Consider the following 53701-nt stretch of genomic DNA (forward strand, 5'->3'; position numbering starts at 1 on the left):
AAATAAAGAAGGAAATAATAGAGAAATATGAGAGTTATTGTTGTTTCTGGTAGATACATTTTATATAAAAAGAAGGAATGTATTATGGTGTATGGTACAGCACACGTACTGTACTGAAATGTGGTGTGTGTTTATGTACTGTACAGTACTACTGTCTAACTAATGTTGTTTAGAATTGTTTATTACAGTATTATCTATTCTATAATTTAAGATTAAGGGAAAATGTACTTGTATTTACAACAAAAAAGTGGTTAGGTAAGGGGGGGTTTGGGAGGTCTGGCATGGATTAATTCTATTTACATAATTTCTTATGGGAAAAATAGGTTTAACTAACGAACATTTTGACTTAAGAACAGCCCTTCGGAACCGATTAAAAATGTAAGTCAAGGGTCTACTGTACTGATTAATCATTTAGCTCAAAACGCTAATGAATTAGTGAGTAAAGTTACGAGTCTGTTGGTTCCTCTGGACATTCACTGAGTGTTTCAGCTACAAGCTTTATTAACAGGTATTTACAATCAATAATGTGAAATAAATGTAATGCTTTTGACTTCCAACAGATTAGGAAAGAGCCTTTTCTGTTCCAGCCTGGTTAAGAAGCTATGTCCATAAAGACACGGTTTGACCAGATTGATGTGGAGGACCTTCAGAGCCCTGACCTGAACCCTATTTGACAGCTTTGGAATTAATTAGAATGTTGATTGCTAGCCAAAATACAGTATACCCATCGTACAGGGCAAGCTGTAGCCTAGTGGTTAAGGTACTGGACTAGTAATCAGAGGGTCACTGCTTCAAGCCCCACCACTGCCAGGCTGCTGCTGTTGGGCCCTTGAGCAAGGCCCTTAACTCTCAATTGCTCAGACTGTAAACTGTAATGTAAGTCGCTTTGGATAAAGGCGTCTACTAAATGCTAAAAATGTAAATGTTTTTTCTCTTCTCAACGTGGCACAAACCGATTTCCATACTAGTCCCTCCAATAGCCTGCTATGTAAGGTTTCTACCTGATGGTGGCAGTGCTGAGCTGTGGTGATCTGTAGATGTTTCGGTCTGGGTAAAAGCAGGCATGTATATACTGTATAAAGCCATACATTTATAGACACACCTATGGTATATAAGATATACACTATGTGGTCAAAAGTATTTGGACACCTGGCCATCCCATTTCATTAAAATGGGACTTGGTATTAAAGTGGAGTGACATCTATGTGATCTCTAAAGCTATAATAACAGCCACTCTTCTTAGAGGACTTTGAAGGATGTGTGTGGGAATTTATGCCCATTCAGTCGGTCAAGAAAGCGTCAGTTGATGTCCCGGTTCATTCCAAAGCTGTTGAGTAGGGCTGAGGTCAAAGCTCTGTGCAGGACACTTGAGTTTATATTTACATTTGTGGCAATTAGCAGACACTTTTATCCAGTTGTGACTGAATACAGTTTGAGCAATTGAGCATTAATAACCTTGCGCAGGGGCCCAACAATAGCAACTTGGGGGGTGGGGCTTGAACCAGCAACCCTCTGATTACTAGTCCAGTATGTTAACCGCTAAGCTACCACTTTGAACCGAGCTTAAATCGATGTCTTTATAGAGCACAGTCATGCTGAAACAGGAAAGAACCTTCCTAAACTCTTGCTACAAAGTCGGAAGCATAAATAACTACAGGCATAACATTATGACCACTGACAGGTGAAGTGAATATGTCTTCATCACGGCACCTGTTAGTGGGTGGGATATATTAGGCAGCGAGTGAACATTTTATCCTCAAAGTTGATGTTAGAAGCAGGAAAAATGGGCGAGCGTGAGGATCTGAGCAAGTTTGACGAGGGCTGAATTGTGATGGCTAGACGACCGGGTCGGAGCATCTCCAAAACTGCAGCTCTTGTGGGGTGTTCCCGGTCTGCAGTGGTCAGTATCTATCGAAAGTGCACCAATGAAGGAACAAGGGTAAACCAGCGACAGGGTCATGGGCGACCAAGGCTCATTGATGCACGTGAGGAGCGAAGGCTGGCCCGTGCTCAAACTGTAGCTCAAACTGCTGAAGGAGTTAATGCTGGTTCTGATAGAAAGGTGTCAGAATACACAGGGCATCACAGTTGCAGGGCTGTTTTGACAGCGAATGGGGGACCAACACAGTATTAGGAAGGTGGTCATAATGTTGACTTTTGTCTATATGGTCTAAAAGGACTTTGCCATTTGTATGTTATTTTTTCAGGTCTACCTTCCCAAGCCTGCGTGTTGCTCTGATCAGATCTACAGCCTCATGCACAGCTGCTGGAAGAGGAACGCCAAGGAACGACCGACGTTCCAACATATCCATGCTGATCTCCTGGAGCACCGAGCTGAGATAAATACTGAATGATGTGATGGACATGATGTTTAGACATGTGCTGCCTATGAGATATACGCTATATGGTCAAAAGTGTCTGGGCATCACTATTAATTAACTGTGTTCAGGAGTTTCAGCCACACCCATTGCTGTCAGACCTATATACAGTAATTTATCACACATAAGCTATATGTTGCGGACAGGTCGTGTCCTGTTCCAGCATGACTTTTACGCTCTGTAACCCAAATGAATATGAACTGCATGAACTGGATTGTAATGCTAATTTTAAGCCGGGCCTTTCTTCTAGTCAAACACAAATATTTGGCAAATGTACATTTAAATGCATAAACACAAATTCCCACAGACGAAATCCCACCGAGCAAGTACAGCATGTATTATTAACGCCTGTGGTTTTGGAATGGGTTCTCCAACAAAATTAAGGTCAGGTGTCCACATACTTTAGCCATATAGTGTATTTAAATATGTGGCAATGATGTCTCAGTGTAAATAGCTAATTATTACGTTTTTATATTAAAATGTATATCACGGTTGCTAATAATCCCCAACATTAGAACCACCCTAGTGATACTGACATGGTGGTGGTGTGTTAGTGTGTGTTGTGCTGGTATGAGTGTATCAGACACAGCAGTGCTACTGGAGTTTTTAAACACCTCACTGTCACTGCTGGACTGAGAATAGTCCACCAACCAAAAAAATATCCAGCCAACAGCGCCCCGTGCGCAGCGTCCTGTGACCACTGATGAAGGTCTAGAAGATGACCAACTCAAACAGCAGCAATAGATGAGCGATCGTCTCTGACTTTACATCTACAAGGTGGACCAACTAGGTAGGAGTGTCTAATAGAGTGAACAGTGAGTGAACACGGTATTTAAAAACTCCAGCAGCGCTGCTGTGTCTGATCCACTCATACCAGCACAACACACACTAACACACCACCACCATGTCAGTGTCACTGCAGTGCTGAGAATGATCCACCACCTAAATAATACCTGCTCTGTGGTGGTCCTGTGGGGGTCCTGACCATTGAAGAACAGGGTGAAAGCAGGCTAAAAAGCATGCAGAGAAACAGATGGACTACAGTCAGTAATTGTAGAACTACAAAGTGCTTCTATATGGTAAGTGGAGCTGATAAAATGGACAGTGAGTGTAGAAACAAGGAGGTGGTTTTAATGTTTTGCTATTAATTTTGTTTTTTAGGCAAACATGTTGTTCATCTTGTACATTTCTATGGGTTCGAAGTCAAACACATTATGGGCAAAAAATAAAGTGAATATTTGCACTGGAAGAATATTAAATAACGAAACCAAAAGTGGTTGAACATGAGTTTCGGTTTATTGTCACATATATTTATGTTTATATAATAAAGCAGCCATAAGCCTTCACATTCCTTTCTGAACTTTGTGATAAATAAATGCTAATAAATTTGAAATCCGTATTTATTTTTGTGTTGTCCCAGATCGGATGTCTTGAGTTTTATGCTATTTGTAGCCTTTACCTATTCTAATTAGTGCAAAGATGCTCAATCTTTGGCCCAACCCCATTTTAGAAGCTTAAAAAGAAGCTTTCCTTCACCCAGGGATAAGTGGATTACCTTTCTTTCTTGGAAAAACAAAGAATTTCCCACCATCCCACAATATTATTGTAAGAATAACTATATCGACTACAGTGTGCCATCTATATTTGGTAGCACCTTTGGTGTCGCCCTCAGGAATTACTCTCAGAAATTAGAACTTATTAGAATTTATTTGTCATATATACATATACAGACTGGGATATACGTCCCAGCTTGTTTGGAAGCTGGGGTCAGAGCGCAGGGTCAGCCATTGTATGCCACCCCTGGAGCAGAGAGGGTTGAGGGCCTTGCTTAAGGCCCTAAAAGTGGCTGCATGGCAGAGCTGGGATTCAATCTCTTAACTTTTCAGTTAATAGCCCAAAGCTCTACCCACTAGGCTACCACCGTCCATAAACGTATCTCTACCAGGAGTGGGGTTTGAACCCACGCAGACATATGTCCATTGGATCTTAAGTCCAACGCCTTAACCACTCGGCCATCCTGGTAAACGCACCATTGCATTCACCCCTGAACATTTTACCCAGTGTTTTACTCCAAATAGGTTTAGCTAATAAAAAATGAGTTGTTTTTTTATATTCCATAAACTAAAGTAGCTCTAATTACTCAAACATTCACATGATCCTATATTAAGAGATGAAACAAACACTGCTTTTAGGTAAGTAGGTAACCTAGGTACGCTGGCCTACTACTGCTGAGAACTTGAGGTCAAATCTCAGCTCTGCTATTGAGTTTTTGACCAAAAGGACCAAAATGAGGCATTCAAACTTAACAACACTGTACCTACTGTCAAGCATGGTGGTGGTACTATTATTTTTATTCCCAGTGGAACCAGTATGTTAAAGAAAATGGCCTAAATAAGGAGTTCCTGGAAGGTCGGCTGATACAAGATACTTCATGTGGCTGAAAGTATGTGGACACCTGACTAGAAGCTTGTTGGACATTCCTTTCCAAAACCATGAGCAATATTTCTCCAGTCATTTGAGAGAGATTTCAGAACTTGTCTGATGGAATTTGTGCCCCTTAAGGCAAAAGAACATCAGAGGTCGGACCCGTCCTGGACTAGAAGGTCTGGCTTACAAATAAAGTTCCAAATCACTCAAATTGTTTATAATAGGGTGTTTAAAGGTCAGAGCTCTGAGGAGACCACTGGAGTTCCTGTACAACAAAAATATCAAACCATGTCCTTACAGACCTCGCTTTGTGCTTTGGGTTGGAACAGGAAAGAGTTTTTACAAAACGGTGAGCAATGGGTGTGGCTAAAACAAGATTATTTGCAAAGTATTTGCAAAAGTGTACACATACTTATGGCCATATAGTGTTCAGCACATGTAAAGCTGACACAGTGACTGATCACTGCTTTATAAATGGATCATGAGGAAGTGCGGTGAAGGAGGAGAACTGAGTCCTGAAAGTTCAAACAGTTCAGGTTATTGTGTAAGTGCAGCTCTTCATGCAGCGTCAGCGATTAGGTTGGAAAATAACAACCTCAAATGCCGTTTGCCTCACCGTGAGGTAATGTGGACAACAAGCGGCTAGACAAGTCTGTACAGACGTTCCTTCAGTCATTATTTACTGCTGATTGTAAGTTCTCTAAAAATGCACTAAGCACCAAGGACGTAGCCATGAACTGAACGTTGGGGGGGACCAAATCTACAGGGCATTTAAAAATATTCCTGCCATATAAACAACTGATGGAAACACGGACAGATACTAACATTACACAAAGCTAATAAGAATGTGTTATATATAATGTGTAGAATCAGTCATAATATGATTGTCATTTCCATCCACCTGTTTCTCTGCATGCTTTGTTAGCCCACTTTCATGATGTTCTTCAATGGTCAGGACCACCACAGAGCAGGTATTATTTAGGTGGTGGATAATCCTCAGCATTGCAGTGACACTGACATGGTGGTGGTGTGTTAGTGTGTGTTGTGCTGGTATGAGTGGATCAGACACAGCAGCGCTGCTGGAGTTTTTAAATACTGTGTCCACTCACTGTCCACTCTATTAGACACTCCTACTTAGCTGGTCCACCTTGTACATTTACATTTACATTTTTAGCATTTAGCAGACGCTTTTATCCAAAGCGACTTACACACAATGAGCGGAATACAATGAGCAATTGAGGGTTAAGGGCCTTGCTCAGGGACCCAACAGTGGCAACTTGGTGGTGGCGGGGCTTGAACCGGCAATCTTCTGTTTACTAGTCCAGTACCTTAACCACTGAGCTATCACTGTCCCTGATGTACAGTGTACTTGTAGATGTAAAGTCAGAGACGATCGCTCATCTATTGCTGCTGTTTGAGTCGGTCATCTTCTAGACCTTCATCAGTGGTCACAGGATGCTGCCCATGGGGTGCTGTTGGATGGATATTTTTGGTTGGTGGACTATTCTCAGTCCAGCAGTGACAGTGAGGTGTTTAAAAACTCCATCAGCGCTGCTGTGTCTGATCCACTCATACCAGCACAACACACACTAACACACCACCACCATGTCAGTGTCACTGCAGTGCTGAGAATCATCCACCACCCAAATAATACCTGCTCTGTGGTGGTCCTGTGGGGGGTCCTGACCATTAAAGAACAGCATGAAAGGGGGCTAACAAAGCATGCAGAGAAACAGATGGACTACAGTCAGTAATTGTAGAACTGCAAAGTGTTTCTACATGGTAAGTGGAGCTGATAAAATGGACAGTGAGTGTAGAAACAAGGAGGTGGTTTTAATGTTATTGCTGATCATCATCATCAGACTCTCATTCAGTCTTTGTTGTTGTGTATGTTCTGTTTTTGTATTTGAACTGTTGAATCTTTATAGTGTGTACTTTCCTTGTTGTATAATGCTACTGGGGCTTTAATAAAGTACCTACTATGGGCTCAATAAAGTACCTACCTACCCACCTTCCTACCTATGGCCTTGCTTTGAGCGCAGTGGCAAGCTTTAAAAAAGCTGTGGCAAAGCAGTGAATCTACACAGTGTGCGGCTCTCTAGTTAGCAGCCAGATAAGCAGGCGGCGCTTCATTCCACAAGAAAACAACTGTACAGCCGTGCAAAGTGGTTTTGCTGCGTATCCTTACTGATCTCGCTCATCGTTCACACACTGATTTATCATACACACTCCGAGCTCATGGGACTGTACACACATGTTGCACTTTGAACTTTGAAACTCGCTTTAACTCTCTTGAACATTAAGACTGATAATGAACATTCACTGCACTGCACACTTTAGAACCCTGATGTTACTGGACAATAAACAAAACCAGATTTGCACCTGATCTCTGGTCACTATTTGGCCAAAAGTATTGGACATCTCTTCTAAATTTTGAATTCATGTGTTCCAGCAACAATAGCTGCTAACAGGTGTAATGAATCAGTTATATACAGGAGATTATATGCTTCCAACTTTTTAGGGAAGGCCCCTTTCCTGTTCCTGTGCACAAAGCAAGCTCTACAAAGACACTTGATGGAAAATTGACAAGGAAACTTGTCAGTTTATTTATTTATCACTTTATTTGTAAAATGTCTTGAATTTAAAAGATATTAATTCACCCGGCACTATTTTGCTTATCTACCGGCTCACTTCGTAAACACCTCCGCCCCTTATATACGAGACGAGCTAGGACGAAAACCAAAATAAGGCATTCAAACCCAACAACACTGTACCTACTGGCAAGCATGGTGGCGGTACTGTTATTTTTATTCCCAGTGGAGCCATTGTGTTGTAGAAAATGACATTAATAAGGGGTTCTGGGAAGGTTGGTTGATACAAGATATTCTATATGGCTGAAAGTATGTGGACATCTGACTAGAATCTGACTTCCAACATTTTAGGGAAGGCCCCTTTCCTGTTACTGTGCACAAAGCAAGCTCTACAAAAACACGTCAATCTACTGTACAAAGACACTTGACGACAAATTGACAACACGATATGTCAATTTATATATTTATCACTTTATTTGTAAAATTTATTGCATTTAAAAGATAATTAGTTTGCTTTTGTTGAGAAATGTGTGTGCAAAAATTCACCCGGCACTATTTTTGTTTATCTACCGGCTCACTTCGTAAACACCTCCGCCCCTTATATATGCGACGAGCGGTGACGTACTTGGACAAAAACAACGGCTGCGTTTTAAATAGCTTCTTAATCCCTTCATAAGCGCACTACATTTCCTTTGAAACGGCTGCCCATCTAGTGCACTCTGTTACACTGCTGAGTGTAAATGTGTTGCCTCCGTGGCGGCTGCCGGAGCTTTCAGAACGGAAAACATACAGGAATTGTCAATGTGTAGCGGTCGTTGGTGTGTTTGGTGTCCGACCGTCGCTCCTCAAATGAAATTCGACTCGTTAAAAAGGACGACGGGGACGTTTTACTCATAAAATGTCCGTGTATTTTGTGACTCGAGTCGTTACGCGGAGAGGAGCCTGAATCTCTCAGAAGCGAGCCTGAAGAACGGAAGGCTTCGGTGCTGATGCTTTCAGACTGAGCTTTTCTGAAGGGCTGTATCGATAAACCGTCAGGATGAAATTCACCGAGCACCTGTCGGCTCACATCACCCCGGAATGGAGGAAGCAGTACATTCAGTATGAGGTGAGAGCTAAAGGAACGAGAATATAGCACCATTAATCGGTTTAGTGTGCTGGAGGTAGTCGGGGTTGGCTAACGTTAGCTAGCTGCTTTCACGACTTGGCCAAGACTGTATTGTCATGCTTACGACTTACAGCTGGTTAGTCAGGACGGTAGCACCAAGATATCACCGTACGAGTTAAACAATACTGTATATAGTCACACTGGCCAGCAATGGAACGAACTGTACGACTTAGTCATTAGTGTATGACGGTGTACGACTTAGTCCAAGGCTGTACGACTTAGTCCAAGGCTGTACGAATTAGTCTTTAGTGTATGACGGTGTACGACTTAGTCCAAGACTACGAATTAGTCTTTAGTGTATGACGGTGTACGACTTAGTCTTTAGTGTATAGCGGTGTACGACTTAGTCCAAGGCTGTACGACTTAGTCCAAGGCTGTACGAATTAGTCTTTAGTGTATGACGGTGTACGACTTAGTCTTTAGTGTATAGCGGTGTACGACTTAGTCCAAGGCTGTACGACTTAGTCCAAGGCTGTACGAATTAGTCTTTAGTGTATGACGGTGTAAGACTTAGTCCAAGACTGTATGAATTAGTCTTTAGTGTATAACGGTGTACGACTTAGTCTAAGACTGTACGAATTAGTCTTTAGAGTATAACGGTGTACGACTTAGTCTAAGACTGTACGAATTAGTCTTTAGTGTATAACGGTGTACGACTTAGTCTAAGACTGTACGAATTAGTCTTTAGAGTATAACGGTGTACGACTTAGTCTAAGACTGTACGAATTAGTCTTTAGTGTATAGCGGTGTACGACTTAGTCTAAGACTGTACGAATTAGTCTTTAGTGTATAACGGTGTACGACTTAGTCTAAGACTGTACGAATTAGTCTTTAGTGTATAACGGTGTACGACTTAGTCTAAGACTGTACGAATTAGTCTTTAGAGTATAGCGGTGTACGACTTAGTCCAAGACTGTACGACTTAGTCTTTAGTGTACGACAGTGTACGACTTAGTCTTTAGTGTATAGCGGTGTACGACTTAGTCTAAGACTGTACGAATTAGTCTTTAGTGTATAACGGTGTACGACTTAGTCTAAGACTGTACGAATTAGTCTTTAGAGTATAGCGGTGTACGACTTAGTCCAAGACTGTACGACTTAGTCTTTAGTGTACGACAGTGTACGACTTAGTCTTTAGTGTATAGCGGTGTACGACTTAGTCCAAGGCTGTACGAATTAGTCTTTAGTGTATGACGGTGTACGACTTAGTCTTTAGTGTATAGCGGTGTACGACTTAGTCCAAGACTGTACGACTTAGTCTTTAGTGTACGACAGTGTACGACTTAGTCTTTAGTGTATAGCGGTGTACGACTTAGTCCAAGACTGTACAAATTAGTCTTTAGCGTATAACGGTGTACGACTTAGTCTAAGACTGTACGAATTAGTCTTTAGTGTATAACGGTGTACGACTTAGTCTAAGACTGTACGAATTAGTCTTTAGTGTATAACGGTGTACGACTTAGTCCAAGGCTGTACGAATTAGTCTTTAGTGTATAACGGTGTACGACTTAGTCCAAGACTGTACGACTTAGTCTATAGTGTATAGCGGTGTACGACTTAGTCCAAGACTGTACGAATTAGTCTTTAGTGTATGACGGTGTACGATCTAGTCCAAGACTGTACGATTTAGTCATTAGTGTACGACAGTGTACGACTTAGTCTTTAGTGTATAGCGGTGTACGACTTAGTCCAAGACTGTACGAATTAGTCTTTAGTGTATAACGGTGTACGACTTAGTCTAAGACTGTACGAATTAGTCTTTAGTGTATGACGGTGTATGACTTAGTCCAAGACTGTACGATTTAGTCATTAGTGTACGACAGTGTACGACTTAGTCTTTAGTGTATAGCGGTGTACGACTTAGTCTAAGACTGTACGAATTAGTCTTTAGTGTATGACGGTGTATGACTTAGTCCAAGACTGTACGATTTAGTCATTAGTGTACGACAGTGTACGACTTAGTCTTTAGTGTATAACGGTGTACGACTTAGTCTAAGACTGTACGAATTAGTCTTTAGTGTATGACGGTGTATGACTTAGTCCAAGACTGTACGATTTAGTCATTAGTGTACGACAGTGTACGACTTAGTCATTAGTGTATAGCGGGTGTACGACTTAGTCCAAGACTGTACGATTTAGTCCAAGACTGTACGACTTAGTCTTTAGTGTATGACGGTGTATGATTTAGTCCAAGACTGTACGACTTAGTCTTTAGTGTACGACAGTGTACGACTTAGTCTTTAGTGTATAACGGTGTACGACTTAGTCTAAGACTGTACGAATTAGTCTTTAGTGTATAACGGTGTACGACTTAGTCTAAGACTGTACGAATGAGTCTTTAGTGTATAACGGTGTACGACTTAGTCCAAGGCTGTACGAATTAGTCTTTAGTGTATAACGGTGTACGACTTAGTCCAAGACTGTACGACTTAGTCTTTAGTGTATAGCGGTGTACGACTTAGTCCAAGACTGTACGAATTAGTCTTTAGTGTATAACGGTGTACGACTTAGTCTAAGACTGTACGAATTAGTCTTTAGTGTATGACGGTGTATGACTTAGTCCAAGACTGTACGATTTAGTCATTAGTGTACGACAGTGTACGACTTAGTCTTTAGTGTATAGCGGTGTACGACTTAGTCTAAGACTGTACGAATTAGTCTTTAGTGTATGACGGTGTATGACTTAGTCCAAGACTGTACGATTTAGTCATTAGTGTACGACAGTGTACGACTTAGTCTTTAGTGTATAACGGTGTACGACTTAGTCTAAGACTGTACGAATTAGTCTTTAGTGTATGACGGTGTATGACTTAGTCCAAGACTGTACGATTTAGTCATTAGTGTACGACAGTGTACGACTTAGTCATTAGTGTATAGCGGGTGTACGACTTAGTCCAAGACTGTACGATTTAGTCCAAGACTGTACGACTTAGTCTTTAGTGTATGACGGTGTATGATTTAGTCCAAGACTGTACGACTTAGTCTTTAGTGTACGACAGTGTACGACTTAGTCTTTAGTGTATAGCGGTGTACGACTTAGTCCAAGACTGTACGATTTAGTCCAAGACTGTACGACTTAGTCTTTAGTGTGTAGCGGTGTACAACTTAGTCCAAGACCTGTTTTAGGAAATTGATTAAAGGCTGCTCTCACTTTGGTTCATTGGAGTCCTAAAGTTTTAGCAATGGCTCAATGGCTTTGTAACTCTTTCTAGACCGACATGTTTTTTATACATTGTGGGGTGACGTGCTCATGTAGAAACTTTAAGATGATTACCTAGGAACGGGGAGGGGGGGGCAGAAACCTCTTCGCCGGGGTGATACTGGTGTTGGGTAGCTTTGCTCCTCAAGTTTGATAACGGTCGACTGTTACGAGGCAATCAGGGGAGGGGGCACTTACTTTTCCACACCGTTGTTGATGAGAGTCAGGCCTGCACATGTGAGTGAGTAATGATTAATCTGATGAGGAATGATTAGATTAGCCTAATCTAATCCCGCGCCGGGACGGAAGGACAGCTCGCCTTCCTCTTCACAGGAGGGAAACTGCAGTCTGCAAAAGTTTGTGCACCCCTGGTGGAAATCCAGGTTTTGCTGACGTTCGGCCTGAAAATACGTCACTGCAGGGGACGTGAACTGTGACGGGAGGAAGTTACGGCGCACTTTATGTCTCATTTCTTTTCTATGACTAAAGGATTAGAACCCACACGTCTTAGAACAGCCAGGAGGAAACACGAACCCAAACTATCTTACTATATATAGAGAGAGAAAGAGTTTATCAAAGAACAGTTCCTCCTTGTTTCTACACTCACTGTCCATTTTATCAGCTCCACTTACCATATAGAAGCACTTTGTAGTTCTACAATTACTGACTGTAGTCCATCTGTTTCTCTACATGCTTTGTTAGCCCCCTTTCACCCTGTTCTTCAATGGTCAGGACCCCCACAGGACCACCACAGAGCAGGTATTATTTGGGTGGTGGATGATTCTCAGCACTGCAGTGACACTGACATGGTGGTGGTGTGTTAGTGTGTGTTGTGCTGGTATGAGTGGATCAGACACAGCAGCGCTGCTGGAGTTTTTAATAGAGATGGAACGATCGATCGGCTATGAATCGGTATCGGCCGATTTTTAATCAAAATATGCTATCGGCGATCGGCCGATATTTCCTAAATGTAGCCGATCCGATCGTGTGATATATAAAGATCATGTTAAGTTAACAGCTCAGTGGATTGATCCAGACTTTGAGCTACGAAGCACCAACCATCACATCAAAATTCATCAACCATCGTACAGAAACCACAGTGAAAGCTCTTCATGACCTAAAATAACATCATTAACGTTGTGCATCATACATACCATGTAATTTTGCTGATTGTAATATTTACTTTAAAAAGATAATTCAACCCGGTCACATCTGAGTCGATTCTATCAGCACGTTATATAAACTCCTGGTTCACTTTGGTAAATCGTAAGCGGTTCTTACTTGTGATGTAGATGAGAACAGAAAACGTTACAGAGCCAATCAGAGGCTAAAGTTTATTCATTACCAAATTCGTTAGTTCAGGATCATCTGCTGAACTTTTAGCTCCTTAGACGGAACGAGTCTGACTCGGTTACAGATCTGTGGTAATAACAGTGTAATGAAGCTTTTTAATGTAAGAGAGTCACACAGAATGTTCTGTAGTAGCTGGTGTTTATTTAAAACCACGACATTTAATTAATAACAGTAAACACGGAGAGATAACCGAGAAGAGAAACTTACGCTTCGCATAAAATGAATCGACTCGTGAATCACTAAGCGATACAGTGAACAGAACGTCTCTCTTAAAGGCACAAACACACAAACACACACACACACACACACACACACACACACACACACGCTGCTCCGGTTTATCTTCACTGTGAGGCTCTTTTTAAGGTTTTTTCAGACTGAACTGGATAACATTAAACCTGCGTGTGTGGTCAGTTAGACTAATGAAATATGTCTCCTGTGAGTAAAAAAATTATTTTTTGATGTACTTTATTTACTGCTAAATTTGCAACACCCCCCCCCCCCCCCCCCCCATCGGAATCGGCTATCCCTGAAAGGAGGTGCCAAAAACCCCGATCGGTACATCTCTAGTTTTTAAGTACCGTGTCCACTCACTGTCCACTCTATTAGACACTCCTACCTAGTCGGTCCACCTTGTAGATGTAAAGTCAGAGACGATCGCTCATCTATTGCTGCTGTTTGAGTCGGTCATCTTCTAGACCTTCATCAGTGGTCACAGGACGCTGCCCACGGGGCGCTGTCGGCTGGATATTTTTGGTTGGTGGACTATTCTCAGTCCAGCAGTGACAGTGAGGTGTTTAAAAACTCCAGCAGCGCTGCTGTGTCTGATCCACTCATACCAGCACAACACACACTAACACACCACCACCATGTCAGTGTCACTGCAGTGCTGAGAATGATCCACCACCTAAATAATACCTGCTCTGTGGTGGTCCTGTGGGGGTCCTGACCATTGAAGAACAGGGTGAAAGGGGGCTAACAAAGCATGCAGAGAAGCAGATGGACTACAGTCGGTAATTGTAGAACTACAAAGTGCTTCTGTATGGTAAGTGGAGCTGATAAAATGGACACCTTTCTGTGTGGAGTTTGCATGTTCTCCCCGTGTCTGTGTGGGTTTCCTCCGGGAGCTCCGGTTTCCTCCCACAGTCCAAAGACGTGCACGTTGAATAGTTTGTGTACGTCTAGGATGAAACGTCAAGTGTAGAATCATAATAAACATCTAAATTGCACGTCAGGAGCAAAATTACTTCCAAACGTCTGTCTGACCGCGCCCACTTTGCTAGTGACCATGCTTTATTATTATAGCCACTTGAATCTGAGTGTGTGAAGACTTGCTGAACAATCCCAGTTGACTTCATCACGTTTGCTGTACAGCTCCTACAGAAACACACCAGTCCTTTTCATTTGGACTTCCCTAACAGGTCGGATCAGATTTCTCGGGCTGTTTGTGACGTTCACCCGCCGTGTTGTTTTAGCTTCCCCGGCTCCTCGAGCGCTGCTTGTTCGGTAGCGTCTTACCACAGACTTAAAAAAACGCTGACATAATCGAATCATTTCACATGAGATCGTGTGAGGAACCTGCGGCGGGATTGGACGTGTGTTCCTGCTCGGGCTTCTTTAGGTGTAATGACCTACTGTATGTGTAATGAGATTATTGCTGACCCCACACTGGCTGACCCACAAGTCAGTTCTCATTAGGTATCAGGTAGAATTTAGGGCAGAATTTATTTACCCTCTTGATTTAGAACGGGTTTTGGCCAAGGAACATACACCCCGTGAGACCAAAAGTATGTGGACACCCCTTTTTATTAGAGATCGATCGATCGGCTATAAATCGTTATCGGCCGATTTTTTATCAAAATATGCTCTCGGCGATCGGCGATATTTCCCAAATGTAGCCGATCCGATCGTGTGATGTATAAAGATCATGTTAAGCTTAACAGCTCAGTGGATTGATCCAGACTTTGAGCTACAAAGCATCAACCATCACATCACCATTCATCAACCATCGTACAGAAACCATCGTACAGAAACCATGGTGAAAGCTCTTCACGACCTAAAATAACATCATTAACGTTGTGCATCATACATAGTTCAGGATCATCTGCTCTGACAGACGGAACGAGTCTGACTCGGTTACAGATCTGTGGTAACAGCAGTGTAATGAAGCTTTTTAGTGTAAGAGAGTCACACAGAATGTTCTGTAGTAGCTGGTGTTCATCTAAAACCACGACATTTTATTAATAACAGTAAACACGGAGAGATAACTGAGAAGAGAAAGTTACACTTCGCGAAAAATGAATCGACTCATGAATCACTTATATCGATACTGTGAACAGAGCGTCTCTCTTAAAGGCACAAACACACACACACACACACACGTCAATGCTTCCGTCAGCGGTTTATCTTCACTGTTCGTCCTATTTTTAAGGTTTTTTCAGACTGAACTGTATAACATCTAACCTGCGTGTGTGTGTGTGTGTGTGTGTGTGTGGTCAGTTAGACTAATGAGATATGTGTCCCGTGGGTGAAAAATGAATTGCTTTAGTTTTAGAAGTAAAAAAATCTCGCAATGCCGCCACACCCCCTGGGGGTCAGTGTTGGGAAAGTAAGGGGTTAATGTTTTGAAAACACATTGCATTATGGGTACTGTTGCATGTTGTTGTAGTCGCTGTGCGCTGTAGCCGGGGGCAGCACGTGAAACTTTCCCCTCTCGCTCCTTCACTCTGTTTATATTTATTTTCTTTTATTTAATGCGGCCACTCAGTTTTATTTTCGGTGTTATACCCAAGCTGTTATAATAAACACAAAGTGCTTCGAGTGAATCCTGCTTTTGACTCGTCTCTGCGGTGAAAAATGAACTAAAAGTTGGGTATTACCCCAGAACGGGTGGAAAGTAAAACACAGGTTGAAACCACCCCCCACCCCCCGATCGGAATCGGCTATCGGCCGATCGCTCTGAAAAGAAATCGGAGATCGAAATCGGCGTCAAAAACCCCTATCGGTACATCTCTACTTTTTATATTTTTATATTTCATCCCGCCCTAGCAGAAACGTGTCGATTATGCCCGCTAGATGGCACCCAGACAACCGGTGGCAACGAGGAGTTCAGAATCTCGGCGCTGGTGTGCTAGCGGAATATTGATTAAATAATCGGGGGGGGGGGCACTAACTTTTTCCCAGGTTGATAGGCACGATGGATGGCATGCATACGTGTTCAAAGAAGAAGTCTCGGCGCCCAGGTAGAACACCAGCGCTGGCATTCTGAACTTCCCGAGCGCCCCTATAATCGACAATACCTTCAGCAGACAAAATCCGTCATTAAAGACTGTCGGGTGGGAAAAGACCGGATCGAAAAGTGGGTGGGGTCTTCGACGCCGTGTAAGGACCCCTGGGTAGTAGCCCGAGGCGCCAGTACAAGGGCGTGGCTCTCCGCACGCGAACCCACCGAAAGTGTGGGTGAATAAGGAGGGCTTGATGGACTGCGCACATGTCGGACGGAGGGTGAAGCAGGCGCGACCGGAGTGTCCAGCGGTGGAAGACGAATTGACTACGCTAAATTGGGAGAGAAGTGGAGAAAATGCATAAATAAAATAGCATAAAAATTAAAGGAGCGATGCACGTACCCCCCTCATTGAGAGGGGGTACGTGCATCGCTCCTATAAACCAAAATAAAGAGCCCTAAGGAACCCCACAGGGCGTATCTGTCTTCACGCCGCCTTCCTATAAGCCTTGATGTCAGTAACATTTAGGAAACAGTGAGATGTTCGGCCGTCACCTGTAGCAAAACCTGCGTTTACACTAAAAACACAAAAGCCGTCAGGAAAAATAGAAGCATGCGGGCGAACTTCACAAACAGCAACCAGAAACCAGCGTTCCCATAATCCCGCTGACTTTCCCTGCACTCGTAACTCAGGTGTCAGATTACCGAGTTCCCAGGTCAGGTAGGACAGTCTGAAAAACACGATGAATTGTTTGACCTTCATGAACCATTTTCGGTTTACGGTGCTGTGATGTAAACACGTGAAATAAATGCAACAGTGTGTTTAATGCTCAGTGAGGAGGATGATAAGAAGGCAAAAATTTCTTAAAGGATTATTGGTGCAAAACGATCGCATTTTTCAGTCTACGTATCTACAACAGGGCACAACGTGTCCTACAACAAGATTTGTACGGTGTCCCAAAAGAATGTCAGCTCGATTTCTAACCACAATGCACCTGGGGCTGAATGTGTGAAGGCTTTGTGTGCATGCAGACTGATATTGATAAAAGCAAAGTAAGACCTGAGTGTGCATAAATTATTGTCCTATAGCTAGAGATGCATGAGTACCGATACTGGTGTCGGGTATTGGCCCGATACCGCGCTCATTTACTCGTACTCGCAAACGAGGCTCCGATACTAAACATCCGATACCGATTTTTGCCATGATTTTCGCTTGGCGGCTGGTCGGCGCTAGATTTGCCGGCTCGGGAGCAACTCGGCGTTCGCTCGGCGATCAAAACTCGGCTCTCGATCGCTAAGTGTGAACTATCCAACAACTCGATCCGACCGGCTCACCGAGCGCTCGTCTAGCACGTCAGATATCTGATCTGAGATGTGCGAGTGGGAATGAGTGACATGTCGAACAGCCAATGAGAACGCAGGATACGGTGTGAGGGGAAACGCAGGAGAGGAGTGTAAACAGGTGGGACAGGGGGATAATATAGTTTATATCAGAATACATCAGCACACACACGTTTTACAGTATTTCTGACCTGATCGTTCTCTACAAAACATAACAACAAAACACCAACATTGCAAAAATATTTATTAACCTCCAACTCACTACAGAACAATCTGTGCTGCTCGTGTTGCCAAATCCACTCAGATTTATTTATTTTTCCTCCTTGATTTCATCACGTCAGCGCACAAACACTTTGATCACTCGCTACTTGTTGACGTGCATTTTTGGACGTGGTATCATTAAACTTCTCACGTGTGTTTTTGTTTTTAAAGAAAACGGTATTCTAAATAGGTATCGGTATCATTATCGGCAAGTACAAAAATACATGTACTTGTACTCGTACTCGGTTGGGAAAAAATGGTATCGATGCATCCCTACTTATAGCATAGCTTCAATAAATAAAATAAATAAATAACAACCCCTGTGTGATTTTCTATTTTTGCGTATTTGACGCAAACGACCTGAAAAAAAATCATTTTTTAATTTAATTATACCCCCTTATGTATTTATTTACTCCATGTCGACATCAATAGAGAAGAAAAAGTGAGACATTAAAAGCCTCACAAGGGCGGCACGGTGGTTCGGTGGGTAGCACTGTCGCCTCACAGCAAGAAGGTCCCGGGTTCGATCCCCAGGCGGGGCGGTCCGGGTCCTTTCTGTGTGGAGTTTGCATGTTCTCCCCGTGTCTGCGTGGGTTTCCTCCGGGAGCTCCGGTTTCCTCCCACAGTCCAAAGACACGCAAGTGAGGTGAATTGGAGATACTAAACTGTCCATGACTGTGTTTGATGTTAAGAGTGTAAAACATGACGTTAAAATCCTAATAAACAAACAAACAAAAGCCTCACAAAGCCAGATTTTAGGCTCTGAGACTTCAGCGAACCACAGCGAGAGCCTTGTCTCCGAACAGAAAACAGCCGGGACAGCTGCCACCCAAAATTCCCTTCAGACGGGGTCAGTGTTCCGCTGTTCCACTGTTAGAATCGTAAAGGACATAAAGGATCGTCTTTAATCTACTGTGGACTGTCCTGTGACAAGTAGAACATTTCGGAAGACGTGGGTCCTGTTCCGTCCGACTAGAGCTACATGACACTCTACAGCAGTGGTCCCTAACCACCGGGCCGCGGACCTGTACCGGCCCGTGGGTCATTTATTACCGGGCCGCACAGAAAGAATAAATAATTAGAGATCGCTACATCAGCAATGAAAACACCGCTTCCATTTCCAACACATGGGTGTTTATTAGGGATGTAACGATACACTCTACCCACGATACGCTGCGATTCACGATACTGGGTTCACGATACGATTTTTTTATTTTTTTATTGAAGACAAATGATAACAAAGTTTCCTTTTATTATTTCTCTTAATAAAAGAAAATAAAATCCTGTATTTGTGAGTATCTGATTATTTATCTAAATTATAAATGCCCTTTTATTTCTGAGGTAGGCACAAACTATGCAAAACAATTTTTTATAAGCCCAATTTAGCTAAAAAACCCTGAATTTGGCAACCAGGCGTATAACGCCAGTGACGTCAACCAGGCGAGGTGTATAGCGCCAGCGCCCTCTGCTGTTTAAAGTGAATATCGATTCACTTTACATGTGAAATCCATTTGAATCGTGGAATTTTTTTAATCGGTTATTAACTGTATTGTGGTGAATCGTTACATCCCTAGTGTTTATCGTCTCATATCACCCCCGGGTGGAAGCAGCATCTCGTTGCAGCGGAAAAAGCTAATTTGTGAGCAGTATAGGTATTCTATTTTAAATCCTCCCGCCCCGCCTGTCCGTGAAATGATATTTTATATGAAACGTATCGACGTTTAAACGTTGTGGTGCTGCTGTAATGGTTTGGGGATACTTTGGGCTACTCGTTCTCCTCCTCGATCAGACAGTAGGAGTCGCTGTTGCAGCCGTACCTCTTTTAGAGAGGGTCGATCTTGTCTACAGGGTGTCCAACCAGGCTGGCAGCACTTTGTAAGACTCGAACCAGGTCTCAGCGGTGGTCTCTGAGCTGAAAATCGTATTCAGCAGAATTCTGATGCCGTTATCGGTCGTGGATAACAGGGTTGAGACGTCACTAATCCGTTCATCCTATACAGTCCGTCCACTGTGAGACGTGACCCTTGACCCGGTGACCTGCGCAGGACGAGCTGATAAGGAAGAAATAATCACCTCAGCATGATGTCCAGGATGAACTGTAGCTGTGAAAATGTAATCACCCCCCCTCGCCGATTGTCCCCGTCATGATTAAACAGAACATGATAATCCACGAAGAGGACCTGAGTGAAAACACAGGAGCAAAGTTCTCCAACACCCGTATCACCCATCTGGAAGTCATTTCCCCTTCTAACCTGAGAACTGGTTGCACCACCGTACTCCACATTAGCAACCGTGGTTTAGAAGCGGGGTGTACGACTAGCTTATGGTCAGGCGTCCACAAACTTTTGGCCGTGCTGTGCGAAATGCACTACGCTTGTCTGGAAGCAGAATCAGATTAGACCTCACATTCAGCTCACGGACAGATCACCTTACATTTCAGGCGTGATGGTCAGGTCACGTTCCGTTCTGTTTCATTTGGCGTCCGTTGGCGTGGAGACTTTTGCTTTTACTTTATGGGGTCTAGCATTAGGGTCCGAGCCATTCTTTTGCATTTACATTTTCGGCATTACAGTACTGTTTCAATATACTGTCTAAGCAATTGAGGGTTAAGGGCCTTGCTCAAGGGCCCAACAGTGACAACCTGGCAACCTTAACCCGCTGGGCTACAACCGCCTCTTTTGGTGCACACTAAGCATGAAATATAACACAGGACACTTAGCAGTCTTTCTGACCGAAGCTCCTGCCATCTGTGCCCAATCAGTTGCACACTCCATGTCCAAAAGTTTACTGACACCCCTCACAACTACTGGGTTCAAGTGTAGCAGGTGCACAGAATGAATTGCATGCCAACAGTTTGGGGAAGGCCCTTTTGATTTAAGCACAAGTTTGAGCCAAGTGGTCGACTGCACCGCGCTATGACCTCAACCCCACTGGACACCTTTGGGATTTTTTGGATTATTATCAGTCATTTTCTGTGCCTGATTGTGACAGGACGGCCACATATTCCCACAGCCACAGTCCGAAACCTTGTGCTGTTTGTGTAACTGGATTATTAATGCGCTTTTGGCCTTTTGTGTGGAAGCATTGATGATTGGCGTAGTTAGCATCGTGAGCACCCGCTGGTCAACTTGTGGTCACATTCTGTTGTTTCATTTGGCGTCCGATGGCTTTTGCAGACCCGAACCACGCCGGCAAACCTTTTTACTTTGTGGAGTCTAGCATTAAGGTCTGAGCCATTCTTTTGGTGCACACTAAGCACACCTGCCATATGTGCCCAAAGTTTGTTGACACCCCTCACAACTACTGGGTTCAAGTGTAGCAGGTGCATAGAATGAATTGCGTGGCAACAGTTTGGGGAAAGCCCCTTTGGTTTGAGCAGTTTAGCTTGACCTGGAGGAACTGCAGACGGACTTCACCGAGCTATGACCTCAACCCCACTGGAGACCTTTGGGATTTTTTGGATTATTATTATATATTATTTTCTGTGTCTGACTTTGACAGAACGGCCACATATTCCCACAGCCACAGTCCGAAACTTTGTGCTCTTTGTGTAACTGGATTATTAATGCGCTTTTGGCCATTTGTGTGGAAGCATTGATGATTGGCGTAAGCGAGCGGTCAGCAGGTTAGCATCGACTTGTGACCCGTCGAGCCAAACCGAGCCGCATTATTATCCAGACCTGCGTTCTGTCCTTCTTCCATATTTCTATTTCTGATTGGGGAACGAGTCTGGTGTCTCCTGGACGAATGGAACCGGTGCTGAATCACCGCTCTCCGTTTCCTCTTTGGCTCCGGACGCTTCCTCTTCTCCCGTCAGTGATTGATGCTCGTTCTCGTCTGGTTTCCGTGTGCCGCGAGTGCCAAGTTTGCTAGAATGTAAACCAGAAACAAAACGTCTGACGTTCTTCTCTTTTCTCCACAGGCTTTCAAGGAGATGCTCTACTCGGCCCAGGACCAGGCGCCATCGGTCGAAGGTAAACGCCGAAATCATAGAGTATCCCAAGAGCATTTACGGCTGTTGGGGGGGGGGGGGTCAGCGGTTCTGGTCACGTGATCCCAGGACACCCAACCATGAGACCACGAGTATTAGCACGCCGCACTCATTTGTGACGGCTTTCCACTGGATGCTGGATTGCAGTCAGTGTTCTAATTCATCCCAGAGGTGTTCGGTCGGGTGGAGGTCAGGGCTCGGTGAGGTCCACCGGAGTTCCTCAACACCTACCTCATCACTGGTACAAACTGCTGCCACAAAGTTGTCATTAGAAGGGGTGTCCACATACTTTAGACTTTAAGGAGACTTGCTGAGGCGAATTTACACCAAACCAGGTCTATTTTATGGAATGACCAAAAGTATATGGACACCCCTTCTAATGAATGACTTAATGTGTTTTAGCCGGGTATATTACGTCAGTAATAACAGGTATATATAATCAATCATGTGAGCCAGATCACATGCTTTTAACTTTGTGGCAACAGTTTGGGGAAGGCCGAGTTTTAATACCAGGGTTTTAATACCATGACCTTATTTCGAGGTCTTTAATACCAATTGAAGTGCACTGTGTGACCAGAAGTAAATAGACACGGCTTCAGCTCATGGACAGATGACCTTCTGTTCCGTTTCTTCATCTTGACTCAGCCGGACCATTTGGTGTCCACTCAGTGAGCTCCGGTTAGAACAGAAAGAACCTTGGCAGACCCGAACCATGCTGGCAAACCTATTTACTTTATGAGGTCTAGCGTTTAGGTCTGAGCCATTCTTTTGGCAGGTAGGTTGTGTGCTTTGTGTAACTGGGTCCAGTAATCGAGTTCATGTGTTTCAGTCGCTCCCATTGTGAACTGGTTTGTGAAATCATTTCAAGACAAGCGTCCACCAGTTCAGTGTGATGCAACTCCAGTGACCTGCTCATTAGTGCCTGACCTCACAAACTCGAGCAGAAATTCCCACAGACCTGCTTCAAATCTTCCCAGAATAGCGGAGGCTAAATAAATAAACGCTCACGTCTTCGGAAACAGGATGTCCGAGAAGCGCATGACCAGGCGTCCACGTACTTTTGGCTGTGTAGTTCATGTAGACGGAAACAGACCTGATGGGATCATAAAGGCGATGTTGTGGTGGGTCTGGTTCGGCTCAGCTCCCGTAATTGAATCGAACGCTTCGTTAAGGGGAACGTGCCGTCCCGGAGAACAATGAGCTCAGCGGAAACCGGCGGAGGGAGCTAGCATGGTTGCTAAGCACCCGCGCCCGGCGAATTAGCACAAGAACGGTCTTTTCTTTGCTCCCAGCTGGCAGTGATGCGCTTCAGGAACAGAAATAAATACTAAAGATGTGTTTTGCTGAGCTTTTCAGTGTATTCAGCCCCTTTGGCAGCAGTTACAGCTGCACGTCGTCTTTGCAAGCCTTGCACACCTGGATTTAGGCAGTTTATCCCAATCTTCATGTCGGATCTTTTTAAGCATCTTAAGTCAGGGCTTTTTTGGACCACTTAAGACCATACAGAGACCCGCCCCACAGCCACACCTTGCACCATTACCGTGTTAAATCGTCACCCCAGTCTGACTCAGCGTGCGGTTGGGGTATTTTTTTAACCTGTGCTATTTTTAAATGACTGCGGATGATTGGGATAATAAGGCAATTATGTCGCACTTACCCAGAGCTGGATTCACTCAGGTGGTAATTACATAATCCAGGGCTCGACCACTGAGCGCATGTGCTTCTGTTTTTAGAAGATGAAGTTATACACTGTATGTCGAAAAGTATGTGGACACCCCCTTATTCATCTGTAGTTCTGCTGTTTCTGTGACATCTATTGGGAACAAGTGTCTAAAATGAGTTATATTAAGTAAGTGATATACTGTCTACATACTTTTGACCTTATAGTGTGTCTCAATTAGCTTTTGTCACCAATCAGTTGATGAGTTGATGGCAAATTTGTAAAATAAAATTTTTGATCAAGGTTAAAAAAGCAAAATTCAGCATTGAGACCTAATCAGGCATTATTTATTCATTCATTCATTCATTTTCTTAACCGCTTATTCAATTAGGGTTGTGGGGGGTTGCTGGAGCTTATCCCAGCTTTTCAATGGGCGCAAGGCACACAGTAACACCCTGGACGGGGTGCCAGGGCAGACACACACATACACCCATTCACCTATAGGGCTATTCAGTGTCTCCAATTAACCTGACTGCATGTTTTTGGACTGTGGGAGGAAACCGGAGCTCCTGGAAGAAACCCACACAGACACAGGGAGAACATGCAAACTCTGCACAGAAAGGACCCGTGCCGTGCCGCCTGGGGATCGAACCCGGGACCTTCTTGCCGTGAGGCGACAGTGTGAGCCACCGTGCCGCCATGTCTAAAATCTGTTATATTAAATAAGTACTTTTGACCTTATCGTGTCTCAAGCAGCTTTTGTCACCAGTCAGTTGATTGGCTGAGAATCTCTGGCAGAGAGTTGAACCAAATTTGTAGAATTTAATTTCGGATCGAGGTTACAAAAAAGCAAACAAAAAACCCCACCCCACTTAGACATAACCATGCATTAGGTGTGCTGTATTTATATTTTCAACCCAGCAGATTAAATGGCTCAGTGTTCACGACCCTTTCTTATTAAAACCTGGTAAGAATTCACCCACCAGCAAGCACAAACATAATATTTCTTGTAAACAAATACAAAATATGTTCAAAAATATGTAGACATCATCTGAACTGAATTTTGATATACTGTAGAATTTGCAGCCATACCAGCCTCCACTCTTCTGGGAGGGCATTTGTGCCCTGTCAATTAAATAACAATTTCTCACAAATCTCAGGTACTTTGGATGAGAAGGCCTTGCAGACAGCAAGCATTCCAGTTCATCCCGAAGGTGCTCATCTGGGTTGTGTAGTGTTCCATTGGAGTTCCACTGGAGTTCTATTGAAGTTCCACTGGAGTTCCATTGAAGTTCCACTGGAGTTCCATTGAAGTTCCACTCGAGTTCCATTGAAGTTCCACTCGAGTTCCATTGGAGTGTCACTGGAGTTTTTTTGGAGTTAAACTAATACAAAACTAAGTTTTTATACGAAAAACTGCTCCTGCCTTGAAAATAACTCATCAGATTAAACGAGGTGTTTTTAAAACCAAACAAACAAACAAACAAATCCTTTGGAGTTCTATTGGAGTTCCACCGGAGTTCCACTTGAGTCTCATTGGAGTCCCACTGGAGTTTTATTGGAGGTCTATTGGCGTTCCATTAAAGTTTCACTGGAGTTCCACTGGAGTTCTATCGGAGTTCTATTGGCGTTCCATTGGAGTTCTATTGAAGTTCCACTGGAGTTCAATTGGAGTTCCACTGGAGTTCTATTGGAATTCTATTGGAGTTTCACTAGAGTTCCACCGGAGTTCCACTGTAGTTCTGTTGGCGTTCCACTGGAATTCTACTAGAGTTCCATCAGAGTTCTATTGGAATTTCACCGGAGTTCCATTAAAGTTCTATTGGTGCTGTATTGGAGTTCTGTTGGCGTTTCATTGGAGTTCCATTGATGTTCCACAGCAGCAAACTGTTTAAACAGAGATGCAGTTGTGGTGGAACTGTTCCCAGAGTTAGAGAGAGAGCATGAAGCTATTACAAAGCATTTACAATAAGACCAGCGTACCACCAGTGAAACGTGATGATGGTAGTGCTGTGAGGATGCTTTGATGCTTCTGGCCCTGGTAATCTTGAATTCTGCTCTCTACCAAAAAATCCCTGCTGAAATTGATCCGAAACGGCTCAGAATAAAGTTTGAATTCTGACTCTATTGAGATGCTGTGGCCGGACCTTAATCAGACTGTCGTGATTATTTTACCATATTTAAACGTACAGGATTGTTTTTTAGCCACTTAGTGAGGTCACGGTTGAGAGGATGACGGGACGCCACACACATTTTGAGCAGATGATGTCAGCCCGGGTCTAGCCGACGCTCGTAATAACGTGTGTAACTCGCCACCCGAACGTAAAAAAAAAATGAGGGGGTTTAGGTGCGCGGCCGTCTATACCGACCGCACGTCACCGCCGCAGACGCCGATTCGCTACGGCTTCATCCCCGCAGGTGCCGGCGCTCCCGAAAGCCGAAATGATCAGCATTAAGGGTGCTTAGCTCACACCCCTAAAAAGAGCATAAACAGCCAGAGAAAGCAGATTACTGTTATTTACAGATGATGACACTCGGCTCAAACCCACGGCTTTGAAGTCGCACGAGTGGGGATTGTGGTTTCTGGGCTGCTCCAGCGGGCGGGGGAGGAGAGACAGACCCGAATCCGAGGCGGCACCTGAACCGGCGTCCTGCTTTGATTGCTGAGCCAGTTTTAACTAGTTTTACAGCTATTAATAAAAGACGCTTGTTTATGGACGCTTGTAAGGACCAGAAGTATGTGGACGCCTGATCATGAGCTTGTCGGATATCCCGTTTCAAAATCTGCCCCCTTCCTATGTTATCAAAGAGAATTGGGGGTATTTCTGCCCATCCAGTCAAATATAAGGCAGTTGTAGCCTGGCGGTTAAGGTACTGGACTAGTAATCTAGGTACTGGACTAGTGCCGTGGTGCCACTGTTGGACCCTTGAGCAAGGCCCTCAACCCTCAATTGCTTAGACTGTTTACTGTCCCAGTACTGTAAATCGCTTTGGATAAAGACGTATGCTAAACGCAGAAAACGTAAATATAAAACAAGCATTATTGAGGCCAGACTCACAGTTGACGTTCCGATTCATCCCATCCTGTAACCACAGATTAAACCTGAATTTATCCGATCGTTAACGGTGCAGCTGATCCCCTTTATCCCCCTCTGTAAAACTCTCGTAGTTGCCGTAATCCGTCCGCTTGTTTAAAAACACCCGGAGTACATCTGCAGAAGCAGCAGGTCATGAACATTTCCCAGCATCCTTTGCGACCCTTGCTGACCGCCGTCCAGCGTTCCAGCTGTGTGAGAGAAATCCGACCCTCCGACCCCGGGGCGCTCGAGCAAACGAGCCGCGCGTGCATCTGCGGGAGCGTCGACACAGCTGACCCGGCGGCGGACCTCACTCTGAGGGTTACCCAAACCTACAGCCCAGTTCCCATGGTGCACCATTTCTACACAAACATCACAGAGAGGGTGTGATGGGGACTGCAGGAGGAGGTTCACTGTCCTGAAGAGAGACTGAAGGATCTTGTTCCAAAACCATGGGCATTAATTTGGAGTTGATACCCCCCCCCCCCCCCATCATAGCTCATTCTAAAGCCGTTTGTTTGATGCATCCACTAGAGTTCCACCTAATTTCTATTTTATTTCCACTAGAGTTCCACTGGTATTTCCTCTATAGTTCCACTGCATTTCTACTAGAGTTCTACTGCATTTCCATTAGAGTCCCACTGGAGTTCCACTGCATTTCTATTTGATTTCCACTAGAGTTCCAATATAGTCCCATTTGAGTTCCACTGTATTTCTACTAGAGTTTCACTGCATTTCTATTCGATTTCCGCTGGAGTTCCAATGCAATTCCATTGGAGTTCTACTGCATTTCTACTAGAGTTCCCCTAGAGTTCCAATACAGTCCCATCAGAGTTCCACTGTATTTCTATTAGAGTTCCACTGGAGTTCCAATACAGTTCCATTAGAGTTCTACTGTATTTCTACTAGAGTTCCACTGTATTTCTATTAGAGTTCCTCTAGAGTTTCAATACAATTCCATTAGAGTTCTACAGTATTTCTACTAGTTTCACTGCATTTCTATTTGATTTCCACTGGAGTTCCAATGCAGTTCTATTAGAGTTCTACTGCATTTCTACTAGAGTTCCACTGTATTTCTATTAGAGTTCCTCTAGAGTTCCAATACAGTTCCATTAGAGTTCTACAGTATTTCTACTAGAGATTCACTGCATTTCTATTTGATTTCCACTGGAGTTCCAATGCAGTTCTATTAGAGTTCTACTGCATTTCTACTAGAGTTCCACTAGAGTTCCAATACAGTTCCATTAGAGTTCTACTGTATTTCTACTAGAGTTCCACTGTATTTCTATTTGATTTTCACTGGAGTTCCAATGCAGTTCTATTAGAGTTCTACTGCATGTCTACTAGAGTTCCACTGCATTTCTATTTGGTTTCCACTATAGTTTCAATGCAGTTCCACTAGAGTTCCACTAGAGTTCCATTACAGTTCCAATACAGTTCCAATGCATTTCTTCTAGAGTTCCACTAGAGTTCTACTGCATTTCCGCCACAGCAGACTATTTAAATAGGGAGGGGTGTCCACATACTTTTGGATTTGTATGAGAATTTTAGGATTGTAACAGGTCCATGCTCAGACACAGGTGACTGAATAGCTGACGCATCCCAAGGAAACCGAAATCATCAAAACAGCTCGTTATTTTTAGGCTCAGGACTCTTAGTCACTGTTGACTAAGTGATTCGGCGCCTGGCAGTCTGGACGCCGTCCCTGCTCTCGACGGTTCTGTCCCACGGGGTGAAATTCACTCACCTGGCAACACAATGTACGGAGTCAACATTGGTTACGTTCCTCCAGGAATTCTGTTTATTATTGTTTGTTTATTTGTTTGTAGGTTTTTCGTCCCACAGTCTGTTCGTTTGCTCTGATGCGTTTCTGATGTCGTCCAGTCGGACGTTATTTAACTCCGTCGTTAAATCAGACGTATACGGAGCAGGTTTGCGGAATTCCCTGGACACGGTTCCCACCGTGCCATGTTTAGCAGTGTAACTATGGCAGCGCGGGTTCGTTCGTACACCCGGAGCCATACGTCTCTTCAGAGAGGACGCTCTGCTTACACCGCCGCTCCGAGCTGGCGAGGGTACAAATATGCACAGACTCGAGACGTCTGGACCCCGCTCGTCCGTTTCTCACCCCTCTGTCTCGCTCTGTTTATCTTTTTTTGTCCAGTCACTGATGAAGACACAGTTAAGAGGTACTACGCCAAGTTCGAGGAGAAGTTCTTCCAAACCTGCGAAAAGGAGCTGGCCAAAATCAACACCTTCTATTCAGGTACGCAAAATCAAGCCCCCCACACCAGAGATGTTCACAAGTCACAAAATACGAGTCCATGTCAAGTCACAAGTCTTTAGACTAGAGTCCAAGTCACATATAATAAGTCAGTCAAGTCAGTATAATAAATACAAAACATATATTGGAAATGTAGCGTAGAAATAAACAAATAATCTGTAAGTTCAGATAAAAAACAACAACAGATTAGCGAGTGTATTTTGCCGATTTACTTCGTGCCTTTACTTTCCTCGTTACCAGTTAAAAGCTTAAACTGATGTTTTGTTTTCATTGCAAATTACGGCCCAGCGGCCAAAATCCCAAACACCGCAAAAACTCATAACCGCTGCTTACCTTAGCTTCTGTTCTTCCAGATGCTATTAAATGTATAAGCGTGTGTCCCATAAGAAACATAATCTGTTATTTTGTAAATGTGCTTATAATTAAAAACCTCCAAACTTTTCCCGGTTGTGAAGTAAAACAGGAAGTCGTTAGAAAGTCGATCGAGCGTTTCATTACCACGTCATCTGTGTGACGCTGCAAACTGAATAAATGCAAATAACAGCATTTCTTACTAACAATTACAATCAGAAGCTCTGATTGGTTCAGAAAGCGGTTCTTACACGCGGTATCTGTTACTGTGAAGTGCACTACGTAGGGTATTCCACCATTTTTTTTATTTATTTTTTTTATTTAGCACGTCCAATTTCATCCCATCTACAGTATCATCCTCTCATTAGTGAAGATTCCTGCTCCTGATTGGGGCTGACGAGGCCGTTCCACGCCTCCTCCGAAACGTGCACAGCCAATCGACCGTCTTATCACCCACACTTGACGAGTGTAGCGTGGCAGAGTACTGTGCACGGAGGATCACACACTCCGCCACACCCCGTCCCGTCTCCATACAGGCGCCACCAACCAGCCAGCAGAGAGGGCGCAACCGCCACGTTCCTGAGAGAGCATCCCCTACGGTCTCAAGTCCCGCCCCCCACCCGGACAACAGGCCAATCGTTGTCCATAGCCGCCCAGCCTCGACCGGAGAAGGCAGAGCTGGATTCGAAACGACGCTCCTTCGAAATCCAGCCCTGGTTGCAGCGCGTGTCTTTTACCGCTGCGCCACCTGAGCGGCTGGTATTCCACCATTTTAAGTTGCTGCGTGCGTTGCAGGTTAAGACGGCCGGAGCGTTATTATTATTATTAGATAGCAGAAAATGACACGATCAGAATGATGTTGGATCATAAATATATAAATATATATTTATATAATTGTCACCAAAACTTATGTTGCTGACTTTTGTTGTCCACAAGTCATTTTTTGCAAGTCACGAGTCGAGTCCGAAGTCACTGTGTGTGCGACTTACATGCGACTCGAGTCCCCATCTCAGAAATTCACACACCCCAAAAAAAAACACCCTAATCTACACTATATGGCCAAAAGTATGTAGACACCCCTCTTGGGTAACGCTGACACTACAGGTGTGTCAGATCAAGTAGATGAAATAAATGATACTCTATATTTATGGCAACAGTTTAGGGACGATCTTTCCTGTTCCAGCATGAAAGCGAGCTATGAAGGAACTCTGCTGGGGACCCTGACGGCATCACCTGACAAACACTTTCTCCGATATGTGCGCAGTCCATCAATCCCTTCTTATTCTCTCATACTTCGGTGGATTTGCATTTGAGGCCGGCTTCGCGTATGGATAGCTACGCCCCAATCTCTGCACCCCTCCACTGTCTGTACAGGCGCCCTGGGCGACCAAGGTTCTTACACAGCGTTCATAACCTAACCACTTAGTCCAGCAGACTAGAGGCCAATTGTGCGTGCTAGATGGCGCCCATCCGACCAATAACAGAGCCGAGATTCGAACCTGGGAGCTCGGATCCTCGATCCTCCCTCCCCTTTTGGGATGGGATGTCAAACAAGATCATGGTCAAGTGTCCACATATTTTTGGCCATATAATTAATATAAAAGGATCAAAGCATTTAAACTTTTACTTACTCATTCATCCTCAAACACAACAGTTTGATCCGAATTAATAACGCAGTGGGTTTGAACCTGTACCTGAACCTGAGAACGCAGAGCCCGTCCACCTCCTTCTCTTTTGGAGCCGGGTCAGGTGTCCACATACTTTTTGGCCATGTTGTGTCATTTAAAAAAAGAAAAATAGATTATTTCATAATTTTGTGCATCCGTGACCCTTCCATCCATTGGCTCTGTCGTCTCGCCATGGAGATAAGATGGCAAGGTACACTAAGTGGTCAAAAGTATCTGGACACCTGACCGTGAGCTTGTCGGACGTCCAATTTCGAATTGACCTCTTTGATCTTTTCAGCTAGAACAACAGCCACCCTATTGAGAAGTCTCACAAGACTTTGAAGTACAGTGTATCACAAAAGTGAGTACACCCCTCACATTTCTGCAAATATTTTATTATATCTTTTCATGGGACAACACTATAGAAATAAAACTTGGATATAACTTAGAGTAGTCAGTGTACAACTTGTATAGCAGTGTAGATTTACTGTCTTCTGAAAATAACTCAACACACAGCCATTAATGTCTAAATAGCTGGCAACATAAGTGAGTACTCCCCACAGTGAACATGTCCAAATTGTGCCCAAAGTGTCAATATTTTGTGTGACCACCATTATTATCCAGCACTGCCTTAACCCTCCTGGGCATGGAATTCACCAGAGCTGCACAGGTTGCTACTGGAATCCTCTTCCACTCCTCCATGATGACATCACGGAGCTGGTGGATGTTAGACACCTTGAACTCCTCCACCTTCCACTTGAGGATGCGCCACAGGTGCTCAATTGGGTTTAGTCCATCACCTTTACCTTCAGCTTCCTCAGCAAGGCAGTTGTCATCTTGGAGGTTGTGTTTGGGGTCGTTATCCTGTTGGAAAACTGCCATGAGGCCCAGTTTTCGAAGGGAGGGGATCATGCTCTGTTTCAGAATGTCACAGTACATGTTGGAATTCATGTTTCCCTCAATGAACTGCAGCTCCCCAGTGCCAGCAACACTCATGCAGCCCAAGACCATGATGCTACCACCACCATGCTTGACTGTAGGCAAGATACAGTTGTCTTGGTACTTCTCACCAGGGCGCCGCCACACATGCTGGACACCATCTGAGCCAAACAAGTTGATCTTGGTCTCGTCAGACCACAGGGCATTCCAGTAATCCATGTTCTTGGACTGCTTGTCTTCAGCAAACTGTTTGCAGGCTTTCTTGTGCGTCAGCTTCCTTCTGGGATGACGACCATGCAGACCGAGTTGATGCAGTGTGCGGCGTATGGTCTGAGCACTGACAGGCTGACGTCCCACGTCTTCAACCTCTGCAGCAATGCTGGCAGCACTCATGTGTCTATTTTTTAAAGCCAACCTCTGGATATGACGCCGAACACGTGGACTCAACTTCTTTGGTCGACCCTGGCGAAGCCTGTTCCGAGTGGAACCTGTCCTGGAAAACCGCTGTATGACCTTGGCCACCATGCTGTAGCTCAGTTTCAGGGTGTTAGCAATCTTCTTATAGCCCAGGCTATCTTTGTGGAGAGCAACAATTCTATTTCTCACATCCTCAGAGAGTTCTTTGCCATGAGGTGCCATGTTGAATATCCAGTGGCCAGTATGAGAGAATTGTACCCAAAACACCAAATTTAACAGCCCTGCTCCCCATTTACACCTGGGACCTTGACACATGACACCAGTGAGGGACAACGACACATTTGGGCACAATTTGGACATGTTCACTGTGGGGTGTACTCACTTATGTTGCCAGCTATTTAGACATTAATGGCTGTGTGTTGAGTTATTTTCAGAAGACAGTAAATCTACACTGCTATACAAGCTGTACACTGACTACTCTAAGTTATATCCAAGTTTCATGTGTATAGTGTTGTCCCATGAAAAGATATAATGAAATATTTGCAGAAATGTGAGGGGTGTACTCATTTTTGTGATACACTGTATGTCTGTGGGAATTTGTGCCCATTCAGTCAGAAAAGCTTTTGAAAGAAAGCCTCAGTTGATGTTCCGGTTCATTCCAAAGCTGTTCGGTGGGGTGGAGGTCAGGGCTCTGTGCAGGTTCTTTAAACACAGTTTAAGCGCAGTCATGCTGGAACAGGAAAGGGCCTTCCCTAAACTGTTGCTGCACCGTCTGACGCATATCATCTCCTTTATATGATTGATTTATAAACACCTGATAGCAATTGTTGTGTTTGCCGAGCATGTCTTTTGTTCTTCACCATGCAGAAAAGCTGGCGGAGGCTCAGCGGCGGTTCGCCACGCTACAGAACGAGTTGCAGTCGTCTCTGGACGCGCAGCGGGAGAGCAGCCGAGCTCCGGGTCTGCGCGCCCGCCGCCGCGTCTTCCACCTGTCCCAGCAGGAGCGCCACAAACACCGCAACATCAAGGACCTGCAGCTGGCCTTCAGCGAGTTCTACCTCAGCCTCATCCTGCTGCAGAACTATCAGGTCAGTTCACGGCTCTCATCTCATTTTTCACCGCGCATTCAAATCCGGAAACATCAGGACCACCCACCTAATACGCCGTCAGACCGGCTCTGACCCGCCGATCTGAAGGAGTTCTTTGGTATCTGGTACCAGGACGTTACCAGCAGGTCCTTCAACTTTCTTACCTGCATCCTGGACATTCTGGTTGACTGTCCCAGAGTTTTTAAACCAAAGGGTCGCAAAGAAAATTAATAATAATGAAATGAACTTGTACACGAACGCCCCCTTGTGGAGGCTTTATGTTACATCTTGCAGAGCACAGTAGGATCAGATTGTGCAGAGCAGAACAGAGAAAGTAAGATGCATTGTTTGTGTTGCCTGGGTCGCATAAAAAAATCATTGACGAAATGTTGAAAGGTAGCTTGGAACCCTTTCCTGTTTCTGTTCCTGTACCACTGTGCCACACAGCAAGATCCGTAAGGACCATAACCTGATGCCAACACTCATGTTCTGGCCTTTTCGGTCAAACATCAGTACCTGACAAATTACTCTTCAGTCTAATTGGTCACAAATATTTGAATACTACACATACTTGAATCTTGTATTAATGTCCATGGTTTGAAACGGATGTTCTCCCCGTGTCCGTGTGGGTTTCCTCCGGGTGCTCCGGTTTCCTCCCACACTCCAAAAACATGCCACCAGGCTAATTGGAAACACTGAATTGTCCTATAGATGCCTAGCCGCTAGATGCACAAACCAGTGCATTGTAGTGCCGGTCCCAAGCCCGGATAAATTAGGGAGGGTCGTGTCAGGAAGGGCATCCGGCATAAAAACTGTGTCAAATCCCGCCGGCGACCCCTAACGGGAAGAAGCCGGAAATGCCGACCCCGTAACCGAAAAACGGGACAAAGGCTGAGGAACAAGAAGTCCATGGTTTGAAACAGGACGTCCAACAAGCTCATGGTCAGGCGTCCATGTCCACCACGTTTGGCCACTGTTCCTTGTACTTGTGTAAATAGTCCAAGGGGTCATGGTGTGTTTTGGACCAGGACCACTAAAAACGAACCCAAAGTCGTCTGTTTATCAGAATGAGCTTAGTGAATAGGGGTGGAAAAACAAACTCTTCACAATAGAGGTGGGAAGCACAGCTGTAGTGAGTTTTTAGCTCCTGTTTGTTAAGCTCTTTGATGGATTGGTTTGTGTTGGACTAAAATTGCTTCTTTTCATGCTGTTTTCCTAAGATATAGCCATTTCCTCTGTACTTTAGTCAAGTTCAAGCTAGCATTAGAGCTGAGAGCTGTCTGTATACAGGTGGGAAAACGACTGGACGTTCTGGGAACCAGTGCAGCTACGCTTGTTTGCTACTCGTGCTAACCAGTAACAGAAGTACATACAAAACTCCCTGTTCACGCTCCTATGACGGCCGGTCGACGCTGATTGGTTCTCTGCTTCTTGTCCGTGTCAGTGACCGGATCTTTTCTCTTCCTCTCTTTCAGAACCTGAACTTCACCGGTTTCAGGAAGATCCTCAAGAAGCACGACAAGATCTTCGAGACGGCGCGAGGGGCGGACTGGCGAGTCGCCCACGTGGAAGTGGCTCCGTTCTACACCTGCAAAAAGATCACGCAGCTCATTTCCGAGACCGAGGTACCCGCCACCTGACGTTCAGCGGTCATGTCGTTCATCACGGGTTCGTTAAGTTGCTTCCTGGAAGCTTTGTTATGGTATAAAGATGTTCTTCTTTTCCTCCAGACTTTGGTTACCACCGAGTTGGAGGGTGGCGACAGACAGAAGGCCATGAAGAGGCTTCGAGTGCCTCCCTTAGGTGCAGCTCAGGTAAGATGTCCAAACTGTTCTGTTAGTCCAGCACCTGAAATCTTGCTTATGTGGCTATAACAGCATTTACTGTTCTGGGATTCTGGGAAGGCGTTCCTCAAGATTTTGGAGTGTGTCTGTGGCAAATTTGAGGCCTGACTCACAGTCGGCATTTAAATTCCTCCCCACGTTACGTATCTGGCATTGTGCAGAGCCACACAGGAATGGGATTAAACAGAAAAAGGGGCCTTCCCCAGACTGTTAAAGGGGTGTGGCTAAAACAACTAAACTACAACTAAACTGTCAGGGGTGTCTACATACTTTTGGTGCTCCTGGGCGTCCACACGCCTTCACAGACATCATTAGATGTGCCTGGTGGGATGCCGAAGCTCTGCGATTGGTTGGCACACGGTCCAGGGTACTCCTGCCCAGTAAATCTGGACCCACTGTGACCCTGACCAGGAGAAAGCACTCTATGTAAATGAAATAACACTTTGTACTGTTTCTTCTTTCCTTCCAGCCCGCGCCAGCGTGGACCACGTTCAGAGTCGGACTGTACTGTGGAGTCTTCATGGTGTTACTGTTCACCATCAGCATCGGAGGTACTCGAGCATTTTATTAGGAACACCTGTCTGCTGTGTATAGACACCTACCATACAGATTATCTGTGTGGGTATTCAATTACTGACTGTAGCCCATCTGTCAAATCAAATGGGAGCCAGATTATGTTTGGTTGAGCATCCTAAGTAGCGTGTGTTGTTCTTTTATTAGAGTAGCAGGTGCAGCTGTGTTGTTGGGATGTTTTTAATGACCACATACCCTCTTCGTGTTGGTTGTAGGTGGACATGAGACTTGAGCTGTTCTATTTTCATCATGTACAATGTGTGTTTATTGCCGGCCTTTTATTTTTGGACGGGGTGCTATTCTGCCCCCGGCACTGACACTGAAGTTTAAAAACCCCAACAACACTGCTGCACCTGATGCTATTACCCTGCTGATGTCATTGCAGTGCTGAGAATGATCCAGCACCCAAACAACATCTGGTCGGTGAGGGACTGTTCGGTTAAGAAATTTGGCTTAGGGTGGAGACAAAGTGTACAGAGCAACTTTAGAATTACAGTCAGTGTTTGTATATCCAGTGTTACTCTAAAAGCAAACAGTTTTCCAGATTTTGTCCGTTAAATGGAGGTTCCTCTGTATTCGACCTGTTATTTTATGTGCGTGTCTCCAGGCATAGTGGGAACAAAAGGCAAACCGACGAACGGGACGGTGGACGTGTGGCCGCTGGTGCGACTCTACCGCGGCGGCTTCCTTCTCATCGAGTTCCTCTTTCTGCTGGGCATCAACACGTACGGCTGGAGGCAGGCGGGGGTCAATCACGTCCTCATCTTCGAACTCAACCCCAGGAACAACCTCTCGCACCAGCACCTGTTCGAGGTTCGAGTTCACTTCCGCTGTCTCTGGACGATGGAACAGTGGTCTCTTTGCCGGGCTCAGTCGCCTGATGCTGAGAAAGGGGGAGGGGGGATGTACTGGTGATCCGATGCAACACAAAACCCATTAAAGAACAATGAATCTGCCATGAATCAGTTCACACTGTTTACAGTCAAGCAAGCTTTATGACCGTCAGCTCTGAGCCTGAATCATTTTAAAGCTTGCTTGACAGTGGACAGTGCCACTTATTACTTTTACATTGACAGCATTTTGCTGGCATTTTATCCAAAGCAATTCAGGATTAAGGGCCTTGCTCAGGGGCCCAACATTGGGCAACTTGGCAGTGGTGGGGCTTGAACCCCTCACCTTTCGATTATTAGTCCAGTACCTTAGCCATTCATTTTCCACATTTAGCAGACGCTTTTATCCAAAGCGACTTACAATTATGACGGAGTATAATTTGAGCAACTGAAGGTTTGGGGCCTTGCTCAGGGGCCCAACATTGGCGACTTAGCAGTGGCGGGGGCTTGATCCACCAACCTTCTGATTACTAGTCCAGTACCTAAAGCGCTGAGCAGTTATGCCATTCATTTTCCATTTACTTTAGCCGCATTTAGCAGATGCTTTTATCCAAAGCGACTTACAATTATGACAGGATTGAGGGTTAGGGGCCTTGCTCAGGGGCCAACAGTGGCTGTGGTGGGGCTTGAACTTCTGACCTTCTGATCTAGTTCAGTACTATAACCACTGGTTTTTGTACTACAGATTTTCTCATGGAATAAAAAGATCACTATGGTGTTCGTTCCAACCTTGGCGAGAGACCACTGTTCCATGTCCTTCGTGCATCAAAGTGCTTTACTTACCTTGTGTGCTTTTTGACAACACGTATAACAGTGTATTACTGCTTTCTAACACGCCGTCTGTGTGTTTTCGGGCTCGTTTTTGCAGATCGCCGGGTTTCTGGGCGTTCTGTGGTGTGTCAGTATCCTGACGTGTCTTTATTCCGACTGGTTACACATCCCCGTCCATGCCAGCCCTCTCGCGCTCTACGGCTTCTTCCTGCTGTTCCTCATCAACCCGTTTAAAACCTGCTACTACAAATCACGCTTCTGGCTTCTCAAACTGCTGGTAAGAAGACAGACACGGGTCGAGAACTCAAAATAGCATCTAAGAGACTTAGACTTAGACCAGGGCAGGGTCAGTGGGTCCACAAGGGCTGGTTTAGGTGTCAGAAACTGTTCTGGGAATTTTTTTTTAAACACATAAAAAGCCGTCGAGTTTCAAGGTACCACTGTAATTAGACTGATCAGCCATAACATTAAAACCACCTCCTTGTTTCTACACTCACTGTCCATTCTATCAGCTCCACTTACCATATAGGAGCACTTTGTAGTTCTACAATTACTGACTGTAGTCCATCTGTTTCTCTGCATGCTTTTTTAACCTGCTTTCACCCTGTTCTTCAATGGTCAGGACCACCACAGAGCAGGTATTATTTGGGTGTTGGATTCTCAGCACTGCAGTGACACTGACATGGTGGTGGTGTGTTAGTGTGTGTTGTGCTGGTATGAGTGGATCAGACACAGCAGCGCTGCTGGAGTTTTTAAATACCGTGTCCACTCACCGTCCACTCTATTAGACACTCCTACCTAGTCGGTCCACCTTGTAGATGTAAAGTCAGAGACGATCGCTCATCTATTGCTGCTGTTTGAGTCGGTCATCTTCTAGACCTTCCATCAGTGGTCACAGGACGCTATGCACGGGGCGCTGTTGGCTGGATATCTTTGGTTGGTGGACTATTCTCAGTCCAGCAGTGACCGTGAGGTGTTTAAAAACTCCAGCAGCGCTGCTGTGTCTGATCCACTCATACCAGCACAACACACACTAACACACCACCACCATGTCAGTGTCACTGCAGTGCTGAGAATGATCCACCACCTAAATAATACCTGCTCTGTGGTGGTCCTGTGGGGGTCCTGACCATTAAAGAACAGCATGAAAGGGGGCTAACAAAGCATGTAGAGAAACAGATGGACTACAGTCAGTAATTGTAGAACTACAAAGTGCTTCTATATGGTAAGTGGAGCTGGTAACAAGGAGGTGGTTTTAATGTTATGGCTGATCAGTGTAGTGCAGCTGATGAAGGTTGTCACATTCTTTGCCGGTGTACATGATAAATTTGGCCTCCTCTGGTTCCTTAGTTCCGAGTGGTCACTGCTCCATTTCACCGAGTGGGCTTCGCTGACTTCTGGCTGGCCGATCAGCTCAACTCGCTGGGCGTGGTCCTCATGGATCTGGAGTACCTGATCTGCTTTTACAGCATCGAACTGGACTGGACCAGCGAGAATTCCAGCGTTGTCGGTAAGGCCGTGGTATTTCTGACGGAGGGTACGAGTACGAGTGCGGTTCCGAAATCCTTAAACGGTTCTGACTTTGCTTCATGTATTTTCTGATCCGTTAGGTGGGGGCATGTGTAACACGTACTCTTACGGAGTCCGCGCCGTTATCCAGTGTCTGCCAGCCTGGTTCCGGTTCGTCCAGTGTCTGAGGCGGTACAGGGACACCAAGCGTGCCTTCCCTCACTTGGTCAACGCTGGGAAATACTCCACCACCTTCTTCGTGGTGATCTTCACAGCGCTCTACAAAACCCACAAAGGTACGAGTTCCATTATTTCAGTTGTGTTCGGCTAATTGGTTGGTTTTTGGTTTGTTAAGGAAAGGCATCTCTATTAGTTCTCAAAATGTGGTGCAAGTGACCTTGATTTTTTGAAGCATGTGAGGTATTCATATTTTTATCTTAATAAAATTAGTAGAGATGTACCGATCGGGGTTTTTGGCACCGATTCCGATCTCCGATCTCCTTTCAGGGATATCGGCCGATTCCGATTAGGGAATAAACTTAAAAAGAGCCTCACAGTGAAGATAAACCGGAGCAGCGCGCGCGCGTGTGTGTGTAGGGACAGTGATGGCTCAGTGGTTAAGGTACTGGACTAGTAAACAGAAGGTTGCCGGTTCAAGCCCCGCCACCACCAAGTTGCCACTGTTGGGTCCCTGAGCAAGGCCCTTAACCCTCAGTTGCTCATTGTGTTCCGCTCATTGTGTAAATCGCTTTGGATAAAAGCGTCTGCTAAATGCTGTAAATGTAAATGTGTGTGTTTGTGCCTTTAGAAGAGACGCTTTGTTCACAGTATCGCTATAAGTGATTCATTGATTCATGAGTCGATTCGTTTTATGTGAAGCGTAAGTTTCTCTTCTCAGTTATCTCTCCGTGTTTTCTGTTATTAATTAAATGTCGTGGTTTTAAATAAACACCAGCTACTACAGAACATTCTGTGTGACTCTCTTACATTAAAAAGCTTCATTAAACTGCTGTTACCACAGATCTGTAACCGACTCAGACTCGTTCTGTCTAAGGAGCTAAAAGTTTTCTGATGATCTGATGATGAAGTTCAGCAGATGATCCTGAACTAACGAATTTGGTAATGAATAAACTTTTGCCTCTGATTGGCTCTGTAACGTTTTCTGTTCTCATCTACATCACAAGCAAGAACCGCTTACGATTTACCAAAGTGAACCAGGAGTTTATATAACGTGCTGATAGAATCGACTCAGATGTGACCGGGTTGAATTATCTTTTTAAAGTAAATATTACAATCAGCAAAATTACATCGTATGTATGATGCACAACGTTAATGATGTTATTTTAGGTCATGAAGAGCTTTCACTGTGGTTTCTGTACGATGGTTGACGAATTTTGATGCGATGGTTGGCGCTTCGTAGCTCAAAGTCTGGATCAATCCACTGAGCTGTTAAGCTTAACATGATCTTTTATATATCACACCATCGGATCGGCTACTTTTAGGAGATATCGGCCGATCGCCGATAGCATATTTTGATAAAAAATCGGCCGATACCGATTCATAGCCGATCGATCGTTCCATCTCTAAAAATTAGTAATCCGCGTCTCAAGTTTGAGTCACTTGTGGAGACAAAGGTCTGGTCGGAGGCTAAGTAAATCACAAAGTCGGATGGCGAATCTGTCCTTTCAACAGCGACTGGCACAAATGGTGGAAGAATACCGGAGAGTATAGCGTGGTGCTCCATAAACGTTCTCTGACGTTCTGTATTAATCTGCAGAAGCCAGTATAAACAATAACAGAATGTTAGCAGAACATGTCCTATTATTGTGGACTTGAGAGGGTGGCACGGTGGGTAGCACGGTCCGGGTCCTTTCTGTGTGTAGTTTGCATGTTCTCCTCATGTCTGCGTGGGTTTCCTCCGAGAGCTCCGGTTTCCTACCACAGTCCAAAGACATGCAATGAGGTGAATTGGAGATACAAAACTCGACTTATGTTTAATGCGGAAGTTTAAATATTAGCCGTGCTGTTGACCTGGCCAGGCACCCACACAAGCACAAAGGTGGAATGGATTCTTTATTGCTGCTGCTGCTGCAGTTGCGACCTCTGCTGGCTGGTTGAGGTGCCTGCATGATTCACGGATTGTAGTGCAAGTGGAGTCTGGAGGAAGGAGGAGGAGTCTGGAAATTGGACATGATTGTTATGAAATTTGGGATAAGGGGGGTCTATTGATTGACTTTCTGATCAATAGTCCAGAACCTTAAATAGGTCAGTTCATATCTTTTATTTATTTATTTGCTCATATTGATGCGTTTTTAGCGGACAGCCACCCGGACAGGGAGATTTTCCTCTACCTGCTGATTGCCTGCTCCATCATTAACTCCTGCTACACGCTCATCTGGGACCTGAAGATGGACTGGGGGCTGTTCGACCGCAACGCCGGAGAAAACGCGCTTCTCAGAGAGGAGATCGTCTACCCACAGAAAGTAAGAGACCGCTCACTGTTGTTTGTGGACGTCTCCTGATCACACCCCTTGTTCTCGGAGCTATTTCAAAGAAATGACATGCTTCTAAACAGTTTGGGCAAGGCCCTTTACCTTTACTGTTTTGTACCAGCATCACGGTCAATAAAGACGTAATTCGACAAGACGGTGTGAAGAAACTCCTATTAAACATCGTTGGGATGAATAAGAATGTCAACTGTACGACTGGCCTTCTTGTCCATCCTCTACAAGTGCTCTTTTTACTAAATGGGTGTGAATTTACACTAAAACCTCCAAGAACATTCGAGGACATTGAATTAAATGTCCAACGAGCTATTAAACTGGTGTCCACATACTTTTGGCTAAACTGCGTATGTAAAGGTGCTATAACGTTGATCTTTGTGTTGGATCTTCTCCTCTTACAGGCGTATTATTATTGTGCCATATTAGAAGACGTGATCCTGCGCTTTGCCTGGACCATTCCTCTTTCTATCGGGGTGCTGAAGGTCTCGGGCGGACCCACTCTTGACATCATAGCCACTGTTCTCCCACCGCTGGAGGTCTTCAGGTGATAAAACAATGTCTAAATCTTTTGGAAACAGCCTAAATCCTTTACATGAATGTTTCAGAAATAGGCTTACTGTTTGATCCAGTTCTTTTTGTGTAACTCCAATGCAAATCTGAAATTTACTTCAACTGTAGTGTCTAAATTATGACCAATTGACTACTGACTGTAGTCCGTCTGTTGCTTTGTACCAATTACTGACTGTAGTCCGTCTGTTGCTTTGTACCAATTACTGACTGTAGTCCGTCTGCTGCTTTGTACCAATTACTGACTGTAGTCCGTCTGCTGCTTTGTACCAATTACTGACTGTAGTCCGTCTGTTGCTTTGTACCAATTACTGACTGTAGTCCGTCTGTTGCTTTGTACCAATTACTGACTGTAGTCCGTCTGTTGCTTTGTACCAATTACTGACTGTAGTCCGTCTGTTGCTTTGTACCAATTACTGACTGTAGTCCGTCTGCTGCTTTGTACCAATTACTGACTGTAGTCCGTCTGTTGCTTTGTACCAATTACTGACTGTAGTCCGTCTGTTGCTTTGTACCAATTACTGACTGTAGTCCGTCTGCTGCTTTGTACCAATTACTGACTGTAGTCCGTCTGCTGCTTTGTACCAATTACTGACTGTAGTCCGTCTGCTGCTTTGTACCAATTACTGACTGTAGTCCGTCTGCTGCTTTGTACCAATTACTGACTGTAGTCCTCCTGTTGCTTTGTACCAATTACTGACTGTAGTCAGTCTGCTGCTTTGTACCAATTACTGACTGTAGTCCGTCTGCTGCTTTGTACCAATTACTGACTGTAGTCCGTCTGCTGCTTTGTACCAATTACTGACTGTAATCCAGCTGTTGTTTGGATCAATTACCGACTGTAGTCCGCCTGTTGCTTTGTACCAATACCGACTGTAGTCCGCCTGTTGCTTTGTACCAATTACTGACTGTAATCCATCTGTTGTTTGGACCAATTACCGACTGTAGTCTGCCTCTTGCTTTGTACCAATACCGACTGTAGTCCTCCTAATGCTTTGTACTAATTACTGACTGTAGTCCACCTGTTGTTTTGTACACGTTGTCACCCTAAACCCCCCACTTTCCCCTGCACCCCAAATTGAAAGGGACCACTACAGATATAGGTTGCCGGGTCTACAGTCAGTAATTGCATACCATACCTCTGTATGTCTGGTGAGTGGGGCGTGGCCATGACGCGCCTCTGTGTAGCAGGAGTAGCAGTGCTGGTATTAAACCTCCTTGTGCTCTGTCCTCGTCAGGCGCTTCGTGTGGAACTTCTTCCGTCTGGAGAACGAGCACCTGAACAACTGCGGTGAGTTCAGAGCGGTGCGCGACATCTCGGTGGCTCCACTCAACGCGGACGACCAGACCCTGCTGGAGCAGATGATGGACCAGGAGGACGGGGTCAGGAACCGTCAGGGCAAGAAGAACTGGAAGAGGAGCTACAGCATGTCACTGAGACGACCTCGCCTGGCCTCCCAGTACGTCCACCATCATGTCGACCATTACATATCGAAATGTTGGATGTCGGTGGCAACAGTTTAGGGAAGGGCTTTTCCTTCTCTAGCTTTACATAGCGAGCTCTATGAAAAAAGACTTGGTTCTACGAGCTTGGTGTGGTCAGTAGCTTGCAGAAAGCCCTGATCTCAACCCCAGCTTCAAGCCAGGTCATCAGTGCTTGACCTTACAAATGCACTTTTGACTAAGTGTCCACTATTTTATAGCCAATTCCATATTAATGCCTATAGTTTTTTATCCAGATGTCCAACAAACTCAGATGTCCACATACTTTTGGTCATATCAATGGGCTGCATTTGGCTGAAAGTCCACTGTTTACACACACTTTCTATTTGTGAATCATTCAGTCACGAAAAAAGAGGTTGCAAAAATAATGAAACCATAGAATTGCCGTGACTATATGGCCAAAACTACGTGGACACCTGAACAAGAGCTTGTTGGACATCCCATTCCTAAACGATGAGCATTATTATGGTTGCACCACCACTTAGTGGTCCTAAAAGCCTGATGATTTGGAGTGTGTCTGTAGGAGTTTGTGCCTGAGCATTAGTGAGCCCAGACACTGATTTGCATTCAGTTAGCATTCCAATTCATCCCAAAGGTGTTCAGGCCACACTACATTAGTTTTATGTAGTTTACTCTCAGCAAAACAGTGAGTGGTGTCCACATACTTTTGGCATGTGACGTCTCTAACAACGACTTTCCACATTCCAAAGCGGTACGGTTGATTGTCTTTGCTTTGGTCACCAAGCTCGTACCTTGCCCAAGATTTTGCCATGGCATCCCCCAAGGCTCCACCCTAGGTCCGGTTAAAATTAAGTTACATTCCAAGAGTGACAGAAAAAAGAGAAATTTACACTCTAGAGATCGACCCTGTCATAATGGCTGTAATTAGGTTTGCTGGCATGGTTTGGGTCCACTGGTACCCTTGGAGGGAGGGGTCACTGCAAATCAACTAAAAGTTTTTTGGACTGCTTAAAACAATACATGTTTGTGCATTTATCAGCTGAACGAGTCATGTGACGTCTCTAACAACGACTCTTTTCTCCTCAGATCCAAAATGCGCGACACCAAGGTCCTGATCGAGGACACGGACGACGACACCTGACCTCCGCTTCCCTGTCAGGGCTCCTTAAACCCTTGAAACGGACCGGAGTCTCTTCAGGGGCCTTTAACTTTCCACGGCTGTTCGAGTAGTCCATCACAAAGCTGCCTATCCACACACACACACACGGTCTCAGAGACGAAGCAATCACATTATCCTCACTAGCACAGGAACAGCCACCGACGTTTTCTTAGTTTTATCGTTACTGCCTTGAATATTGACGTGGAAAAATCATCAAACTGTGTAAACTGCTTGTATGTATGTTGACGTACCGCAGGGATCTGAGCGTGATAATCAACCATCAGTGACTCCGGAGTCCGGATACAGACGTTATGTTATATAAGGACGACTCGCCAACAAGACCATGGACCATGTCCGATGAAGACCACGCCTCTGTATGTTTTTATGAAGCCTGTAGTGTTCATGTAGCAGTCCGTGTACATGTCCTAGCAATCATTCGATGATGTATTTGTTCTTTTTTTTTTTTTTTACTTTTTAAGAATGTACATGATATTGTTATTTATGTGAAGGAAAGCTGCCTTGATCGATTAACTGAAAATATTGTTTGAAGGTGCCGAAGGTGTGTGAACGTCTGCCCCAAGTATGGAATGGAGCTTCATTTGTATGTAGACATAGTTCCAAACCCTCAGGTTGCTTTGATAGGATGACGGCCAGAAACACCACTAAAAAACGGTGAACTAACTAGCTACGGATGGGTAACCGAAAAAGCAGGAGTGTAAATAAAGAAAAAGAACTGTCAGGGAAAGAGTCTCTACACCAAGAGAACAGTACAGGCTTGAACAATCGACCCCCTATAGTAAGAGCATGCTTCTGTGTACAAATATCCGTCACATTACATATTTGATTTGGGCGCCAAGTGTGTACCTTGCCCAACACTTTTAATAGTAGATTTTGCCATGGTGTCCCCCAAGGATCCATCCTAGGTCCGGTTAAAATGAAGTTACATTCCAAGAGTAACTAAAAATTAATATATTTACACTCCAGAGATCGACCCTGTGATAACAGCTGTATTTGGGTCTGCTCTGGGAAGGGGGGGGGGCAAGTTTGCTGGCATGGTTTGGGTCCACTTGTCCCCTTGGAGGGAAGGGTCACTGCAAATCAATTCAAATTCAGAAAGCTTTTTGGACTGCTTAAAATAATAGAACATTTCTGTTCTGATGGAAGACGTGTCCCCCCCATTCACAGGCCCCAAGGGGACGTGGAATTGTTGTCGATCATAGGCTATGACCTTTTTTGGACCTGTGTGTTAGACAGCGCTCTCCACCACCATTGTCCGTACACTAATCAAGGAAAGATCATTCAGAAGAATGGTGTTCCATCTTTCTGAGACACTTCCAGAGACTTGTGGGATTGATGCTGAGGCACTTTAAAGCATATTGGTGGCTTGTGGTCATCCGTTTTGTAGCTAGCTAGTTCACTGTGGCGAACGCCTACTTGTTTTCTTGTTATTTGTGTGTTTAAAGCATGATGCCAATGCAATTTGAACCAGTGCTGCTTCGTTAGAACCTGCCGGAGATCCTTCTGGCAGAGTTTAGCTTGATGGCTCCTTATGGAGCACGCCAAATGGAACATTCCTGAACAGCTTTGTAGGGGTTTTCGTAGGGGGGAGGGGAGCAAAGGCCTGTCAGCAGGTCAATGTCAGGTAGAGATCTGCAATATAAGCTGTCTTGAAAGCGCCTTTCTTCTTCACTTGTCTCATACTTAGCATTCCCTAGCATCTTGTATCCATTAATAAAATGTACAGTCAATATAAGCATATTTATTTGTATAAATATCCAGCACATTCCACTGTAGTGCGGTCGGGTTCTGTGTACGTTTCCTTTCTAGAGGTCTTCCAGAGTCAGCAGATGCCACCTAGGGGTAGGCAAACACCTTATTTATGACCACTTTAAGCCAGACATGGAGCATGGACTCGTGGGCGCCTCGGAAACCGACTCCAGCACCTGGAACTCAAGATTTGGCAGTGGCGTCCCACAAGGCTCAATCCTAGGTCCGATCAAAATGGACGGTTACATTGCCAGGAGCACCGGAAGGAAACAGAAATCCCACTGCTGGGTGGAATTCTGGGTATTTCCATCGTGGTTCAGAGGAGCTGGGCTACTCCCGCCCTGTAGGAACTTTAGATTCACTTCAGTGCGTCTGCAATAATGGGAAGGCTCCTCTTCAGACATCATGTCCTGTACTACTGTCCCAAGTTAAAGCTTGGACCAAAAATGCTTTCTTTGTATCGTGTAATTTTGTTTCACAGTTATTTGGACAGAGAAATGAACTTACGCCGTTCGTTTTGTTCGACGTTGTGCGTGTCGTGTTTTTCTGCTCTGCTTTTTTTTAACGCTTTGAGTTTGAATGGAGTCTGCATACTGTTAAAACCATCCCATTTGTGACCGGCGCTAACCAAATAAAAAATAAAACATTTGTAATGGCCAAAATAATCCTTGCTGGTCCAGAAAGGAAACATTGAAACTACAATATGTGGCCAAAAGTATGTGGCCAGTTCCTTAAACTGTTCCTCCGTACACAAAGCTGGGTCAAGAAAGCCTTGGTTGATGCTCCAGTTCATTCCAAAGCTGTTGGGTGGGGCTGAGGTCAGGGTTCTGTGCAGGACACTGGAGTTTCTTTCATGTCTTTACAGACCTTGCACAGGGGCACGGTCATTAACATTTTCGGCATTTAGCAGACGCCTTTATCCAAAGCGACTTACAGTATACACTCTGAGCAATTGAAAGTTAAGTGGTGGCAGTGGTGGGGCTTGAACCTTTTGATTACTAGTCCTGTACTCTAACCACTAGGCTACAGCTCCTCTGAAACTGGAATGGGCCTTCCCTAAACCTTCACTTTAAACTTGGAAGTGTATAATTACCTTTATATAACTGATTTATTACACGTTAGCAACTGTTGTGGCTAGAAGTGGGGTGTTCCAATAATTTTGTCCATATAGTTTACACATAACATGGAATATCTTGCTGATCTCCTAAAGCAACATGGCCCATCTTAAGCCCTCGATCTGATGAAGCTAATGAAGGACTTCTGTTAGCTCCAGGATCCCACCCAGCACGGCTGATTTCTTACACCACCGCTGAACTCTATTGGTTGTATTGTTGTCCCACAATGCTTCACCCCAAAATATGTACACAGTCAAGCCAGCTTTACGTCACCATGCCAATAATACTCAGCAAAGAAGCCCCTACTTTAAGGCTCAAATCAAGTTGATTCCTATGGGCTTAGTGGCTGCCGTGCCAGAAAGACGCCCCCTGCTTTAGATTTGTTTTACTTCTTTGTGCTGTAAAGCTTGCTTGACAGTGGACAGTCACACTTGTGTTCCACTAGCTTCTTAGTTTATTGCAAACCTGTACTAGTGCTTCATAAAATGTATCTGACCAGACCATCCAGAAAAACTTCCTCTTAGCAAAGTTGTGGTGTGAACGGTCACGTTTTCCCCCCTGACCTTGATAAGAGACCACTGTTCTGTAACATATGCAACTTTATCTGTAGTTAAAGGTTACCTGAAGATGCATTAACATCCTTAAGTGACCACAGCAGCCAACAGCAGTTTGCACGGTCAGTAATGACCATCTAAAAATGATCCAGGACTATTGTGGCCCCCCTTTACGTCATGTGACGTCTCGTTTGGCACTCAGGTGCAGAACCTCGTGTAACCGGATTTATCACCCCGCAGACGGGTGAGGGATGAGTTTAAATGGCAAATGACGACTCTGTTTAGGCTATAAGGTCATTATAACACGATACCTTCAGTCATGCTGTCATAAGTGCTGGGAAAAATTATTCACACCCTTCAGGTTAGTAGGTTGTGAGTTAACACAGTTTGCTGAATAATGAGCAACAAAGTTAACATCACTGTGTAGCTAACATGACCAGATGATGTTTTGGTAATGGACCTGGGTCTCAGCAATGGAATGACACTAACATGGTAACAGGTGTAACAATGTTGTTAGGGATTTTAGTCACCTCGATATAAAGCCAACAACGCCCTCCGATCAGAAAGTGTCCACTGATTAAATACTAGAGGAAGATTAATGCACATTGTCTAAAAGTACAAAGAAAACCTTTCCAATGTTTTCACTGACCAATATAAATATAAACACATTTTAAATTTGACACCTTGCATGTGTGCATGAATGCCTCATTAACACTGAGGCATTTATATGGGTTTTAGAGAGACTTATGCTGCCAACAATGCCAGGCTTTAGTCTGCACGTCCTACGACAGTGTGGCTTCATAAGCTCTGAGTGCATGTGCTTGACTGGCCTGCCTGCAGACAATTAGTGTCCTTAGTTCCTGAACTATTAAACAGTGTGCTTGATGGAACAAGTGTAGTATGGGGGTAAACACGCTTTTTGAGTGTTGTAGGCATCAAATTCTACGTACATTTGTTTATATTTACAATGAAGTTCGTACTTCATTGTAAGCCGTAGCCTAGTGGTTAAGGCACAGGACTAGTAATCCCACCACTGCTAGGTTGCTGCTGTTGGGCCCTTGAGCAAGGCCCTTAACCCTCAGTTGCTCAGACTGTATACTGTACTGTAAGTCGCTTTGGATAAAGGCGTCTGCTAAATGCCGAAAATGTAAATGTAAAATGTACTTTTGTGAGTAATGTAAAGGTTCATATTTAAAAAGCCAATTATTGTCTTAGTAAAGAAAAAACACAATAAGCTTAAGTAAGAAGCTTTTTAGATATAAACGTGCGCGCTCCAATCATTCAGTCACAGAAGAATCCCAGGACTGCCATGACAAACATGTTTGTGATAAACACGCCACTGATGACCCAGCAGAGTCCGAGATTGTAATCTCAGTCCACACACCGCTGATCCTTCTGGTCCAGACTGATTGTGGCATCGCTGACTCAGCACCCTGCCAGCTTCTCAAGGTCACCCAGACATGCAGTGGTTTATGACAAAGCTGCCCGGTCAGATAATCTCAAGAAAAAAAACCTAACCTCTTTTACATTCAGACTTCTACCTATTTAATATAAATAACAGATCTGGATTTGATAACATATCACCTGCTGAGTCCAGATTAATAGGATTCTCTGCTGTACCACGATGTTGAACTAGATCCCGTTTTTAAGCTCTAGCACCACCTTGTGGCCAAGTCTTGAAATACAAGATTCGATTATTTTTCAGAAATAAGCTACAAAGTCCCAATTTAGATTGACAAACCAAAACGTTAGGACCAGTTCTAGGTCTATAATTTAGGTCTAGGATCTAGACCTAGACCTATATGTGAGTGAAGTATCTGGTAAAGATGGCTAATGGTAAATGGTAAATGGCTGAGGCGACCTTTACTAACTCCACACCTCCAGCCACAATGATCAACCAATCAGATGGCGTATTTGTCATGACGTAAAACAATAATAAAACAATAATAATAATAATTATAATAATAATTATTATTATTATTAGTAGTAGTAGTAGTAGTAGTAGTGTGAACAATTGTAATTATAATAATAATTATAACAATAAATAATTATATATTATGATAATAATAGCATAATGAATGGTATAGTAATAATCAATAACAACACCAACATAATAATATTAATAACAATATAATTATAATAATAAAGAATAACCCTAGTTATAACAATAACAACTAATTCTAGTAATAATGATAATAAGATAAGATAAGATTCCTTTATTGATCCCCATGGGGGCAATTCGAGCAGCTCCAGTACAGTGTAAGTACAGTAAAAACAGTAAATAAAATAGAGTAGAATAAAATAAAAAATAAGATAGATGGATGGATGGATCGATGGATCGATAGATCGATAGATAGATTAAAGAAAAGTATGGGGAAATTATAATAAGGAAATTATAAAAAAAATTTAGCTATGCTATGCAATTACTATTATACAACAGTATGGCAATTACTACAATATCATAAAAACACTATATATTCTATATGTAAATATATACATATGTGTGAATAATGAAACAGAGTCCAGTGCTGGACAAAAGGGTTGGGGGGGGTCTTGAGTTATTGTAGGGGGGGAGCTGGCTCATCAGTGTGAGGACAGCCTGTGTATTCTGTTATTGTTATGCAGTCTGATGGCAGTTGGCACAAAAGAGCATCTGAAGCGCTCAATAATTGATCATTGATAATTACAGAGCAACACACACTTATTCTAGAGGCAATATCGAGCACTCAATACACCTTCTGCATGTCTTTTGGGAGAAAAGTGAAGAACCTGAAGGACACCCACCCAGACGCAGTGAGAATATGAAATTTTACCTGGGCGACCAAAGACAAACCCAGGTTACCTGGCCCATGATGCTGTGCGGCACTGATTCTTCCCAGCTGACATGTAGTGCCATAAATAAACACACCTACTTGGGTTTCTGATGTGTCCACATTATTCTAATAACCTCTCGTGTGTCTTTATTAGTAACCTCACCCTGCTAGTAGTAACCAGCCTCTATCAGACCTGAACATGTCATTGTCTCAAATGATACGTCTTCATATCACACGTCCAAGCAACCAGTTTTGAAGGCAGTTGGATCTTTGTCCAGAATAGGACCTGGTCATTCATACTGTTGGCAGAGACCTAAAGGGATCAAACTTAGTTGTTTTGGAGTCACTAAGTCCAGGATTAGGCTTCATAAAGCATCTCCTGACTTATGGAAAGCCTGTGTAATGGATCACGAAGAGAAGAGCTGGGTTGTTTTTAGAAGCAACCTGAGTCTGTAACTTAAGCTGGTCTTTCTCTTGTTCCGTGTCACATTCTCAGGTGAGTGTGTTTCTGTACCTGGTTTCTGTGGATCTTCCTCTGTATTTCTTGGTCTGCCCATGAAGATGTCTACGATTCTGACCCAGATTTCTTGATTTTTTCAAAGAAGATATGTTGGTAAAGGTCATATGAGGACTTCTTTAGGAATAAAGTCATCATTCTGACTTTACTAACGCCAATGAAGGCATGTACCGTTCACCAGTTTTGGGGGGGCACTGGCGAGTCAAAAGGAGACCTCCAGCCATGGTGCCCCCAGCAGCCTGGATCACACACATTGCAGGTAAGATTTTGACTTGGTAAGCTATAACAGATTTTCAGATGATATTTAGATCCCTGGATCATTACAAAATGTCTTGTAGACATACAGTTGAAGTTAAAAGTAACATACGCTCAAAGGAGGTTACTTAATGTACTGTATAGTTGTCTTTGGATTTTAATTATGTATGTGACTGGGACTGAATGTTCTTTTATACTCTGAGAGTTTTTCAAAAAGTTTCCGCACTTTTTTTTCAACTCTATTTATTAAGAATTTCAAAAACAAACTACATCACTTTTCTACATCATCACCTTCCGATGTATTTTCCCAGCATCGTACCACCTTTTTAATGCTGTCAGCAAAAAATGTTTCTGGTTTAGCGTGTAGCCACTGATGCACCGCTGCTTTCACATCATCATCACATGAAAATCTTCTTCCCCTTAAAGCTTCTTTGAGCGTCCACAAAGGTGGAAATCAGATGGAGCTAAATCCGGACTATAAGCGACTCTCAGTCTCTCAGACACGACCGATTACTCCTCCCACGCTCACCGCTTCCAACCAAAATATAAAAGTGAGGAAACTTTTTGAAGATTCCTCGTACATTTAATTTTGATCAAATCTTGGTCAAACATTTAAATACCTCCAGCGCCGAGTTTCTGAACTCCTCGGCTTAATACTCGGTGTTGCCGCCGGTCATCTGGGCACCATCTGGAGGGCATAATTGGCCGTGCCAGCAACAGATACTAATTGGCCATCGTATCTGCAAGGTGGGGACCGGACTATGTGTGGGTGGGATCTTCCTACGCTGTGTAAGGACCCTGATTGGCGGAAGAGACACCTGTGCAGAATGCAGGGGCGAGAAAGGAGGCCGACGTGCTCTCCTTGGATTCAATCGGGTATTCCTTAGCAGTGGAAGACAAATTGAGTGCGCTAAATTGGCAGGAAAATGGGGAGAAAATGCATTAAAAAAACATTAACATACAACACAGAGTGTGTGTGCTTAACTGGCCTGCCTGCAGTCCAGATCTGTCTTTTATGGAAATGTTTTGCACATCATAAAGAGAAGAGTATCCAGCTGGGAAAAATTGGGCAAAAATTCACTTTCAGCTCCAAAATGATTAAGAAGTATAATTAATAGGAAAGGTGATGTACAGTGGTAAACATGCCTCATGCCTTAATTTTTGAGTGTGAGTGTGTTACAGGCATCAAATCCTAAACTGATTTATAATTACAGAATTCAGTCAGTAATTTCTTTGTACTTTCGTACTTTTGACAGTCTGAGAGATTACCAAATCACAGATTCTTGTTTTTACTACTACAGTATTTTACAAAATGTCCCAACTTGTCCTGAAATGGGGTTTGGAGATCATTTAAAGGGGCAGAAAGTTCTACAATTGAATTTAGTGATTGAAAGACTACAGCGGATGACTTACTTGTGGTCATTTAAATGGATGGAGGTTGCACTGAGGCTGTGTGTTTGGTGGAAATATATAGTAGGTTTCTTGATGCATGCTCAGTGATCCAGGTACACAAATCCACAAAGTTGAATCCGTTCATCTGGACACAAGTTTGTTGTAGAGAAACGTTTCGTCGCTCATCCAAGTAACTTGTGGAACAAACTTGTGTCCTGATGAACTGATTGAACTTTGTGGATATAGAGTAGGTTGTCAGAACGTAATTTGTTGGTTATTTTGGTACAGGGGCGGCACTGTGGCTCGGTGGGTAGCACTGTCGCCTCACAGCAAGAAGGTCCTGGGTTTGATCCAAATGTGGAGCAGTCCGGGTCCTTTCTGTGTGAAGTTTGCATGTTCTCCCCTTGTCTGTTTGGGTTTACGGTTTTATCCCACAGTCCAAAGACGTGCAAGTGAGGTGAATGTGTTTGACGTTGAGCTTGTGAACTGATGAATCTTGTGTAAGCAGTAACAACCGTGACCGACCTAAAGTTGACATGTTGCACTGAGGTTGTGTATCATGGGAAGTTCTATACATTAAAGTGTCCTGCTA

At 44.1% G+C, this 53701-nt stretch overlaps 2 protein-coding genes and 1 non-coding gene across 3 annotated transcripts in view; 2 read left to right on the forward strand and 1 right to left on the reverse strand.

Annotated features, from left to right (window-relative positions):
- Positions 1-2354, forward strand: part of ddr2b (discoidin domain receptor tyrosine kinase 2b) — a 16261-nt gene extending 13907 nt beyond the window's left edge. Inside the window, exon 16 of the mRNA XM_062992927.1 lies at positions 2208-2354. Within this exon, the coding sequence (XP_062848997.1) occupies positions 2208-2354 (147 nt within the window). The remainder of the gene's footprint in view (positions 1-2207) is intronic.
- Positions 2355-4317: 1963 nt separating this feature from the next.
- trnal-uaa (transfer RNA leucine (anticodon UAA)) lies at positions 4318-4400 on the reverse strand. Its single transcript has one exon. It is a non-coding gene; the product is annotated as a tRNA-Leu (tRNA).
- A 3846-nt stretch (positions 4401-8246) lies between these two features.
- xpr1b (xenotropic and polytropic retrovirus receptor 1b) lies at positions 8247-47111 on the forward strand. Its single transcript, XM_062993813.1, has 15 exons — positions 8247-8504; positions 21864-21915; positions 28834-28935; positions 33195-33415; positions 34891-35040; positions 35146-35229; positions 35729-35810; positions 36440-36645; positions 37591-37770; positions 38844-39003; positions 39104-39298; positions 41319-41485; positions 41908-42050; positions 43312-43533; positions 44624-47111. Exons 1-15 carry the CDS (start codon positions 8436-8438, stop codon positions 44676-44678), a joined length of 2088 nt encoding a protein of 695 aa, XP_062849883.1. The 5' UTR covers positions 8247-8435; the 3' UTR covers positions 44679-47111.
- Positions 47112-53701: the final 6590 nt, after the last annotated feature.

Source organism: Trichomycterus rosablanca, chromosome 4, assembly GCF_030014385.1.
Source record: "Trichomycterus rosablanca isolate fTriRos1 chromosome 4, fTriRos1.hap1, whole genome shotgun sequence".
Taxonomy (NCBI): Eukaryota; Metazoa; Chordata; class Actinopteri; order Siluriformes; family Trichomycteridae; genus Trichomycterus; species Trichomycterus rosablanca.

Coding starts and splice junctions, on each gene's coding strand:
- xpr1b (XM_062993813.1), top strand. CDS start 8,436: ATGAAATTCACCGAGCACCTGTCGGCTCACATCACCCCGGAATGGAGG. Junction 8,505..21,863: donor AGCAGTACATTCAGTATGAG/GTGAGAGCTAAA, acceptor TTTTCTCCACAG/GCTTTCAAGGAGATGCTCTA. Junction 35,811..36,439: donor GTTCACCATCAGCATCGGAG/GTACTCGAGCAT, acceptor GCGTGTCTCCAG/GCATAGTGGGAACAAAAGGC.